The sequence below is a fragment of the Salmo trutta genome, chromosome 12, assembly GCF_901001165.1.
Source record: "Salmo trutta chromosome 12, fSalTru1.1, whole genome shotgun sequence".
In the NCBI taxonomy this organism is placed as follows: domain Eukaryota; kingdom Metazoa; phylum Chordata; class Actinopteri; order Salmoniformes; family Salmonidae; genus Salmo; species Salmo trutta.
Genome location: NC_042968.1, coordinates 53,016,763 through 53,088,851, shown reverse-complemented (window position 1 = coordinate 53,088,851; position 72,089 = coordinate 53,016,763). Strand labels below are relative to the sequence as shown.

Below are 72,089 nucleotides of genomic sequence, written 5' to 3'. Positions count from 1 at the left end.
TTTACTCTGACTTTGAGGAGATACCTTAGTGTGTTCACTTTCATGGTCATACCACCAACCCCATGAACAACTAAAGTTATCTTCTCATGTCTTAACCTCAGTCTTTCAGCAGCCTTATGGGTAATGTAGTTTGTGTCTGAAGCAAGGTCAATTAAAGTCCCAATCTTCTGCCCTGCGTTCACCGTGACTTGCATCAACATCATGATGACAGGAAGTTCAGTGAGCCCATTTCTCTGCAGTAGCTCAGACTGGCCTAAAGCATCGATTGTCACTGCGGTTTTGTTGGTGTTGGTGAAAGCCTTTCTGCATCGATCTGCCATTTCCTGGGAAGGTTCAGACAAGATCTTCTCTTGTTCCTCCGTTAGCTTGCTTTCACCTTTGCCGTCTCTTCCACTCTTTCTCTCTTCCCCTCTTTTGACTTCTCCTTTTGGGCAGAGGAAAAAATGGTGGTCTGGGGCACCACCTTCCCTTTTACAGTCTTTGTTTCTGCATAGGAAAGTGTCTCTGCAGTATCCATCTTCATCATGGCATCCGAGACATTTTCTGCATGCTCCCAGCTTTCTTAATACAGTTTTCTTTTCAGGTAGCTTAAGTCTAAATTGGCACTTTCCACTGGTACATAAGCCGCTTAATCATTGGCTTTTTCTGCTTCCAGGATTGCCACAAGAAGTTCACTCCTTCCATACCTCGACCACAGGTTTGTTTGAACAATGTCTCTTATTTCCGCCAACTTTGTTTCACCTTCATTTACAGATCTATCAATGTCAGCCTCTTGCTGTTCATTAAGACCTGGTTCCTCATCCTCAGTCATGTCAGCCTCCAGCCTCCAGTCCAATCCTGTAGTCATCGTTGGCATCGAGCATCTTTCTGAAACAATCTGAAAGCTTAGCGAATTCCTCCTTTAACTCCACTTGAAGCATGCTGCTTGCTCCTCTTGAAATGAAGTTGGCTTGTCTGGTGAAGCTGCTTTTTGCAGTGGTCCTCTCCTTTTTGAGCTGCTGGACCGACTTCCCCAGGACATCTTCCGCCATCTTGACTTCCTCTGCGTCAACAGCTTATTTCTGGATCTGAAGCCGTTTATCCTCAGGGCCAGGCCGCTCCGCGTGGTTTACAACTGTCAAGTCCTCCTCTTGTTCACCATCCAAAGGACACAGGGACAACTCAATTTTCCAACTCAATCTTTTTTATTTTTAGTTTGCCTTCAGTTGGTTGGTCTGTCCAGTAAATTAGCCAGTAAATTAGCCAGTAAATTAGCCAGTAAATTAGGTTGTAAACCTTTAAAGACAGAACAAAAAGTTACCATCTTAATTAAACATTTTAATGAACTTAAATTAGTTTAACCATTTAAATAACATTCTAAATAACTAAGATGAATTAACCATTTAAGCCTTTTACCATTGGCGTCTTTGGACTGAACCTGTGAGTGAACTTGGAGTTTTCCCTCTGAAGTTTGTTCTTCTGAATGACTGACCCCTCCATGCCTTCACAGGTGCTCCAAATCAGTGAAAATGATTGATCAGGTGACAAGCAGCCGGTTTGCTGCTGCTGGTGCACTCTGGGAAGTGTAGTTCTTTGACTCACTCCTGATATTCAGCTCAACAATATCCATGAATATTAATTTGCCCATCATTTACAGATGCATTTAAATGCGTTTCGGTCAAGGCCAAAATATGAATATTATTTATCTTGACCAAGTTAAAAACCTCATGTATTTTGTTAGGAAGGCTACATGCATTAACCTGAGCTATATGCAACCCTTTCCTTGTCAAGTGAAGATCAATAGAGCATGTATTCATTATAGTTGAAGTTGTCATGATACACTCCAACATACAAACTCAAATTTGAACATTAAATTAAAATAGCCAGGGAGTTACTCTAGAGTCCCGATACAATTGCCCGTTGATATAAAGTTTATCCATCACCATGGAGACTCGTTGATTCAGGCAACGTTTTTCCTTCATGATGGGATATAGTTTTTTTCTCCTTTCATTGATCTCGGTGGGGAAGTGATCATTCATTCCAAAATCAGGGTTTCTGAGTTCTCTGCCCATGTTCTTCGTCATTTCCTTTTGCTTAATTTTGTCAAAACATGCAATAATAGCCCGTGGCCTATTTCCAGAGGCCTTACCTATTCTATGGACTCTGGAGAAAGTGACATTACTCACAACATCAGTGGGCAGTTTTAGTTGAGTTGACATAAAATCTCGGACTGTGTCCTCATAGCCTCTGCTGTTGTCATTCTCCGGTATCCCTGAAAATATTAGATTGTCCCGCATTGATCGACACATCATTAAATGTGAAGACTGTATATTATCAAATATCTGTGTAATTTAATTACGCGATTAAACTAATCATGTAACTTTAATTAACTAGGAAGTCTGGGCACCACAGGAAAATGTTTAAAGAGTCTCTATTTCCCAAATTAACTCTTCAGATGTTTTCATATCTTATCGATTACAGTCACTTATTAATGTATTATTACCTCATCAGTCATATTCTGCACAAACACTAGCATAGATCATGAATCAGTGAATTACAAATTGGCTTAATTATTTATTTACAAACTAACTTAATCAATCACAGAATTACATAAACACACACACAATAGGTCATACATTGGTTACTACGTGATACAAATAAAAAGTCCCTAGTGGACGAAACTGATATGATGGCTTGGAGGGTGGCGACAGCTCAAGATCGGGAAACTCAGAGCTGACAACTACACTCATAGAAATTGCTAATACTTTGAAAATGAACAACCACTCATTTGAAAATATGAGTATATGTCTTTGTTGTCCCTCTCTGCGATCGCCGGTCCATCTGCTGGATAGACAGTCAACAGAAAGCCTGTTTTGTCCACTAGAGGTCAAAGTCTGCCATAGTTGTATATTGTTATAATGGATAATTCAGAGTACCATTCGTTCTTAGTATGGGTGCGTTTACCAGACTAAAGTATTTAAACAGCTGCAGCCTGAATAATTGGTCTTTAATTTGTAGATTTCTTCACCATTTCAGTGTGGGGATGATCTCCACGTTCTCTGGTCTTGTCCTTTTGTAGAGTTGTAGTTTGACCCACTTCACACACCAGCTTCACACGGCATGTTTTGGTCTCTAGAGTGATAGCCATTCCTACGTGGGGACCTCGTCACAGCATTATTTTAACCCTAGTTTGTAGATTTCTTAACCATTCGTGACGTCCGGCTTACCGTGGGTCTCTTTGGCATAAAATGTAAATTCTGTCACAAGTGGTTTTATACACTTCAAGGAGGAGGGGCAGTTCATGACACCGAGGTAATGTCAGTGCTCATGTGGGTGTGGGCACTGACTTGGTTAAGGCTTCATATTTAACATCACATTACATGTTTTCACAATTAGTTTTATATTTAATCATATTCGTTTAACAACATTTAGATGTAAATCCCAAAGACAACCAAAGACACAGAAATGAAACAAACTCGACATGACTGTCCCTTATGTGTCCACGGACAATTTCAACTGCTTATAATACAGAAATACATTTCAATTATTCAACCTTTTAGTGTCCACAGTTGCATTACATTCTCGAACACTACAGAGCATAGAGGAAGCGTATTTTATGACCGCCGTAAAGCTCCTCTGCGGGAGAAAGAGAGGGCGCTGTAGAGCGGACCCACTGCAACCTGATCCTTTAGATCTTCACAGGAGAGTTATGACAGTAGTCAGATCTTATCTATTTTTGCTAACTTTGTATTACATTTATTGGTGTGAAATCATTTCTTTCTATCAGGATATGTATACTGAGTATGTCCACATCCACGTCAGACCATTTTATTGGTAACCTACATGGTAATGTAAAAGTAGCATTTGTTTGTGATCCAATATAGTACAATTATCATAATTTGGATTTAATCCAGAGAGGTTAGCAAAAGTATCTAGATCCTCTATGAGGCTGTGGAGGGATGCTAATTGTGGATTTAAAAGAAAACATGAATCATCAGCGTACAATGACACCTTTGTTTTTAAGCCATGGATTTGTAGTCCCTTAATATTATTGTTGGATCTAATTTTAACAGCAAACATTTCAATGGCAATAATAAATAGATATGCCGATAGTAGACAAACTTTCTGAGATGTAGCCATTATTTACTATTTTACACCTAGGGTTACTATACATAACTTTAACCTATTTTATAAGAGATTCTCCAAAATTGAAATATTCCAGGCATTTATATATTAACTCCAGTTGTACCTTATCAAAAGTATTTTCAAAGTCAGCTATGAAAACCAGGCCTGATTTTCCAGATAATTCATAGTGTTCTATTGTTTCCAGTACTTGTCTTATATTATCTCCAATGTATCATCCATGTAAAAAACCTGTCTGATTAGGATGAATAATATCTGCCAAAACCTTTTAATTCTATGCGCTAAGCATTTAGCTAGAATTTTTGCATTACAACACTGAAGTGTAAGAGGCCTCCAATTTTTTTTTTAAATTAACTGAATCTTTATATATACCACTTGGATCCTGTTTCAGTAATAATGAAATCAGACCTTCTTGTTGAGTGTCCGATAATCTACCATTTATATAGGAGTGGTTAAAACATGCTAATAATGGTCCTCTGAGTATATCAAAAAAAGTTTTGTATACCTCCACTGGTATACCATCCAGCCCTGGAGTTTTCCCGGACTTAAAGGCTTTAATTGCCTCAAGAAGTTCCTCTTCTGTAATTTGGCCTTCACTTTTGGCCTTTCTGTACAGATGTTAATTTTACATTATTAATAGGAAATGGAAGTGGAGGTGGAGGAGACTGAAACAAAAATATATGCTTAAAGTACTTTACTTCCACTTTCAAAATATTGTTCGGTGAATCATGAGTGACTCCATCATTTGTAACAAGTTTCAGTAAAATATTTTTGGTAGCATTTCTATGTTCAAGATTGAAAAATAATTTGGTGCATTTTTCCCCATATTCCATCCAGTTCGCTTTATTTTTATAATATATTACACTGGATATTTATTGAATAATTTCCTCAATTTTTTTTTCCTCCAACTTACTCTGAGCCTCTATGGTACAGTTTTTATTGCTATCTGTCTGTACTATTAGTCCTTCAATTTCCTTTATTAATATGGACTCTTTTGATAAAATGTTTTGTTTGTTTTATAGATGAGTTCTGAATTGCATGGCCTCTAAAGGGACATTTAAAAGTGTCCCACACAGGCCTCCCGAGTGGTGTAGTGGTCTTGAGATTCTGGGTTCGAGTCAAGGCTCTGTCGCAGCCGGGCCGCGATCAGGAGACCCATGTGGCGGCGCACAATTGGCCCAGCATTGTCCGGGTTAGGGGAGGGTTTGGCTGGCAGGGATGTCCTTGTCCCATCGTGCTCTAGCGACTCCTGTGCCGGGCCAGGCGCAGTGCACGCTGACACGGTCACCAGGTGTACGGTGTTTCCTCCAACACATTGGTGCGGCTGGCTTCTGGGTTAAGTGGGCATTGTGTCAAGAAGCAGTGCGACTTGGTTGTGTTTCTGAGGACGCACGGCTCTCGACCTTCGCCTCTCCTGAGTCCGTATGGGAGTTGCAGCGATGAGACAAGACTAACTACCAATTGGATACCATGAAATTGGGGAGAAAAGAGGGGAAAAAAGAAAATGTGTCCCATACTATAAGGGGATCTGCTACTAAGGAAACCTCCAATTGGTCCCCACTATTCCACCCGCTAAAACTCCTCCTCATCCCGAGTTGGGTTGTCATCCCCAATGACCGGCAGACCACCCCCAACCCCCCAGATCTCATGGCCCTGGAGAGACCGGGACCTGTCACACCCTGATCTGTTTCACCTGTCTTTGTGATTGTCTCCCCCCAGGTGTCGCCCATCTTCCCCATTGTCCCTGTGTATTTAAACCTGTTCTCTGTTTGTCTATTGCCAGTTCGTTTTGTTTTGTCAAGCCTACCAGATTTTTTTCCCTCTGCTCCTGTCTCTCGATTGTTCCTGTTTCCTAGTTTTCCCGGTGTTGACCATTCTGCGTGCCCTGACTCTGAGCCTGCCTGCTGTCCTGTACCTTTGCCCCACCTTTCTGGATTACTAACTTTTGCCTGACATGAGCCTGCCTGCCGTCCGGTACCTTTACCCCATCTATGTGGATTACCAACCTCTGCCTGCCCTTGACCTGCTTTTTGCCTGCTCCTGTTCGGTTAATAACCTGTTGTTACTTCGATGTTGTCTGCATCTGGGTCTTACCTGAAATATGACAGGGACCCATCCTTCGAAAAGAGCACACAGTGCCACCCACAGAACAGAAGCAGATCAACCACCAAAAGCATTTCCATCACCCTCACCTCGATGTGTATTATATATAGCTATTAAAAAAATAAACATGATTTAAAATATAATAATAATAAAAGAAAGGGAACACTTAAACAACACAATGTAACTCCAAGTCAATCACACTTCTGTGAAATCAAACTGTCCACTTAGGAAGCAACACTGATTGACAATAAATTTCATATGCTGTTGTGCAAATGGAATAGACAACAGGTGGAAATTATAGGCAATTAGCAAGACACCCCCAATTAAGGAGTAGTTCTTCAGGTGGGGACCACAGACCACTTCTCATTTCCTATGCTTCCAAGCTGATGTTTTGGTCACTTTTGAATGCTGGCGGTGCTTTCACTCTAGTGGTAGCATGAGACGGAGTCTACAACCCACACAAGTGGCTCAGGTAGTGCAGCTCATCCAGGATGGCACATCAATGCGAGCTGTGGCAAGAAGGTTTGCTGTGTCTGTCAGTGTAGTGTCCAGAGCATGGAGGCGCTACCAGGAGACAGGCCAGTACATCAGGAGACGTGGAGGAGGCCGTAGGAGGGCAACAATCCAGCAGCAGGACCGCTACCTCCGCCTTTGTGCAAGGAGGAGCAGGAGAAGCACTGCCAGAGCCCTGCAAAATGACCTCCAGCAGGCCACAAATGTGCATGTGTCTGCTCAAACGGTCAGAAACAGACTCCATGAGTGTGGTATGAGGGCCTGACGTCCACAGGTGGGCGTTGTGCTTACAGCCCAACACCGTGCAGGACGTTTGGCGTTTGCCAGAGAACACCAAGATTGGCAAATTCGCCACTGGCGCCCTGTGCTCTTCACAGATGAAAGCAGGTTCACACTGAGCACGTGACAGATGTGACAGAGTCTGGAGACGCCGTGGAGAACGTTCTGCTGCCTGCAACATCCTCCAGCATGACCGGTTTGGCGGTGGGTCAGTCATGGTGTGGGGTGGCATTTCTTTGGGGGGCCGCACAGCCCTCCATGTGCTCGCCAGAGGTAGCCTGACTGCCATTAGGTACCGAGATGAGATCCTCAGACCCCTTGTGAGACCATATGCTGGTGCGGTTGGCCCTGGGTTCCTCCGAATGCAAGACAATGCTAGACCTCATGTGGCTGGAGTGTGTCAGCAGTTCCTGCAAGAGGAAGGCATTGATGCTATGGACTGGCCCGCCCATTCCCCAGACCTGAATCCAATTGAGCACATCTGGGACATCATGTCTCGCTCCATCCACCAACGCCATGTTGCACCACAGACTGTCCAGGAGTTGGCGGATGCTTTAGTCCAGGTCTGGGAGGAGATCTCTCAGGAGACCATCCGCCACCTCATCAGGAGCATGCCCAGGCAGGTATGTGAATACTCATTTTTTATTACCCAACAAAAGGAGTAGAGCATCCACAGGAACAACACAAAAGGGTGACACCAGTGACAGTTCTGCAGGCTATAAAAGCAGTGCAAAAAACAACAACCCACAACCCCAAAGAAAAACACACACACCTATATAGGACTTCCAATCAAAGGCAACTCAACACACCTGCCTTCAATTGGAAGTCCCAAATCAACAATCAAACATTCACATACACAAAAACTGTCACGTCCTGACCAGTAGAGGGGGTAGTGGGGTCAGGACACCCTAACATTTTTTACTCCCTCGCAACAGTTTTGGGATACATACACAGACACACACTCATACATACTCAACCCCTTTCCCCCACAAACAACCATACACTCAGATGCTCAACAGTTGCACCATCCCAGAGCCCAACTCAAGAAAGGTCTTGATTTACAAATGCATACAGTTGCAGCTGTATGAGAAGGCCTGTAAAACAAAGCAAAAATTGGCAAAAATGGGGAGATTTGATTAACCATTGTCACTTCCTAGGTGATGAAGATTAGATATACCCCCTTCCCCTGAAACACCCACACGTGGTTGCCCGTTGTGACCATATTCCCAAGCATCTCTGTGAATGTTCTCATTTCAGGAAGAGTTTTGCAGTGGTGAGCTGGAACCGAAGGTTACGTATGTAACCGCGGTCATGTGAGCTATGTGGATCACTCCAACATATTGGTATCACTACGCGGCAGAGGGACACATCCGAGGTGAGGTTTTACAGATTCACTCCCATGTACACCTGTGTCACGGCTGGGGTCTGCCCCTATATATAGACCCAATGGCCGCGACACACATTCTCTACTTAATTTTTGAGGCGCCTCTAGCACCATAGAGGATTGGAGTGATCCATATAGCTCACATAACCATGGTTACATACGTAACCTTCATTATGTTTCACTATATTGGATCACTCCAATACTGTATATTGGTATACCCATACCAGATTTAGTTGGTGCTAGAGGGACCTGGCCAGCCAGCGGCAAAGTCTCAACGCGGGACCGAGACCCAGGGACCGTCAATGTGGAAGGGGCTCCCGGCACAGTCCCCGGAAGGGTAGGCGATGCCCAGGACCGGTGAACCAACCGCAGAGGGAAGTGCCACATTTACCCGATAGTACCTAGCAAAGGTGCAGGACGAAGCCCAGGTGGCTGCAGCACAGATATTAGCAAGGGGTACCTCTCTCAGTAGAGCCCAGGACGCAGCCACAGCTCATGTTGAATGTGCCATCACAGATCCCAGCACTGGCCTGCCAGCCAGGTGGTATGCTGTGAGAGAGCCTCTGCTTTGATAACCCAGGACACACTCACCATAGCAGACAAAGAGCTGGTCTGTTTTTCTCACTGACCGTGTCCGCTCCAAATAGGCAGCCAGTGCCCGGACAGGGCACAGCATGCCGGAGGGAGGCCCAGACTCCCCAACTACTCCCGGGGGGTCATAAGCAGACAGGATAAAAGGGATGTTCACATTCCTGTCTGACAGAACCTTCGGGAGGAATGAAGGGTTAGGGCGGAGAGATACAGTCCTCCCTCCGGGGTCCATCCGGTAGCACTCAGAACTTACCGAAAGAGCGTGGAGCTCACCCACCCTCTTCATGGAAGCATTCGCTATCAAGAAAGCCACCTACATAAAGAGGTGTTTCAGGGAGGCAGACTCCAATGGTTCGAAAGGCGGCTTTTCCAAAGCTGCCAAGAACACATCCAGATCCCAGCTCACCAATGAGCGGGTCCTAGCTGGACACAGGCGACGAACCACCTTCATAAACCTGGAGATGTCGCCCCACTGGCCTGTCCATCCACCCCACACGGCAGGCAGATATAGCGGCCAAATACCCTCTCAGTGTAGAGGCTGCCAAGCCCTCATCTCAGCGAGACTGCAGGTATTGCGCCCCGCATGACTCGGGCACAACCTCAATACCAGTGCACCAAGAGCAGAACAACCGCCAGCGCAACTGGTATGCCGCGGAAGTAGCCGGTGCCCTTGCTCTCTCCATGGTGTACATTATGCCCTCCTGTAGTCCTAACATGGACCATTGGTGCCGTTCAGTGGCCAAGCCCACAGAATGAGGTGGTGCGGTCTCGGATGCCACAGAGTTCTCCCAGCCTGATCGGGTCTCAGGGGCAGTTGCCAAGGTGTCCCAGACAACAGGGACCGGAGAAGACTGAACCAGAGTCATCTGGGCCAGTATGGGGCCACCAGCAGCAGACGTTGCTCCGCCATCCTGGTCCTATCCAGCACAGCCTGGATCAGGGGAAAAGGGGGGAATGCGCAAAGCTCCAGCCCTGGCCAATTGTGAGCCAGATCATCCAAGCCCAGAGGTCCTGGTGGCTCTGACATGGAGTACCACATTAGGCAGTGTGCATTGTCCAGAGAGGCAAACAGGTCCACCTGCGCCTTCCCGAACTTGTCCCACAGGTGCTGCACCACCTGAGGATGTAGGCTCCAGTCCTAAGGTGGCAGGCCCTCCCTTGAAAGCATATCCGCTGCCACATTCAGGATGCCAGGTACATGCGCTGCGCATAGAGATGCTAGACGTCCCTGAGCACAAAGAAGGAGCTCCTGTGCCATAAGATGGAGGCGGTGGGACCTCAGTCCACCCTGATGGTTGTTGTAAGACACCACTTTTGTGTTGTTCATTCTCACCAGGACATGTCTTCCCTTCAGATGTGGAAGGAAAGACCGCAGGGCCAGCAGTACAGCTCGGAGCTCTAGTGTATTTATGTGCCTGCCGCTCCAAGGGGGTTGCCGACAGCTGCTGGCCGACCTGCCCTTGGTCACACCCCCCCAGCCAATCTGGGAGGCGTCCGTGCTGACCAGCTCCCGGCGGCACATCCTCAACATCTCCACCCCACCTGAAAGAAAGGAACGACAGCGTCACCTCAATAATGCCCTGAGCCACTGTGAGGTCACCCACAGCTGGCAGTGATGGTGGCGCTTTGGGTGCAGCCCATGGAGGTTGAACCACAACTGAAGAGGCCGGAGATGGAACAGGCCCAGGGAAATCAGCAATGAGGCCGACATCAGCAAGCACAACAGGCGTTGGCAGGTTAGGGCGGATACCACCTGCCCTTGCCGAATGTGTTCGAGGCAAGATAAGATTGCCTGAACCCTTCTGGTGGGCAGGTGTGCTCTCATGAGGACTGAGTCCAGTTCCATTACAATGAAGGTGGACATCAGATGACTCTTCTTGCTGTTTTCAATAATGCCCAGCCCGCAGATGTGGGTCAGGAGCATGTCTTTGTCTGACAGGACCTGGATCCTGGTCAAGGCACAAATCAGCCAATCGTCCAGGTAATTGAGGATCAACAATCCTCAGGACGTGAGAGGTGCCAGGACAGTGTCCAGGCACTTTGTGAACATGTGGGGTGCCAAGGAGAGGCTGAAGAGAAGAACCATGGCGGTACTGCCAACGAGTTGGGTGAACAGGAACATGGAAGTACGCATCCCTCAGGTTCAACGTAACAAACAACTGGTCCCTGGACATGGCCTGCAACATGCAGGCTGGGGACAGCATGTGGAACCTCAGTACCTTCAAGTACCCATTGAGGTTGAAGAGGTCCAGAATCATCCGAAACCCTCCGTCTCTATTCGGGACCACAAAATAAGTGGAGTAGAACCCACCTAACCATTCTGATGTCTTGATCCTGCGGATGGCACCCTTGTCCAGGAGTGAGGAGATCTGAAGGACTGGGACCGGCAACGGAATTGGAGTTGGGACTCCTCGTCTGCCTTGGGCCCGGGGCCTGAGGAGGCGGCATGAACCGTCTCAGGGTCTCCCGGTCCCTACAAACCTTATTGGTCTGCTCCAGAATGTCATCAACCCCTGGGCCAACTTTCAGCCCTGGGGTGATGGAGAGAGTGGCAAATGTGCTCTGGAGAGCAGTTGGCAGACGGGTGCTGGGAGGTAACCACCTGCACCGTGGCCCATCTGTTGGCGTGGGCCACATCCCTCTGGATCAGGGAGAGCAGGCGAGACACCTCCATCACTTCCCGGAGGAGGTCCTCTGTGCCCTCCTGCAGCCGGGGCAACAGTGTCTGCAGGTAGGCCTGAGAGCAGAGGGACCCATATGTGGCTTTCAAGTCCGCATCAAAGACCCTGGGGATCCGGGCTTCAGTCACAGTTCCACCTTATAATCTCCCGGTCTGGGAGGACCATGGCAGCTATCATGGTGTCCATGTTCGGGTACTCCCGGAGGCAGAGTGACTCTGCGCCCGCAACATAACTCCATGTTCCAGTCTCTGCTGTGAGTCAGAAGCGCCCCCTGGCAGAGGCCCAGCTCTCCTGCAAGGCCTCTCGGAACTCAGCAGAGATGGGGACAGATGGAGAGTCATCACTGTCCAGCAGTTTGATGTCCAGTGCAATGGCTACCCGAGTGAGTAGGCTCCTCATAGCCTCTCGGGCAGCTGGGGGTGATGAAGCTCCACTGCCGGCCTCTGATGGCCTGTCAGCCTGGTAGCCCCGCTCATATTGGTGAACAGTGCCAGCATCGTCCCCCAGGAACAGGCTATCACTGGCCAAAAGGGAACAGCTGTCGTCGCCATCAAAGCTATCAACCTCCTGTCGCAGGGCAAGCACCCTCCATTCAAGGTGGCCCCAGCGGTCCGACTCCTACCCCAGTCCAGGCCTGGCAGCAGATGGGCTCTGCCTGCGGTGGCTCCGGCCACGCTTCCTGGGAGGGGTACCGGGCCCAGTAGAGGGTCTAACAGCTTGCTGGCGCACCACTCCTGAGGGAGGAAGCTCCTCCCCAGCCTGAGCCCGAGCCTGACCGATCCACTCGCGTATGGCCTCCAATCGCGCCAGGCGCAGGCGTTCTGAGAACACCACACAAAACAGGCATCCACTAGGGCGCTCCACCGCCCTCTCCGCGTGGCTAAACCCAGGCAGTGCATACACAAGGTATGCGGATCCCCAGGGGGGATGCCACCATCACACCTGTCACAAAGGGAAGCCATAAGCTCAGCCAAGCCAACAAGGCCACGGAGCAGGGGTCCGACGCCCTGGGAGAGCTTATGTCATGAACCGTTTGGAGGAATAGGATCCCAGTGAGGGATAAATTACCCAGTACCTCTGCAAAAACGGGGAAGACCCGTGTGGAAAAGCAGGCAGACAAAAAAACAGCAACCAGGTAATGGATTTGATTTATATGTTTTTTGCAATATTGCTTAGCCGGTTTAATATCCAAGCAGTAAAAACTGCACCATATGATGGTGTAACTCCATTAATAAGGAACTCAAGTTAATGTCTCAATGTAGTGGAAAGTCCACCATGATACTCTTACACTGCAGGGGAAAGAACAAGAAAAAACCCTAGCAGGTTAGTTAGCAGAGAACCCGCGCCTATGGCGCAGGGACCAGCATGTTAAGCAATTCACAACACATTCATAGAACAAGCCAGTCGGCAAGTTGTGTAAGGTAAATTACAGTTTGTGGCAGCAAGAGCCACCATACAGTACTAATGGATGCACATGGAGTCATAGTGTAACGCTAACGAAACACAAGTACAACAAACCACAGGCAGAAGATACAGATCAACCGCGTGCAGCAAGTGGAGCACTCAAGAGGAGGGGCTGGCCATGTGGCCAGCTGCTCCAGGCTGCAAACAGCTAGTGAGTATACTTCCACACAAGATATTACACTTATCAGTGACTTACCAAGCGAACTTCAGAAAGAAAGGTACTTCAAACCATACAGACGTCTGCAGAGAAAATGAAAGAGAACGTGTGTCGCTGCCAAGGGGGTCTATATATAGGTACGGACCCCAGCTGTGCCACAGGTGATCCTCAGGAGTGAATCTGTAAATCCTCACTTTGGATATATCCCTCCGCCGTGGACTGATACCAATATATTGGAGTGATCCAACATAGTGAAACATAACTGTCACCCAGATCCGCTACAGACTCTGGCCTGCCACCCCCATCTGCCGCAAACGGCAATTTAAGTGGACCTGCGCCAGTTTCCAGCCCTGCTGCTGGAGTGTGGGGTGTCTTTGAGGGGGATTACCTTGGCATTCCATAAATCCAATGCATGCTGGAAGGAAGTTATTGTATTTTGAGGAGTTCAAACACGGGCAGTTTGAACGAGAGACTGTCAGGAAGTTGGTACCACTGACCTCGAACAGAACAAAGTGTCCTCTCTGTCCACAGGTATGTCAATGATAACAATTAAGGAACAACTATAAAGTCTCAGTAAGCTAGGATTCTTATTTGCCTTCAGTGTTGTTCATAATTGATGAGGGGAAATATATCCAACCTCAGTTGTCTTTCCACGTATCTTCTATCATCGCCTTGCCAAACAGTAGTAATGTTATGCAGCAATACCGTTGCAAGCCTCAAAAACCTAACCCTTCTTTCAAGTTGTGGGAGGCGGAAACAGGAAAAGTACGGGATTAAAAATATATATATATTTCACCTTTATTTAACCAGGTAGGCCAGTTGAGAACAAGTTTTCATTTACAACTGCAACCTGGCCAAGATAAAGCAAAGCAGTGCGACAAAAAACAACACAGAGTTACACATAGGATAAACAAAAGTACAGTCAATAACACAATAGAAAATCTATATACAGTGTGTGCAAATGGAGTAAGGAGGTAAGGCAATAAATAGGCCGTAGTAACGAAGTAATTACAATTTAGCAAATTAACACTGAAGTGATAGATGTGCAGATGATGATGTGCAAGTAAAAATACTGGTGTGCAAAAGAGCAAAAAAGTCAATAAAAACAATATGTGGATGAGGTAGGTAGTTGGGTGGGCTATTTACAGATGGGCTATGTACAGCTGCAGCGATCGGTAAGCTGCACAGATAGCTGATGCTTAAAGTTAGTGAGGGAGATATGTCTCCAACTTCAGCGATTCTTGCAATTTGTTCCAGTCATTGGCAGCAGAGAACTGGAAGGAAAGGCGGCCACATTGGGTGTTGGCTTTGGGGATGACCAGTGAGATATACCTGCTGGAGCGTGTGCAACGGGTGGGTGTTGTTATGGTGACCAGTGAGCTGAGATAAGGCGGAGCTTTACCTAGCAAAGACTTATAGATGACCTGGAGCCAGTGGGTCTGGCGACAAATATGTAGCAAGGGCCAGCCGACGAGAGCATACAGGTCGCAGTGGTAGGTTTTATATGGGGCTTTGGTGACAAAACGGATGGCACTATGATAGACTGCATCCAGTTTGCTGAGTAGAGTGTTGGAGGCTATTTTGTAAATGACATCACCGAAGTCGAGGATCGGTAGGATAGTCAGTTTTAGGAGGTTATGTTTGGCAGCGTCAGTGAAGGAGGCTTTGTCGCGAAATAGGAAGCCGATTCTAGATTTAATTTTGCATTTGAGATGCTTAACCTCTATGGGCTAGGTGGGACGCTTGCTTTTTCCCGCCTTCTGAGAGCCTATGGGAGCCGTAGGAAGTGTCACGTTACAGCAAAGATCCTCAGTTTTCAATAAAGAGAGTCAAGAAGCCCAAGAAATTGTCAGACAGGCCACTTCCTGTAAGGAATCTTCTCAGGTTTTTGCCTGCCATATGAGTTCTGTTATACTCACAGACACCATTCAAACAGTTTTAGAAACTTTAGGGTGTTGTCTATCCAAAGCCAATAATTATATGCATATTCTAATTTCTGGGCAGTAGTAATTTTCACGGCCGGATAAAAAACGTACCCGATTTAATCTCGTTACTACTCCTGCCCAGAAACTGGAATATGCATATAATTTGGATTGAAAACACTCTAAAGTTTCTAAAACTGTTTGAATGGTGTCTGTGAGTATAACAGAACTCATATGGCAGGCCAAAACCTGAGAAGATTCTATACAGGAAGTGCCCTGTAGTCCAAACAGGAATCACCTGCAGCAAGAGCGACATCATTGATATGTACAGAGAAAAGAGTCGGCCCGAGAATTGAACCCTAGTAATAGGGGTTGCAACAATGGAGGCAGATCATTTTAGAAAGAGAGGGCCCAGATTGTCTAGCCCAGCTGATTTGTACGGGTCCAGGTTTTGCAACTCTTTCAGAACATCTGCTATCTGGATTTGGGTGAAGGAGAAGCTGGGGAGGCTTGGGCAAGTAGCTGTGGTGGGTGCGGATCTGTTGGCCGGTGTTGGGGTAGCCAGGAGGAAAGCATGGCCAGCCGTAGAGAAATGCTTATTGAAATTCTCGATTATCATTGATTTATTGGTGGTCACAGTGTTTCCTAGCCTCAGTGCAGTCGGCAGCTGGGAGGAAGTGCTCTTATTCTCCATGGACTTTACAGTGTCCCAGAACTTTTTGTAGTTAGAGCTACAGGATGCACATTTCTGTTTGACAAAGCTAGCCTTAGCTTTCCTAACTGACTGTGTGTGTTGGTTCCTGACCTCCCTGAAAAGTTGCATATCGCGTGGACTATTTGATGCTAGTGCAGTACGCCACTGGATGTTTTTGTGCTGGTCGAGGGCAGTCAGGTCTGGAGTGAACCAAGGGCTATATCTGTTCTTAGTTCTACATTTTTTGAATGGGGCATGCTTATTTAAGATGGTGAGGAAATTACTTTTAAAGAACAACCAGGCATCCTCAACTGACGGGATGAGGTCAATATCCTTCCCGGATACCCGGGCCTGGTCGATTAGAAAAGCCTGCTCGCAGAAGTGTTTTAGGGAGCGGTTGACAGTGATGTTTGACCGCGGACCCATAGCGGATGCAGGCAATGAGGCAGTGATCGCTGAGATACTGAAAACAGCAGAGGTGTATTTGGAGGGCAAGTTGGTCAGGATAATATCTATGAGGGTGCCCATGTTTACGGATTTAGGGTTGTACCTGGTGGGTTCCTTGATGATTTGTGTGAGACTGAGGGCATCTAGCTTAGATTGTAGGGCGGCCTGGGTGTTAAGCATATCCCAGTTTAGGTCATCTAACAGAACAAACTCTGAAGATAGATGGGGGGCAATCAATTCACATATGGTGTCCAGGTCACAGCTGGGAGCTGGGGGGGTCTGCCAGACAGGGTAAAGTTTTGTGTGGCTTTCCCACCCAGGCCACTAAGGTTGCCATGAAGGCCTGTCCGGATCCACAACACGCTAGATAACGGGTCTCTTGTAAAGCTTTGTGGACCAATCATCTGCTTAGTGGATAATACCGATTAGATGCGTTCAGACAAAACTACAGCATGAATGACCTATGTTTCTAAAGAGCACAAAGGTTTAAGTAATACCCTTGCAAATGTCCATTCCCTGTATCCCTAATCATTTTGTATAATTCATTTTTTGCATTATTGTTTTAAAGGAAAACTGTCATCAAATTATTGCAGGTGATGCCCTATTTGGGCTTCCCAGAAAAAAAGATTGTCTGGGACCAGCATTGAGGGTCCCAAACATGCTGGGTGGTTATTTTGTGACCAAGACAAAGTCGACTGCTTTGTAGGTGGAGCATCAGACACACCAACTGAGGTATACTAGATTTTGAAGAATTGGATGTATCTCACAATCAGTTAGTATCACTAGCCCTCTTCTGTGTGACATGTGTGATGTGTGTTTGTGTGTATAACCAACAGCTGGGCTAATGTTGGAGAAGTTAAATGGTTTGATTGAAATCAGGAGAAGCCATTTATCCTTGGTGATGCAACTCTAGCATTGAACTATTCTGTCCATAATTTTTTGTGAAAGTTGAACAGATTTGATGAAACTTGAACTGTTTAGTGAATGTGACTTTTTTTCACTCATGCTTATTCACTTCATTTTACAGGGGTGCCCGAGATTTAAAGCCGAGGATCCGCTGCGATCCAAACCTGGACATAACTGGTGTGTTTGGGATGGCGTGCAGGCACGAGTATCCCCTGAAGTTCCTGAACCTGAAGAGAGGAGAGTAGTATGTTGATGGATCCATTTGGATGGATGAATAGATTGATGGCTCAGATGTGTAGCTGATGTATTTTAGTTAAATAACATTGGCTACGATGACTGATGTTGAACTGTTATTTCAGGTTTGCAAATGCTGTGTTCCTGCTGGGGGACCTGAAAGCAATGCAGGGACCAAACATCACAACATTTCTTCACTTTGACATTGCATGCCAGCTGAAGCCTCATTTACAGGTATCATTTATTATGTTAAAAAACAATTCATTGTAGTTGCAGACAGTGGCCCTAACAGTATTAAGAAACAGCTAGTTGTAATTTGTCCTAGTCCCTTAATTAATCATCACCACCCATTGTAATGCTCATTACGGTTTCTGATTGTACTTTACATTTCAGGTCACTGATGGTACCAGGTGTGTGACTGATAGTGGGCTTGCTGATGGAGAACAGATGGAGAGGCTATGGTCCTACCTTTAGAAAATTTTGGAAGATCACAAAAGAGATGACACCATCTCATCGTGTTGACACCCTCAGTGATGCCCTCCTCTACTACGCAGCCCGGGTCAGGGTATAAATGTAAAACTGGAAATCAGTTAATTAAGTATTGAGAAGACCCATTGTTCAGGATTGTGTTCAGTATCATTTTGCAAAAAAATAACTCTGATGTATTTTAAACAATCTATGAAATGTATGTTCACCTTCATATGGTCCCGTGTAGCTCAGTTGGTAGAGCATTGTGTTTGCAACGCCAGGGTTGTGGGTTCGATTCCCACGGGGGACCAGTACGGGGAAAAAATGTATGAAATGTATGCATTCACTACTGTAAGTCACTCTGGATAAGAGCGTCTGCTAAATGACTAAAATGTAAATGTATTGTACCAGCAATACAACTCTGTCGGCAGAAGGTCCTAAAGGAGGAAACCGAGGAGTTGGTGGAGCTGCTAAACAGCATTCCAGGTTAGATCCCATGTGTTTTGCTCATAATTATTGTTAATATGTAATGATCCTTTTCTGCTAATTCAATCAGATGAATTGGAAGCAGGGCTTCAGTAGCTGGACACTTTCCCCTACAAAGCTCCTCTTTATGGAATGGTTTGCCGATGTGAGAGAATCAGACTCAGTCTCAAATCTAGACTGTCAGTCCTAAAATTGAGTGTAATCTGGCCCATGGGTGGGAAGGTGAATGGTAAGGTACTAGCCCCCACAACCCACCCAACCCATAAACCTTGACTTCCTTAAACATGAAAGGCATCTGACCCTAGCGTCTTGAAATGTTTGCACCCTCTATATCCATTATGGTCTTTACCTGACCCTGCTGGTCATCTATGAATGTTTCACCCTCTAGCCATTATGGTCTTTACCTGACCCTACTGGTCATCTATGAACGTTTCACCTTCTATATCCATTATGGTCTTTACCTGACCCTGCTGGTCATCTATATACGTTTCACCCTCTATATCCATTATGGTCTTTACCTGACCCTGCTGGTCATCTATATACGTTTCACCCTCTATAGCCATTATGGTCTTTACCTGACCCTGCTGGTCATCTATATTCGTTTCACCCTCTATAGCCATTATGGTCTTTACCTGACCCTGCTGGTCATCTATATACATTTCACCCTCTATAGCCATTATGGTCTTTACCTGACCCTGCTGGTCATCTATGAACGTTTCACCCTCTATATCCATTATGGTCTTTACCTGACCCTGCTGGTCATCTATATACGTTTCACCCTCTATAGCCATTATGGTCTTTACCTGACCCTGCTGGTCATCTAATGAACGTTTGAAAGTGTTTTTGTGTGCTCTATCCTGTTCTGATTATCCATCAGTCTGACAAGCATGCTCACCATGAACCGCTTGTATTGTGCTTCTGCCTCTGCGTTGCTTGCTCTTTGGGGTTTTAGGCAGGGTATCTGTAAAGCACTTTGTGATGCTTTCTTACAACTGCTGAATTAAAAAGGCTTTATAAAATACATTTGACTAATTTGATGATGAAATCCTTGCTGTGGTTTCACTGACAATTTTATATTTTAGTAAAATTCCTAACATTGTTCATAAGATATTTTTCTCTAACTTGTGAGCATTGCACATGTATAACTCAGCAAAACTGTCAGTGTGGTTTATTTTGTTCTGCAATAGATTTAATTAGGCCCTTGATTATGTTGGATCTGCATATCTACTTCCTGTTACTTTAAACTCTTATCACCACCACCTGCGGTCACCTGACCCTTTCAACTACATATCCCAAAAACATGAGTTCCCCTCCTCCCCTGCTTTAATCTATTCTACATGAAGTCTTCTGACCTGTGTGCAGTACTTCACGATGCATAATCCATTCTACACTAAAATCTACAATTAAAAGGATTTTGCCTTCCTAACTGGTTAGTTTATGTTGAGATACTTTCATACTGTTATATTTGCGCTTATAGATTTGTTTAATATTTTCTAGGTCTGACATGATGTCCTCGTCAATCACCGATGATAGGAACGCACAGTTGACTACTCAGCTTGAGAAGTAAATCGATTTTTTAGGATGTTGTCTCCATCATATTTGTCCCACTGTATTGGGGCTAGTCAATATAGGTTTTAAACCTTTTAACATAAATGTTCACGTTTCAGCCATGAGAAAAGGTTGAAAGCCATGGAGAAGAGAAACTGGATAAGTTGGTCTCTTCAACACTGTGCAGTAATTTTGGAAAGTCTGCAGACTAAGAAGACTCACTGTCTGCTGGCCACAATCCATAGGCTGGTCCTGGAGCGCTCTTTCTATTGTGGCCTGGTCATTACCATTTCTTAAAATAGGTTTGCAGATGGACAAACATCGGAGAGAATAAAACAGCAGATCAAAGCCGACAATGGAAGGAACAAGTCACCTCAATTCCCCCCAAGACTGGAGTACGTGGATATTCTCCAGCAAGCATACAGTCTGGTCCAAGGTGTCCAACAGCTTGGGGGACAGTCTGCTCCGGGCAAAGCAGCGTGCAGTGATGCTGCATAACATATGCCTTAGGGCAGCGGAGGAGAGGCACCATCGTTGCCGCCATCAAGGAGGTGCTGCACATATAACTTCCCAATACATTATAAGAATTTAATTCTATTTGCAGAGCAATACCTTCAGAACTTAATCAATTAATGAAATCTAATTTGTGTTTTGGAGAACATGTCAAGATGGATGCACAATGTATCTTAGGTTGCCCCCTGCTGGATAAGAAATGTAATAACATTCTTAGGGGAACTTGTTATCTCCAAGAACAAGATCTCTTGTAGAGGGAAATTATTCTGGAATGCAAACATTACTGAATTTGAATAGAAAAAGATTGGTTGCTCCCTCACAAATGTTGTATATCAAATAAAGTAAAAATAAATTCACTTTAAAATCTTGCACAAAATATACCCTTGCAATAACTTATCTAAATTCATGGATTTGGAGGACATATGCCTTTTTTTGTGATAAAGAAGGGGAAACTATTATACACATTTTTTATGAGTGTGACTCTGAAGTTATTTTGGAACGAGTAAAGTAATTACATTTTTTTATTTCATTAATAAGACCCATGTATTTACAATTAAAGATGTAATATTTATTATTCAAATGAAAGCTACTGAATTAGTCAATGTCTTCATTCTCTCTGGTAAATTTTACATACACAAAACCAAATATTTGAAATATGTTTCCAAATGCAATATATTGTTACCTGAAATGCAATATTTAATCAAATGTATAGAATTAGTCAATAACAAAAAATATATATATTCTTAACTTTATCATGGGATTATAGAATTGTAACCCCTGACTTATTTATTTTAGGTACTTTAACTTTTGAAACTGTTGTCCATGGCAATTCATGTGTAGTGATTTATTTTTTATTTTTTTTACTTTAATGTTACTTTATGTTTCTTTAGAAAAAATATATGTCTAGTGATGTCCTAATAAAAACCTGTCTCCTTGGTATTGGGAGAAAAAAAAGGAGGTTTTCAGGTTGGCCAACGTGATTCTCGCGAAACATTGCTGTAGCAGCACCATTTTTGGAAGGAGAGAAGCAAAAGCGGCAAAATTTAAAAAAATAAGCAATGAATTTGAAAACACTTTAACAAGTTAATGACATGATCAGTGTGGAAAGGCTGATACATACATATCAGCGTCTTGGCCATGTGTTATGAAACAACAAAAAAGCGATGAGAACTGTAAAAGGGTGCATGAGCTAGTACAGTGCCTTGTAAAAGTATTCATCCCCCTTGCCATTTTTCCTATTTTCCATATTGGTGAAGTGAAATGAAAAAAATTACCTGTTTCAAGAAATTCTAAAAAATAAAAAATAAAACAGAAAAGTGGTATGTGCATATGTAATCACCCCCTTTACTATGAAGCCCCTAAATAAGATTTAGGACAACCAATTACCTTTAATTACCTTTATTTAATTCATTAGATTGCACACAGGTGGACTTTATTTAAGTGTCACATGATCTGTCACATGATCCCTTCTTCTGAAAGGCCCCAGAGTCTGCAACACCACTAAGCAAGGGGCACCACCAAGCAAACGGCACCATGAAGACCAAGGAGCTCTCCAAACAGGTCAGGGACAAAGTTGTGGAGAAGTACAGATCAGGGTTGGGTTATAAAAAAATATAAAAAACGTTGAACATCCCACGGAGCACCATTAAATCCATTATTAAAAAATGGAAAGAATATGGCACCCCAACAAACCTGCCAAGAGAGGGCCGCCCACCAAAGCTTATGGACCAGGCATGGAGGGCATTCATCAGAGAGGCAACAAAGAGACCAAAGATAACCCTGAAGGAGCTGCAAAGCTCCACAGTGGACATTGGAGTATCTGTCCATTGGACCACTTTAAGCCGTACACTCCACAGAGCTGGGGTTTACAGAAGAGTTGCCAGAAAAAAATAAGCAAACACGTTTGGTGTTCGCCAAAAGGCATGTGGGAGACTCCCCAAACATATGGAAGAAGGTACTCTGGTCAGATGAGTCTAAAATGTAGCTTTTTGGCCATCAAGGAAAACGCTATGTCTGGCGCAAACCCAACACCTCTCATCACCCTGAGAATACCATCCCCACAGTGAAGCATGGTGGTGGCAGCATCATGCTGTGGGGGATGTTTTTCATCGGCAGGGACTGGGAAACTGGTCAGAATTTGAGGGAAACCTGTTTCAGTCTTCCAGAGATTTGAGACTGGGATGGAGGTTCACCTTCCAGCAGGACAATGACCCTAAGCATACTGCTAAGCAACACTCGAGTGGTTTAAGGGGAAACATTTAAATGTCTTGGAATGGCCTAGTCAAAGCCCAGACCTCAATCCAATTGAGAATATGTGTTATGACTTAAAGATTGCTGTACACCAGCATAGCCCATACAACTTAAAGGAGCTGGGCAGTTTTGCCTTGTAGAGTGGGCAAAAATCCCAGTTGCTAGATGTGCCAAGCTTATAGAGACATACCCCAAGAGACTTGCAGCTGTAATTGCTGCAAGATGAGACGGCCTATAGGGAGGAGGTCAGAGACCTAGCTGTGTGGTGCCAGGACAACAACCTCTCCCTCAACGTGATCAAGACAAAGGAGATGATTGTGGACTACAGGAAAAGGAGGACAGAGCACGCCCACATTTTCATTGACAGGGCTGTAGTGGAGCAGGTTGAGAGCTTCAAGTTCCTTGGTGTCCACGTCACCAACAAACTATCATGGTCCAAACACACTAAGACAGTTGTGAAGAGGGCATGGTAAAACCTATTCCCCCTCAGGAGACTGAAAATATTTGGCTTGGGTCCTCAGATCCTCTAAAGGTTCTACAGCTGCCCCATCGAGAGTATCCTGACTGGTTGCATCACTGCCTAGTATGGCAACTGCTCAGCCTCCGACCGCAAGGCACTACAGAGGGTAGTGCATACAGCCCAGTACATCACTGGGGCCAAGATTCCTGCCATCCAGGACTTCTATGCCAGGCAGTGTCAGAGGAAGGCCCTAAAAATTGTCAAAGACTCCAGCCACCCTGGTCATAGACTGTTCTCTCTACTACCGCATGGCAAGCGGTACCGGAGCGCCAAGTGTAGGTTATAAAGGCTTCTTAACAGCTTCTACCCCCAAGCCATAAGACTCCTGAACAGCTAATCAAAGGGCTACCCAGACCCCTCTTTTACGCTGCAGCTACTCTCTGTTTATTATCTTTGCATAGTCACTTTAACTCTTAGTACTTGTATATATTGCTATTGTTATTTTACTGATGGTGTTTAATTATTTGTTACTTTTATTTTTTATGTTTTACTTAACACTTTTTTTTTAAACGTAAGTAAGTATTTCACTGTTCATTTCATTTCACATTCGGCACATGTAACAAATATAATTTAATTAGAATTAATGTATTGTTTAGTGTTGTGGCTTTGCTGGCATTTGCCCCACCAAGATTTACATGTTAAAATTGCCACTGCAAAGGATAATGTCTTAGCCCTTTCTACAGTAGGCCTTACCACTGAGGCAATGCATGTGTTTCTCTATAGCAGATGAAAGGATACACACAAACACACACAAATAAAAAAGGTCAATGTTTAAGGCACAGCCCTGTGGCCAAATACCAGTGACATTCAATTTTTTTCTTCTACTGGGTTGTATTCATTAGTGCACACCGTAGCAAAATGTTTTGCAATGGAAAACAAGTGTTTCTTATTGTAGAAGTTCAAGTAGTTATATTCCCTGTTGCAGTCAGTTTTCTTTCATTTGATGCCTAGTGAATACAACCCTGGTATAGTTCGGCTCACTCCCCTGGTGCCCCAATGAAAAAGCTCTAAGGTGAGGTTTCATTTAATTTTATCCACTTTTATCATTTTTGTACAGAAGAGCATTTATACGTTGGGAAAGTAATAAAACATTCCATCAACACAAGCTTTTCCAAATACGGTAACACCATTAAGGAGGATAGACTAAGAATCCGTCATTTAAATCGTAAAGAAATTGAGCATTATCCAAGAATAAAATCTTAAGAGTTTTACTTTAAAAGCCAGGTTCAATTCTTTTTTTTAAAGGGGTGGATTAGCTTAATATTGCGGAAAGATTATTGCTTCCATCAATGTAATTGTCTGCATCATTTCCAATCCCCCATATATATTTTTTTGTAAATATATCCATATACATACACATATGCATACATATACACATACCTATATAGACATACTTTTTTTAAATATACCTTTATTATTCCCTGCAATCCCTACCACCCTTCCCTCAATTGGAGTAAACTAATAAACAATAACACTTAGGCTTCTACCTTCAGAATATACATATTATACACATTTTACAGACACAATCTATTTTACAATAGTTATATTTTGTTTGTTTTTAGTCCTTCCTCTATTTCTGATATCCATCCAGTTTGATTTCTATATGTAACTGTCATATTTCACGAAATTTCTGAACCTATATACATTTTACAGACCCCGTATGTTTTACATTGGATATCTTGTTATAAGTCCCACCCTTCAGCTCCCTTCAACCCCTCCCATCTATCTCTCAACACTATCCATTTTGGATTTCTATTTGCCATATATTTTCAACTTTGGTGTGATGCTTGACAAAAGTACTGAATCTTTCTATTCTCATAGCTTCTACAGATTGTAAATTAAAAAGAAACATTTTTGCTAAAATAATTATTATATTATTGATTGATTGACTATGGCTTTTCAAATCACCCAGTATTGGTATCTGCAGCGGTAGCTCTTGGCAAATGTTGCAATTCTTCAGCCATTCCTGGACCTGTGATGAAAAACGAGCTACATATGGACAGTACCAAAATAAATTATCTAATTACTCTGCCTCCTCACAGCAAAATCTGCAGAGCCGGGAAGATTGTGTCCCCCATTAATATAACATTCTATTGGTTGCAAGAATTTTGAATAGTAATTAAAATTGAAAAATGTGAAGTTTTGAATCCGGCGTTGTTTTGCGTATCAATTCATAAACCTTGTGCCATGGAATGGGTACATCGAAAATCTCTTCCCAACTATTTTGCAATTTTTATGGGACAGCTGTCAGTTTTTTGGTCCTTAAATGAAATTGGTATGTGTTTTTATTTATCACACTTTTCTTTAACCATTTATGTTCTTTAATACAGGGCCGACAGACAAGTTCCTTACTTTTTCCCCCTTCTACTTTTGCGGTAATGCTGCAATTAGTTGGTTGTAATTTTGGGTAGAGCAGACATTTCCATATGTCTGTGTTAGCTGCATGTGTGACATAAATTCACCAGTCCTATTTATGATATAATTTCATCGAAAAATATGTTTTTTTATCAGTGAGTATATTTGAGTTTAACCACAATATTTGTTGTATTATTTGTTTGTTGTATTATTTGTTGTATTATCTGTCTTTTCAGGTGGATTAAACTGAAATTGCAACCAACTTTCTAAGGCTTGTTTAAAAAATACCGATATTTTGGAGATTATTTCCTTTTCAAACAACCGAAAGTGAGCAGGTGTAATCTGAATAAAGGGAAAAAGGCCATTCTTGAACATAGGATGAGACATTCCTACCAATTTACTAGAGAACCAGTTTGGATTTAAGTATACCTTTTCTATGGCTGATGCCTTTAGTGAGAGGTCTAATGCTTTAATATTTAATCATTTCTGCCCTCCGAATTCATATTCATTATATAAATAGGCCCTTTTAATTTTGTCTGGCTTGCCGTTCCAAATAAAATGGAACATTTTTGGTTCATATAATTTAAAAAGCAGGTCACTAGGTGTAGGCAAAACCATAAGCAAATAGGTAAACTGTGATATGACTAAAGAGTTAATCAGGGTGATTTTCCTACAAATAGACAGGTATTTTCCTTTCCATGGTAGCAAGATCTTATCTGTTTTTGCTAAATTTCTATAAAAATGTATTGGAGCGAGATCCTTTCTTTCTTTCGGGATTTGTATACTGAGTATGTCCACATCCCCGTCAGACCATTTTATTGGTAAACTGCACGGTAGTATAAAAGTTGCATTTTTTAGTGATCCAATACTTAATACTTATCATAATTTGGTTTTAATTCAGAGAGGATAGAAAAAGTATCTAGATCCTCTATGAGGCCGTGGAGAGATTCTATTTGTGGTTTTAAAATAAAACATGAGTCATCAGTGTACAATGACACCTTACTTTTTAAGCCACAGATTTCTAATCCCTTAATATTATTGTTTGATCTAATTTTAACAGCTAACATTTCGATGGCAATAATAAATAGATATGCCGATAGTGGACAACTGTCACGATTCCCACCGACGGTCGCACCCTCTCCTGCTCGGGTGGCGCTCGGCGGTCGTCGTCACCGGCCTATTAGCTACCACGATTCCCTTTTTGGTTTTCCCTTCTTTTTGGTTTTGTGCACCTGTGTTTAGTTTGGTTAATTAGCGGGGCTATTTATGTTAGCTGGTCCGCTTCCGTGTTGTGCGGGATTATTTCTATTGTGACGGCTCATGTTCGTGTCGGCGCTATTTTACGCCGTGTGTATTTTCTCCCCTGTGTTTGGGAGTATTTTGTTTGATGAGTGAGTGTAAATTAAATACGCCACTACCCTGTGCTCGCTGCTTCCTGTGCCTCATTCCTTCACCACGACTGCCAATCCGTTACAGAATCCCGCACCACGAAAAGGCATGGAATCAGCAGGAGCAGCGGCCACCCCTGTCCCCTCGATGGAGGAACGCGTCCTCCACCACACTACGGTCCTCCACCAGGATCTGCGATGGACCAGATGATGGAGAGGATGGACCGAGGGGAGAGAAGTGGTCTCCTCTCTCCACCTCCGGCTCCTCCGATGCAGCCACCTCCTCCTCCCACTACGTCTGGCTCAGGCGCGCTTCGTTTGGCGCTCCCGAGGGAGTATGATGGGGCGGCGGCTGGGTGCCAGGGATTTCTGCTCCAGCTCGAGCTGTACCTGGCCACCGTCAGACCTGCTCCCTCAGGAGAGGAGAGCGTGAGTGCCCTCGTTTCCTGCCTGACGGGCCGAGCTCTGGAGTGGGCTAATGCGGTCTGGAATGGCCCAGACTCGGCGAGGGACCATTATCCAGAGTTCACGGCTGTTCCACCTCAGGCAGGAGACGAGGAGCGCTCAGGACTTCGCGTTGGAGTTCAGGACCTTGGCTGCTGGGGCGGGGTGGAACGACAGGGCCCTCATAGACCACTATAGATGCAGTCTCCGGGCGGACGTCCGCAGGGAGCTGGCCTGTCGAGATGCCGCTCTATCCCTGGACGAGCTCATCGACATGTCCATTCATTTGGACAATCTGCTGGCTGCCCGCGGGCGTTCGGAGAGGGTCCTGCCCGTTCCACCTCCGTGCATCCCCGCCCCTACCCCTATGAAGGTAGGGGGGGCCGTGCCAAGGGGCACCGGAGGAGCTGGCTCCTCCTGCCCCAGCTGTGGTCGGAGAGGACACACGGCCGACCGGTGCTGGAGGAGCCAGTCTGGGAGTCGAGAGGGCAGGCAGAACAATTCTCGGTCACCCCAGGTGAGTCAGCACCAGATTCACCCAGAATCCCCTGTTGGTCACGTGTTCTTACCTGTTTTGTTTTCTATTTTTTTTCCCTCTTCCAAGCAAAGGGCGCTAGTCAATTCAGGCACAGCTGGGAACTTTATGGATCGTGGACTTGTCATTAAGCTGGGCATTCTGCGGGTGCCGATAGATCCCCCCTTCCCCGTGCACTCCCTAGATAGCCGACCATTAGGGTCAGGGCTAGTCAGGGAGTCTACGGTGCCACTGGACATGGTAACGCAGGGGAATCATAAGGAACGCATTCGTTTTTTTCTTATTGATTCGCCTGCGTTTCCGGTGGTGCTGGGGTCCCCTGGCTAGCTGGTCACAATCCCCGTATTTTGTGGAAACAAGGGGTTCTCCAGGGGTGGTCAGAGGAGTGTTCAGGGAGGTGTCTAGGAGTTTCCATAGGTGCCACGTCGGTGGAGAGTCCAGACCAGGTGTCCCCCATGCGCTTTCCCCCTGAGTATGCCGATTTGGCGATCGCCTTCTGTAAAAAGAGGGCGACTAAATTACCACCCCATCGACAGGGGGATTGTGCGATAGACCTCCAGGTTAACGCTGCGCTTCCCAAGAGTCACGTGTACCCCTTGTCACAGGAGGAGACAGCGGCTATGGAGACATATGTCGCTGAATCCCCGGGACAGGGGTACATTCGGCCTTCCATCTCACCTCGAGTTTCTTTTTTGTGAAGAAAAAGGAGGGAGGTCTGCGTCCGTGCATTGATTACAGAGGTCTAAACGCTATCACGGTGGGGTTTAGTTACCCACTACCTCTCATCGCTACGGCGGTGGAATCATTTCACGGAGCAAAGTTCTTCACGAAACTGGATCTCAGGAGCGCGTATAACCTGGTGCGTATCAAGAAGGGAGACGAGTGGAAAACCGCCTTTAGTACCACATCGGGCCATTATGAGTACCTCGTCATGCCGTATGGGTTGAAAAATGCTCCAGCCGTCTTTCAATCCTTTGTTGACGAGATTCTCAGGGACCTGCACGGGCAGGGCGTGATTGTCTATATCGATGACATTCTGATATATTCCGCCACCCGCTCCGCGCATGTGTCCCTGGTGCGCAAGGTGCTTGGTAGACTGCTGGAGCATGACCTATACGTTAAGGCTGAGAAATGTGTGTTTTCCAAACGAGCCGTTTCCTTTCTGGGTTATCGCATTTCCACCACGGGGGTGGTGATGGAGTGTGACCGCGTTAAGGCCGTGCGTAATTGGCCGACTCCAACCACGGTGAAGGAAGTGCAGCGGTTCTTAGGCTTTGCCAATTACTACAGGAGGTTTATCCGGGGTTTTGGCCAGGTAGCGGCTCCCATTACCTCACAGCTGAAGGGGGGGCCAGTGCGTTTGCGATGGTCGACGAAGGCGGAAGGAGCCTTCAAGAAGTTGAAGACGCTGTTCACCGACGCACCCGTGTTGGCGCACCCGGACCCGTCTCTAGCATTCATAGTGGAGGTGGATGCATCTGAGGCTGGGGTGGGTGCCGTGCTATCACAGCGCTCGGGTACGCCATCGAAACTTCGCCCCTGCGCTTTCTTTTCGAAGAAGCTCAGTTCGGCGGAGAGTAACTATGATGTGGGGGACAGGGAGTTGCTAGCGGTGATAAAATCTTTGAGGGTGTGGCGGCACTGGCTTGAGGGGGCTAAACACCCCTTTCTCATCTGGACCGACCACCGAAACCTGGAGTACATCCGGGCAGCGAGGAGACTGAATCCACGTCAGGCAAGGTGGGCCATGTTCTTCGCCCGGTTTAGGTTCACTATCTCCTATAGACTGGGTTCCCTGAACACTAGAGCCGATGCACTGTCCCGTCTCTATGACACGGAGGACCGGCCCATCGATCCAACTCCCATCATTCCAGCGTCTAGGCTGGTGGCACCGGTGGTATGGGAGGTGGACGTGGACATCGAGCGGGCATTAGTGTTGGAACCTGCGCCTGCGCAGGTTCCCGTGGGTCGCATGTATGTGCCGCTCGGTGTTCGTGATCGTTTGATTCGATGGGCGCACACGCTACCTACTGCAGGTCATCCTGGTGAGGTGAGGACAGTGCGGAGTCTCAGGGGGAAGTACTGGTGGCCCACCTTGGCTAAGGACGTGAGGTCCTATGTCTCTTCCTGTTTGGTGTGCGCTCAGAGTAAGGCTCCTAGGCATCTACCGAGAGGGAAGTTACAGCCCCTCCCCATTCCACAACGACCATGGTCGCACCTGTCTATAGATTTCTTGACAGATCTTCCCCCCTCTCAGGGGAACACTGCGATTCTGGTGGTTGTGGATCGGTTCTCTAAGTCCTGCCGTCTCCTCCCATTGCCCGGTCTCCCTACGGCCCTGCAGACTGCGGAGGCCCTATTTACCCACGTCTTCCGGCACTACGGGGTGCCGGAGGACATTGTCTCTGATCGAGGTTCCCAGTTCACATCCAGGGTCTGGAGGGCGTTTATGGAGCGGCTGGGGGTCTCGGTCAGTTTGACCTCCGGTTTTCACCCCGAGAGCAATGGGCAGGCGGAGAGGGTGAACCAGGAGGTGGGCAGGTTTCTGAGGTCGTATTGCCAGGACCGGCCAGGGGAGTGGGCGAGGTACATTCCCTGGGCTGAGTTAGCCCAGAACTCACTTCGCCACTCCTCTACTAACATGTCACCCTTTCAGTGTGTTTTGGGTTACCAGCCGGTCCTGGCACCATGGCACCGGAGCCAGACCGAGGCTCCTGCGGTGGAGGACTGGGTACAGCACTCCAAGGAGACCTGGAGAGCCGCCCAGGACTCCCTGAAGGAGGCCAGTGGACGGCAGGAGAGGAGTGCTGACCGCCACCGCAGTGAGGCACCCGTGTTCGTACCGGGAGACAGGGTCTGGCTCTCGACCCGGAACCTGCCCCTCCGCATGCCCTGCCGGAAGCTGGGGCCGCAGTGTGTGGGGCCCTTTAAAGTCCTGAGGAGGATAAACGAGGTGTGTTATCGGTTACAACTTCCTTCCTATTACCGTATTAACCCCTCGTTTCATGTGTCTCTCCTCAGGCCGGTGGTAGCTGGTCCCCTGCAGGAAGGTGAGGTGCCGGAGGTCCCTCCACCCCCTCTGGACATCGGGGGGTCCCCGGCGTACAGCATACGGGCCATTCTGGACTCGAGACGCCGGGCGAGGGGCCTGCAGTACCTCGTGGACTGGGAGGGGTACGGCCCGGAGGAGAGGTGCTGGGTGCCGGCAGAGGACGTCTTGGACGCTTCCATGTTGTGCGGGATTATTTCTATTGTGACGGCTCATGTTCGTGACGGCGCTATTTTACGCCGTGTGAATTTTCTCCCCTGTGTTTGGGAGTATTTTGTTTGATGAGTGAGTGTAAATTAAATACGCCACTACCCTGTGCTCGCTGCTTCCTGTGCCTCATTCCTTCACCACGACTGCCAATCCGTTACAACAACCTTGTTTTACTCCTCTAGATAGTTTAAAACTTTCTGAGATGTTGGCATTATTTATTATTTTACACCTAGGGTTACTATACATAACTTTAACTCATTTTATAAGAGATTCCAAAAAAATTGAAATATTCTAGGCATTTATATATAAACTCCAGTCGTACTTCATCAAAAGCCTTTTCAAAATCAGCTATGAAAACCAGGGCTGGTGTCCCTTATATTTCATAGTATTGTATTGTTTCCAGTACTTGTCTTATATTATCTCCAGTGTATCGTCCATGTAAAAAACCTGTCTGATTAGGATGAATAATATCTGACAATTTCTTTTTAATTCTATGCGCCAAGCATTTTGCTAGGATTTTTGCATCACAACACTGAAGTGTAAGAGGCCTCCAATTGTTTAAATGGACTGGATCTTTATATATACCACTTGGGTCTTGTTTCAGTAATAATGATATCAGACCTTCTTGTTGCGTGTCTGATACTCTACCATTTATATAGGAGTGGTTAAAACATGCTAATAATGGTCCTCTGAGTTTATCCAAAAAAGTTTTGTATACTTCCACTGGTATGCCATCCAGCCCTGGAATTTTACCAGCCTTAAAGTCTTTAATTGTATCAATAAGTTCCTGTAATTTGGCCTTCACATGAGTCTTTCTGTACAGATGTTAATTTTACATTATTATTAGGAAAAAAATCCATACAATTAGTTTCAGTTAGTGGAGATGGAGGAGAATGAAATGAAAACACATTCTTAAAGTACTTTACTTCCTCTTTCAAAATATAATTTGGTTAATCATGTGTGACTCCATCATTTGTTACAAGTTTCAACAAATTTTTTTGGTAGCATTTCTATATTGAAGATTGAAAATTAATTTGGGCATTTTTCCCCATATTCCATTCAGTTTGCTTTATTTTTATAATATATTACACTGGATCTTTCTTGAATAAATTCATCCATTTATTTTTCCTCTAACTTACTCTGTGCTTCTATGGTACAGTTTTTATTGATATCTAACTGTATTGTTAGTCCTTCAATTTCTTTTGTTAATATGGACTTTTTTCATCTGAATTGATTTTGTTTTATAGATGAATGCTGAATTGCATGGCCTCTAAAGACACATTTAAAAGTGTCCCATACAATAAGGGGATCTGCTGTACCTATGTTATGTCTGAAAAAGTCAGTTATAAATTCTTCTGTCCTAGTTATAAACAATTTATCATCTAGTAGGCTTTAATTAAATTTCCAATATCCTCGCCCACGTGGAAATTCTGTAAGAGTAATATATATGCCAATTATGTGATGATCCGACTGCATTCTGTCCCCTATCAACACTTTTAACTTTTTTAACTTTTGTCCCCTATCAACACTTTTAACTGTCCCCTATCAACACTTTTAACTCTCTTATGCCAGAGAGAATGGCATAAGAAAGTAGTCAAGACGGCTAGCTTGGTTCAATTTTTTTCAGTGTGGAACAGTTTTAGTAAAAAAAATGTTCATGTCTGATAGAAGTGTTTGTTCTAAGCATAGAAATATAATTACTATTCTTGACATTCTATTTCTGTTGTTCTAAGTACATTGTATAAGATGTATTTTGTGAGTCCTCATCATGTCATTACGCTACAGGTTGTGTGTTCTACAGTGTTGTCTTACTTAGAATGGCCAAAGAGTGACACAAACAAAGAATCCATGGAAACACTATCAACCACTTGTGTCTATATAATGCATAAATAGAGACTCCTTTCACACCCATTATGCACTATAAGATCTGTTATAAGCATTTGTAAACAGCTCTTAACTCATTAAAAGCCTTTGTCTGGTTTCAAAATGCATTAGCTAATGTGACTCATAGACAGTTACCAAATAAACATTTAAAAATAAATCAATATTAAAAACCAACACAGAAACTTTTTAAGAAAGAAGAAGTCACTGGACTTATTAATGGTGTATGCTGAATTGTGCAAGTTCAGCGGAGAAGAAGAGAGCAACGAAGTGGTCGAAACCATATCATCCAAGTTTACATTTACATTTACATTTTAGTCATTTAGCAGACGTTCTTATCCAGAGCGACTTACAGTAGTGAATGCATACATTTCATACATTTAATTTCATACATTATTTTTTTTTTCTGTGCTGGCCCCCCGTGTGGGAATCAAACCCACAACCCTGGCGTTGCAAACACCATACTCTACCATCCCCATAAAAAGTACAAATATATTGCAACATGAAGTCCAAAACACAAAGCATTATGTGTGTGCAAACATTCTGCAATTACTGTGCTACTAATCCCATTTTGTGGAATTCATTCCGAATACGGGATTGTGTACGGGATTGTGTAATATATGGGATTGTGTAATATATGGGATTGTGTACGTCTGGGCACGTACAATTATATACATTACCTATAAAGTATTCAAATACAAACAGTATTTTAAAACTATTCAGGTGATTGTCAATGTCCAATGGGAAATACATATAAAAAATATAATAATAATGAAAACGAACAAAGGCAAATATTGTCAAAGTGATTGTCATTCTAGCAATGCAGATCCTTATTGGTTGCATTCTAGTAATGCAGATCCCTATTGGTTGCATTCTAGTAATGCAGATCCTTGTTGTTTGTATAATAGACACTGTAGAGCCAGCGTTATGAAACAACCTGTTTGACACCGGATGATGGTGTATTAGAACACAATGGGACAGATGCCTAAACCCATGCATTGCACCCAGGCATAAATGTCTTGTAACCCTTTAAAATACAGTCACTAAAATTTCATTTGACGAATACTTTGCTATTTATACACACATACAGTACCAGTCAAAAGTTTGGTGATTTTCAATATTTTTACTATTTTCTACATTGTAGAATAATAGTGAAGACATCAAAACTATGAAAGAACACATATGGAATCATGTAGTAACCAAAAAGTGTTAAACAAATCAAAATATATTTTATGTTTGAGATTCTTAAAAGTAGCCACCCTTTGCCTTGATGACAGCTTTGCACACTCTTGGCATTCTCTCAACCAGATTTATGAGGTAGTCACCTGGAATGCATTTCAATTAACATGTGTTAATTTGTGGAATATATTTCCTTCTTAATGCATTTGAGCCAATCAGTTGTGTTGTGACAAGGTAGGGGTGGTATACAGAAGATAGCCCTATTTGGTAAAATACCAATTCCATATTATGGCAAGAACAGCTCAAATAAGCAAAGAGAAATTACAGTCCATCATTACTTTAACCTCTTATCGCTAGGGGGCAGTATTTTCACGGCTGGATAAAAAACGTACCCGATTTAATCTGATTATTAGTCCTGCCCAGAAACTAGAATATGCATATAATTATTAGCGTTGGATAGAAAACACTCCAAAGTTTCTAAAACTGTTTGAATGGTGTCTGTGAGTATAACAGAACTCATTTGGCAGGCCAAAACGTGAGAAGATTCTGTACAGGAAGTACCCTGTCTGACCATTTCTTGCCCTTCTTTGTCATCTCTATTCATTACAAAGGATCTCTGCTGTTACGTGACACTTCCTACGGCTCCAATGGGCTCTCAGAGCCCGGGAAAAACCTGAATGACGTAATTCAAAGCCCTGGCTGAAACACACGAGCGCTTTTGCTAAGTGGTCTATCAGAGGACAAAGGGCTTCATGCTCGTGCACTGGCCGCCCCCGCCTTTCTGTTTTTCCCTCTATTTACCGAAACACAGAGTCCCGGTCGGAATATTATCGCTTTGTTACGAGATAAATTGCATAAAAATTGATTTTAAACAGCGGTTGACATGCTTCGAAGTACGGTAATGGAATATTTAGAATTTTTTTGGCACTAAATGCGCCATGCGCGTGACCCTGATTTACCATTTCGGATAGTGTCTAGAACGCACAAACAAAACGCCGCTGTTTGGATATAACGATGGATTATTTGGGACCAAACCAACATTTGTTATTGAAGTAGAAGTCCTGGGAGTGCATTCTGACAAAGAACAGGAAAGGTAAGACCATTTTTCTTATAGTAAATCTGATTTTGGTGAAGGCTAAACTTGCCGGGTGTCTAAATAGCTAGCCCGTGATGGCTGGGCTATGTACTTAGAATATTGCAAAATGTGCTTTCACCAAAAAGCTATTTTAAAATCGGACATATCGAGTGCATAGAGGAGTTCTGTATCTATAATTCTTAAAATAATTGTTATGCTTTTTGTGAACGTTTATCGTGAGTAATTTAGTAAATTGTTAGTAAATTCCCCGGAAGTTTGCAGGGGGTATGCTAGTTCTGAACGTCACATGCTAATGTAAAAAGCTGTTTTTTGATATAAATATGAACTTGATTGAAAAAAACATGCATGTATTGTATAACATAATGTCCTAGGTGTGTCATCTGATGAAGATCATCAAAGGTTAGTGCTGCATTTAGCTGTCTTCTGGGTTTTTGTGACATTATATGCTAGCTTGAAAAATGGGTGTCTGATTATTTCTGGCTGGGTACTCTGCTGACATAATCTAATGTTTTGCTTTCGCTGTAAAGCCTTTTTGAAATCGGACAGTGTGGTTAGATTAACGAGAGTCTTGTCTTTAAAATGCTGTAAAATAGTCATATGTTTGAAAAATTGAAGTTTTGGGATTTTAGAGGAATTTGTATTTCACGCCACGCCCATCATTGGATATTGGAGCAGGTGTTCCGCTAGCGGAACATCTAGATGTATTAAGACATGAAGGTCAGTCAATCCAGAAAATGTCAAGAACTTTGAAAGTTTTGTCAGGTGCAGTGGCAAAAACCATGAAGTGCTATGATGAAACTGGCTTTCATGAGGACCGCCACAGGAAAGGAAGAGCCAAAGTTACCTCTGCTGCAGAGGATAAGTTCATTAGAGTTCCCAGCCTCAGAAATTCTTCACAGAGTTCAAGTAACAGACACATCTCAACATCAACTGTTCAGAGGAGACTGCGTGAATCAGGCCTTCATGGTCAAATTGCTGCAAAGAAACCACTACTAAAGGACACCAATAAGATAAAGAGACTTACTTGGGCCAAGGAACACAAGCAATGGACATTACACCAGTGGAAATCTGTCCTTTGGTCTGATGAGTCCAAATTTGAGATTTTTGCTTCCAACCACAGAGCAGGTGAACGGATGATCTCTGCATGTGTGGTTCCTACCGTGAAGGATGGAGGAGGACGTGTGATGTGTGGGGGTGCTTTGCTGGTGATACTGTCAGTAATTTATTTTGAATTCAAGACTCTCAGACCATGAGAAACACGAATCTCTGGTCTGATGGAACCAAGATTGAACTCTTTGTCCTGAATGCCAAGCGTCACATCTGGAGGAAACCTGGCACTATCCTAACGGTGAAGCATGATGGTGGCTGAATCATGCTGTGGGGATGTTTTTCAGCAGCAGGGACTGGGAGACTAGTCAGGATCGAGGCAAAGATAAATGGAGCAAAGTACAGAGAGATCCTTGATGAAAACCTGCTAGAGAGCGCTCAGGACCTCAGACTGGGGTGAAGGTTTACCTTCCAACAGGACAACAACCCTAAGCACACAGCCAAGACAACGCAGGAGTGGCTTTGGGACAAGTTTCTGAATGTCCTTGAGTTGCCCAGCCAGAGCCCGGACTTGTACCCAATCGAACATCTCTGAAGAGACCTGAAAATAGCTGTGCAGCAACGCTGCCCATCCAACCTGACAGAGCTTGAGAGGATCTGCAGAGAAGAATGAGAGAAACTCCCAAATACAGGTGAGTCAAACGTCATACCCACGAAGACTCTAGGCTGTAATCGCTGCCAAAGTTGCTTCAACAAAGTACTGAGTAAAGGGTCTGAATACTTTTGTAAATGTAATTTATCCTTTTTAACATTTTTATAAAATGAGCCAAAATGTCTAAAAACGTTTTTTTTCTTTGTCATTATTGTGTGTAGGTTGATTAAGGAAAAAAACTATTTAATCAATTTTAAAATAAGGCTGTAACCTAACAAAATGTGGAAAAAGTCAAGGGGTCTGAATACTTTCCGAGGCACTGTACGTATGTATGTATATGTAAATACAAGAGTGTACATGAATACACCCTTATTATTTACGTTTTACACTAAAGAAATCATTAGCTCAAATCCCTTTGTACTTAAGCTTTGAAATGACGAAATATAAAAAATATAATCATGTGACTGTACGCTAAAGTGTTACAGATATAATTGATAACCAGTCTTGGTGAAGCTACACTGAAAATATAGTTTACCAAGCTAACAGTTACTTAATTAAGCTACACTAAAGCTACCCTTAAGAAAAATATAGTTACTTTGAAAAAGTAATTCACTTCATCCAAACTACTTGGTGAAAACGTATGAAAATCTGAAATTGCAAGGATAGATCACTTCTGAAATCTGAATCTGAAATTGCAAGGATCGCTACCCTTAAGAAAAATATAGTTACTTTGAAAAAGTAATTCACTTCATCCAAACTACTTGGTGAAAACGTATGTAAATCTGAAATTGCAAGGATAGATCACTTTGGGGTCATATGTTAACCAGTTGTTGTCACGTTCCCCGTATTCTCCCTCATCGGAAGATATGTCGAAATCACTCGATGACCAATACGCAGCGGGTTGACTGTTCCACATCATATTTATTATAGATGGAAACGACAAAACAAAATAAACACGCAAAGGAGAAAGGTGACAGTTTCACAGGTGAAACGAAACACAGTGCAAAATACAATTACCCACAAACACACAGACAAACACACCCTACTAATATAGGACTCCCAATCAAAGGCAACTCAACACACCTGCCTTCAATTGAGAGTTCAGCACCCAACCTACCCATAGAAAACCTAACCTAGAACCTAAACCTAAACCAACACTCACAACCCCACTATACCATAACCAAACATAACTCTGCCACGTCCTGACCAAATATAATACAAAAATACCTAAGTATATGGTCAGGACGTGACATTACCCCCCCCTAAAGGTGCATACACTGAATGCACCAAACCAACAGAAAAACAAAAAAACAACAACACACAATTAACCCCCTAACTAAAGGGAGGAAAGGGAGGGTGGCTGCCGTCAACGACGGCACAGTGCTACACCCCCCCTCCCCAACCCACCTATATTGGAGGTGGCTCCGGTTCTGGCCTACTGTCCTCCAGACCGTAGACAGACCTGTTGGGCTTAGGACAGTAGGCAGACTTCTTTGGTTCTGGGTCGTGGGCCGACTCCTTAGGTCCCAGGCTGTAAGCAGACTCCTTCGGTTCTGGGTTGTAGGCAGAATCATCACAGTCATAGTTAATCAACTTAACTTTAGAATTGTGACCAGACTCACCCGGTTCTGGGTCACAGGCAGCTTCCCTCAGTCCCGGGTCGCAAGCTGTTGTCGGATCCTCTGGTCCGCACACCGGTGTCGGATCCTCTGGGCCGCACACCGGTGTCGGATCCTCTGGGCCGCACCCCGGTGTCGGATCCTCTGGGCCGCACCCCGGTGTCGGATCCTCTGGGTCGCACCCCGGTGTTGGATCCTCTGGGCTGTACACCGGTGTCCCTGGCGGTTCCGGCGAGGTGGGCCACTCTGGCGGGTCCGGCGAGGCGGGCCACTCTGGCGGGTCCGGCGTGGCGGGCCACTCTGGCGGGTCCGGCGAGGCGGGCCACTCTGGCGGGTCCGGCGAGGCGGGCCACTCAGGCGTCGGATCCTCTGGGCTGCACACTGGTGTGGGATCCTCTGGACGGGGCCCAGTCTCCGTACTCTCGAGGCTGGACTGACGCGCTGGAATCTTGGTGCGTGGAGCTGGTACAGGTCGTGCCAGACTCGAGTTACGCACTTCCGGGTCAGCACGAGAGGCGGGAACTGGCAAGACTGGGCCATGGAGACGCACAGGTGGTCTTGATCGCACCGCCTTTACAAACACGTTAGTTCTAGTTGCTATGCTGACTATGACGTTACTTTAGCTGATATGGTGACAACGATGTAGGCTGTGTGTAGCGGTTTGGCTTGGAAAGTTGTTTTTCGCCTGGTCACAGAGCTGATGTGTTGTGCATTGAAGGGACAAGGTGAGAGGAGGAGAGCGCATTGAAGGAATACAATGTGGCTACTATGAAAGTGAACTGTGTTTACACGTGATCAGGGGTATTGAAAAAAATTCTGTTGAATTATTTTTAATTTTTTTTAATCAGAAAAACGGAAGCAAATGGGGAAAAACATATCTGAATTTGTCCAATAGAAACATTCGTTTGCAACTGTTGGACTAATGATTACACCCTATATCAGATAGATGCAGGCAAGAGAGTGCAAGGCGGTATTCAATGACACTGTCTGTCCATATGTCACTTTCTGTCTCCTCAAATTTGTAATTTCCTGCTTAGTGGTGTTGCCTACTTTGAGCCATCTCGTTCAGGTGATGGAGAGCTCAGATGATAACCCTTCCTAGGAAGAGAGGCATGCACAGCAACCTGTTAAAGCAACAGAGTCAGAGCCACCAAAGAAGAAAGCTGCCCTCTTATTGCGTTCTTCTGAGTGGAGGACTGTCCACTATCCTGCCTGTTTGGCCCTGTCCGGGGGTATCATCGGATGGGGCCACAGTGTCTTCTGATCCCTCCTGTCTCAGCCTCCAGTATTTATGCTGCAGTAGTTTATGTGTCGGGGGGCTAGGGTCAGTCTGTTACATCTGGAGTATTCTCTTGTCTTATCCGGTGTCCTGTGTGAATGTAAATATGCTCTCTCTAATTCTCTCTTTCTCTCTTTCTTTCTTTCTCTCGGAGGACCTGAGCCCTAGGACCATGCCTCAGGACTACCTGGCATGATGACTCCTTGCTGTCCCCAGTCCACCTGGCCATGCTGCTGCTCCAGTTTAAACTGTTCTGCCTGCGGCTACGGAACCCTGACCTGTTCATCGGACGTGCTTGTTGCACCCTCGACAATTACTATGATTATTATTATTTGACCATGCTGGTCATTTACGAACATTTTAACATCTTGACCATGTTCTGTTATAATATCCACCCGGCACAGCCAGAAGAGGACTGGCCACCCCTCATAGCCTGGTTCCTCTCTAGGTTTCTTCCTAGGTTTTTGGCCTTTCTCAGGAGTTTTTCCTAGGGAGTTTTTCCCAGCCACCGTGCTTCTTTCACATGCATTGCTTGCTGTTTGGGGTTTTAGGCTGGGTTTCTGTACAGCATTTTGAGATTTCAGCTGATGTACGAAGGGCTATATAAATAAATTTGATTTGATTTGATTTTGATTTGATTTACACTGGTGGTCACAGCATGCAGGGGCCCACACAAGACTGGCCTGCATTGCACGAAGGTACCTGGCAACGCCTGCCACATCAGTACCTTGTGAGAGGTTGTTTTCAATCTCTGGACATATGGTACAGAAGAAGAGAGCAGCTTTATCATCTAAAAATGTCAACAGGCGTGTTTGTCTTTGCAACTGGCTCAGTAAAAATAAATACGACTGAACTGTATGGTCACAGGTTTATGTTCTGTGGAATTCATGACATTGTTGGACAGGTTTATGCTCTTTGTTATTTGAATCCATAGAGACAGTTATTTTTTCTTATAGCCAACCCTCCAATCAGTAATTGGGAGAACAATCATTTGGAATGGCTGAAGCTTAGTGTGTGTTTGTGTGTGTGTGTGTGTGTGTGTGTGTGTGAACTTCAAGAAAATGTATGAGGGAGTAGGTATACTAGGAGCATTAGTAAGTTCCAGGACTTTTGTAATTGTTAACTTGTTTATGGTGAATATGCCATTAAAAACATTCTGATACAGAATGTCCCTAAATACCTATAATGCCTTTTTTTTAATGGAAAAATATTTATTGAGTAAATTTGAGCAAATACATTTTTTTATGATTAACTACAGAATTTTATGCGATTAATCGGGATTAATGATTTTAATCATTTGACAGCCCTAGCATTTTACAGTCAATATACAACCTGACCATGACAATACAAAAGACGTAATTGCGACCAGTTTTGCCTGCAGGGTGACGATATGTGAAGTAGCAGCCAACCTGTATCCTGTCCTTGTAGTTATCTAGTAGTAGAACTCCAGAGCTGGTGACTTTCTTGGTCTCCACCATGGTCTTCAGGTCCGCCAGAAGATTCATGTGCTTGGACATGTCAGTAGCTAGTACCTACAGGGACAAACAACAACATGTTGGATTAGTTAAATTGGGTGCTAAACTGGAACTCACTCACTCAAGCAGTCACACACTTTCATTTGACAAATATTTTGCAATATTCATATCTGTATCACTCACTCATTAATTAATTCATCCCTTTACTAGCTAGGTTCATCCACCCAACCACCCATCCATCCCACTCACTATGTCTATGACCATTTTCCTGAGCGACTGACGTTGTTTTTTGGTCAGGTTCTGGAAGATGTCACAGTTCTCTTCCTGCAGCAGCTTGAAGCCCACGGCCAGGTGGTGGTTCTCCAGGACTGACGAGTCATTGTACATGAGGGCCAGCTCTGAGTCTGGAGGGAAAACACACAGATAAAGCACATGGTTAGAAAGACGTTTTTATCACATCATTTTGAATATTAGAGTACTTCAGGGTAATATTCATTAGGTATTTCTAGAGAAGCACGTCAATTTTTGCGAGTGTGTGTGTCTGTAGATTTGATATCTCACTCGCTCTCTTTGCCACACGCATGCACGTTGCATATTGAATAAAGTAAATCAAGTAGCCAAAGAAACATATTGCGACACTTTTACTACACACGCACAAGCACGCACGCACAAGCACGCACGCACAAGCACGCACGCACAAGCACGCACGCACAAGCACGCACGCACAAGCACGCACGCACAAGCACGCACGCACAAGCACGCACGCACAAGCATGCACGCGCAGACACAACACACAATGCCTACTACTCTGAGTAATCCCTACCTCATTTGACAGAGACAAGTCAAATATATATCTCTATCTATTGCACATACGCAGGCGCACAGTCACACACACAATCACACACAAAGGCACATACACACACATGCGCGTTCACGCAAGCACACATGGATGCACGCACGCACACGGATTCCAAAGGATGGGTCCAATTAATTTGTTGCCATGGTGGCTAGGCTAACACATGTTATGTCATATCAGGATTGCGTAACTGGTGAGGATCAAAATCAGCTCCCAGTCAATCAGCCTAGAGAACAGACAGTCCTATCCCAACATTGTATAACGTTATACTAAGACAATTAATCCGGTTTCAATATGAATCAGGATCAAAATCAGCTCCCAGCCAATCAGCCTAGAGAACAGACAGTCCAATCCCAACATTGTATAAACTTATACTAAGACAATGAATCCAGTTTCAATATGAATCAATGTACCCTTCATTCTATCCACAATGCCATTTAGCTTGAACTGAGTTCATCGTTGTCTTGCAAGGCAATATTTTGTAGCCTGGTCCCAGATCTGTTTTTGCTGTCTTGCCAACAATACGGTCATTGTCACGCTAAAGTTGTTCATGTCAATGTCCATAGGAGATGATTATACAGCACAAACAGATCTGGGACCAGGCTACATGTTTTGCCCATTGGCAGAAAATGTAATGTATTTATGTATTCTTTTGTATGTCACGTTTCTCAGATTATGCACAGTGCATTCTGTACCTTCTTTATAAAATGTATTTTTGTCCGTGAGTACCATGCCTCTTGGGCTGCTAACCCAGTCAGGGAGTGTCTACCCGACCCACCAGACAGACCCGACACACACACATCCACTCACGCACGCACGCACGCACGCACCCACGCACGCACGCACTCTGGGAATGTCTCTTTGTATCCTCCACAATTAACTCATATAGAGTCATCGCCTCCTGTCTGCATGTCTAATGAAGGGGATTCCCCGAAGTGCGATGGATCCAATTCTTTTACACACTGTGTATGTAAAAGAATCACTCAAACACAAGCATTTTGTTACACTCGCAATAACATCTACTAAATATGTGTATGTGAAAAATAACAATTGATTTGAAGAGAAAAGCTAATCTTAAAACAGCCATCTACATTAGCACTGTGATAAGAGGCAAAAACGGCATGTCATGTGAGGTCAAAAAGCTCATAACTGCAAATCATGGGAAAGACCACTCACTGGTACTGATGAGAAACTGGTTGGAGACCCCCGGGTGGTCTACGTCATAAATAGCACTGGCAAAGATGGCAGCTAGGATTTCCAGGTCTGTGAACACAGCCTGCGAAGACAAGAGGTGGAACAACTATATGAGCACAACAAATCAATTAACACAATCTCACTGTATGAACCTCACTGTTCAATCCATCAAAACCAGGGTCATTGAAAAGGGAAGAAAACAGATTGGAACAGAGTGGGACTACCTGGACATGTCTAATAAGAAACTATCATCTTTGTTATCCATTGCAAAACGTTTTAAAACATCTTCTGTTGCCTGCCCTAATGAACACAACTCAGGTTACATTTAAACAAGACAAATATAAAAACAGATATAATTGCTGTGTTAAAAACACAATATTATTAACAAAACATAAGCCAAAACGTTAAGAGGTGGCCATATTGACAGTATCAAATCCTCCCAACAAAGTTTCCCCCCATAAAGCAACAGAGATGGTACATTCACCTACCTCTAGAGCAGGCGTGGACAGAAGCACGTGAGTGGATTGGGTGACATCAGCAGCATGGATGTTATTGTGATAGGCTACATCACCATGGTAATAGTCTTCTAGAGTCATCAGGTAGGTTATAAAGGTGTCTAATGGTATTTTGAATGTTTTAAATAAATGTCTTTCCTGAAAATGAGAGAACATGAGACACGGTCAAAAAGGATCAAGAATAATGCCAGAATTATGGGTCAACTGACTGCTATTCACACATACATTTGCACACACACACACACACACACACACACACACACACACACACACACACACACACACGCACAAAACTTGTATAACACACACAACACAGTAAATTCGTATAAACATTCTTACCTGAAGAATTGTGTACATGATTACTGTTAAAGGCCGGTTCCCTGAAAGCTCGGTGACTTTGAAAAGATTAAGGCCCCATTTATTGATGTCCTCAAGCTCCTGAAATCAGACATCATGGCCCATTTTAGACACACCACTTTCCTCCAAACATACACTACATGGCCAAAAGTAATTGGATACCTGCTCGTCGAACATCTCATTCCAAAATTATGGGCTTTGATATGGAGTTGGTCCCCCCTTTTGCTGCTATAACAGCCTCCACTCTTCCGGGAAGGCTTTCCACTAGATGTTGGAACATTGCTGCGGGGACTTGCTTCCATTCAGCCACAATAGCATTAGACTCGCAGTCAGCGTTCCAATTCATCCCAAAGGTGTTCGATGGTGTTGTGAGGTTAGGGCTCTGTGCAGGCCAATCAAGTTCTTCCACACCGAGACCATTATTCCTCCTCCTCCAAACTTTACAGTTGGCACTATGCATTGGGGCAGGTAAGGTTCTCCTGGCATCCGCCAAACCTAGATTCATCCATCGGACTGCCAGACGGTGAAGCGTAATTCAGATGGTGAAGCGTTTCCACTGTTCCAGAGTCCAATGGAGGCGAGCTTCACACCACTCCAGCCGACGCTTGGCATTGCGCATGGTGATCTTAGGCTTGTGTGCGGCTGCTCAGCCATGGAAACCCATTTCAGGAAGCTCCCTACGAACAGTTATTGTACTGATGTTGCTTCCAGAGGCAGTTTGGAACTCGGTAGTGAGTGTTGCAACTGAGGACAGATGATTTTTACACGCTACGCCCTTCAGCACTCGGCGATCCCGTTCTGTAAGCTTGTGTGACCTACCACTTTGCGGCTGAACAGTTGTTGCTCGTAGACGTCTCCACTTCACAATAACAGCACTTACAGTTGACCGGTACAGCTCTAGCAGGGCAGGAATTTGATGAAGTGACTTGTTGGAAAGGTGGCATCCTATGACGGTGCCACGTTGAAAGTCACTGAGCGCTTCAATATGGGCCGTTCTACTGCCAGTGTTTGTCTACGGAGATTGTATGGCTGTGTGCTCGATTTTATACACCTGTCAGCAATGGGTCTGACTGAAATAGCCGAATCCACTAATTTAAAGGGGTGTCCACGTACTTTTGCCATGTAGTGTATTATAAGGAGAAATTATATACATTAATACACAATTACACATTTTCCATGACAAAAATGCATAACTATAGTCTGAAATTCAACCAAAACAACATTGTAGATTTATCCGTACTGCGCTGTACAAAATCACATTCTAAGTAAAGATGTTTCGAGACAATGTCTGTATCACAGTCTAACAACAGACAATTAAGAGACAAATAACACAAAGCCAATATCATCTTAGTAATATAGGGTGTATCTTCACAGCTACTTCGTTACTTTTCTGGATTGGGTATTCACACCACATAGCATGTTTGGTTGAATCCAGCCCATCTCCCGTATTACCACATGCCCTGTATGCCGATCAGCAATCCACTGTAGCGTAACATTATATAGGTGACCCTCCTATTACCTGGATCTCAATAGAATCAATTTAGTCCATATGACTATATGAGAAATTACAGAGGTGACCCTTTTAGGCATCCTATCACCAGCAACTTCATCGATTTTGGCCTAAATCTGAAGTGGTGATCAGTGCTAGAAGTTTAATAAGCACTAGAACATGGGTTAGCTCTGGTGGTAATCTCTAGCTAGCTACGATGGTGCCGTAAAGTACTATAACGGAACAGTGGGAAAATTAATAGAATAAAAATAGAACGATAGAACAATGAAGAGGCCCAGGTCAGGCTACACTTCACCTTGGGAAAAGTTCAAAAGTCCAGATAAAGGCCCAGCCAAAACTCAAAAAGACATTATGTAGCTAGAGGTTAAAGTGATGCACAATTGTGTACTACATCAATCATTTGACATTTAGGTAATTTAGCAGGCGCTCTTATCCAGAGCAATTTACAGTAGTGAGTGCAAACATTTCCATACTAGTCCCCCGTGGGAATTGAACCCACAACCCTGGTGTTGCCAGCACCATTCTCTACCAACTGAGCCACACAATATGTTACAAATTGTAACAACAACATAAAATGTGTATGATATGTTACAAATTCCAATTTGTACAATATGTTAGCATTTTGTAAGTGGTTAAGATCCCAGACTGCATCTTTAAGTTCTTTCCTCAAGGAGGAATTTATAACAGATTTATTACAGATAAATAGTTGACTTTAGTCTGTAAAACAAAAGCGCAACCAAAAGACTACTCCTATATCTGATTGTTTTATCTACCTTAGTTGAACACCCTAATGATAAGTCGCTCTGGTTAAGAGAAGCTAAGAGCGTCTGCTAAATGACTAAAATGTCAATATAATGTCAAAATGCTCCTTCACCGTTGCCAGTTTGTCGTCTGTCCCGGTCTTGACCCCAAAACGGGGTATATTAGAGTTGGAGAGGCTAGTGCTGTGCTGCAGCCTCTTCACACCACTCATCTGACACATGGGCTTGGCATTCTTCTTGTCCATCTTCACCTTCTGCATCTGGGGGCATGGCCTCTCCGCACCATGCTGCTTGTCTGGGGAAGAGTGAAGGAAGGAGGGGATAGATATATGACGAGAGGGAGGGACTGTTAGACAATACACAAAGTAATTTTTTGTTGTTGCATATTTTATGCTTGTCTGCTGAAGCCTAACTTGAGATCGCACTCTCCAATAATCATGCATTGAGGTCAGTTGGGGACTTGATTTACGCACCCTGATCTCAAGTTAGGATTGGTCCTCATTGACTAAACAAACATGGTGTCACAAGTGTCGATGAACGGTGACCAAAATGCAGTGGGTATAGTGCTCATCTTTCCTCTTTATTTGAAAGAACACTCAAAACAAAATAAACAGTCGACGAAACAGTTCCATAAGGCACACAGGCTATACAGAAAATAACCACCCACAAAAACACAGGAAAAACAGGCTGCCTAAGTATGGTTTCCAATCAGAGACAACGAAAGACACCTCCCTCTGATTGGAAGCCATACCTGGCCACACATAGAAAAAGAAACATAGAAATAGAAAACTAGAACCAAAATCCCCTAGAACCAAAAAACCCCAAAACACACAAAACAAACACCCCCTGCCACGCCCTGACCATACTACAATTACAAATGACCCTTTTACTGGTCAGGACATGACAGTACCCCCCCCCAAAGGTGCAGACCCCGACTGCACCTCCAAAACAACACAAAACACAAAACCAACCCCAAACCTAAAGGGAGGGAAGGGAGGGTGGCCAATGTCAATAACGGTTTCTGTGCTACACCCCCCCTTCACCAATCCTCCCACTACGGACGTGGCTCTGACTCTGGGCGTAGCTCTCATTCAGAAGACTCTGCGCTGAGAGGCGTCGCTGGAGGCCCCGGGCTGGGGAGCGTCGCTGGAGGCTCCTGGCTGAGGGGTGTCGCTGGAGGCTCCGGGCTGAGGAGCGTCGCTGGAGGCTCCTGGCTGAGGAGCGTCGCTGGAGGCTCCGGGCTGGGGAGCGTCGCTGGAGGCTCCGGCCTGAGGAGCGTCGCTGGACGGAGAGTGCGCGGAGCAGGCACAGGACGCACTGGGCCTTGGATGCGCACTGGAGGTCTGGCGCTCAGGGCTGGCACAACCCGCCCCGGCCCAATGCTGACTATAGCCCAGTAAGGGCGAAGCGCTGGCACCGGACAAACTGGGCTGTGCTGGGGAATGCGGTGCACCGTACCTGGAGCAGGCGTAGGATATCCTGGGCCCAGGATTCTCCCTGGAGGTCTGACACTTACAGCCAGCATACCCCGTCCTGGCTCCATGCTCACTCTAGCCTGGCAAGGGCGAAGTGCTGGCACAGGACGAACTGGGCTGTGCTGGGGAATGCAAGGTATCGTGCGCGAAGCAGGCGTGGGATATCCTGGGCCGAAAAGCCGCACTGGAGGCCAGATACGCTGCGCCGGCGCACTTCTCCCTGGCTGCCAGCTAGCTGTCGCACGACAACGTTGCGGAGCACCGGGCTCGGAGTGCTTATGGGCGACATAGTGCGCATACCTCCATGCTGCCTAGCTCCTCCTTCTGTGCGTCTGCTCCGTCGTGCGCTCTCCACCAGTCCCTTTCTCCGGAATCCAGCGTCGTCATCCGCTCTTGACTCCTCGACCGGCTCTGGTTTCCTCTATGGCTCCCTCCAAATAGCCCGGGAGGTTAGGTCAGGGTTCCCCCCTGACCTAGCAACACTCCCCTTATGCCCCCCCCCCAAAAAAATGTTTGGGGCTGCCTCTCCACCTCCTGAATAGGAGGATACAACGCCTCGTACCTCCATCGTTCCCTCTTTGCTTCCTCCAGCTTCGCCTTCGGGCGCTGGTACTCCCCAGCCTGGCTCCATGGACCCTTGCCATCGAGGATCTCCTCCCACGTCCATGACTCCAAATACTTCTCCTGCTGCTCCTTCCTCCGCTGCTTGGTCTTCTTCTGGTGGATGGTTTTGTCACAAGCGTCAATGAACGGTGACCAAAATGCAGCGGGTATAGTGCTCATCTTTCCTCTTTATTTGAAAGAACACTCAAAGCAAAATAAACAGATGACGAAACAGTTCCATAAGGCACACAGGCTATACAGAAAATACCCACCCACAAAAACACAGGAAAAACAGGCTGCCTAAGTATGGCTTCCAATCAGAGACAGCGAAAGACACCTCCCTCTGATTGGAAGCCATACCTGGCCACACATAGAAAAAGAAACATAGAAATAGAAAACTAGAACCAAAATCCCCTAGAACCAAAAAAACCCCAAAACACACAAAACAAACACCCCCTGCCACGCCCTGACCATACTACAATTACAAATGACCTTTTTACTGGTCAGGACGTGACACATGGTTACATTTTATCAAACGATATGAATTGTTATAGGGCAATTCCATAACGGAATTACACTGACAATGGTATACCAAAAAGTATACCAAACAAAAAACATTGATTTCAAAGTTTAACAAACCATAGAACTCTATGGACTACTTAACAATTTCACAGATTTTTTTTTAACAAAAACACATTTACAGGAAGAACTATGCAGATACAAAGTTGGGTAACAGATTAAAACTGAGGGACATTTTACCATAATTCTGTTACTAAACTTTGCATCTGCATAGTTTTTCTTAGTAAATTGATGAAAGTAGTCATTGTGCATAGAGTTGTATGGTTTGTTAAACTTTAAAAGCAATGTTTTTTGTTTAACAGACATTTTAAAGTGAAAAATTAGTCTCAGTGTAATTCTGTTACAGTGGAATTGCCCAATACCCAAATTATTTGGAGGCTTTTTGGCTATGGGGAGTTTCAGTTTCAGGGGACATTTTTGTGGACTGAGTGATTGAGACTCTTTACTTGACTTTTGGGGACTTGTACTTATTGTTATAAGTACTGACAACAGAACAGCACGGTCAGTCAGTCTTACCTAAGAAGGTTCTGGAAATAAACTCAGAGACCTGGTTCCCCGAGCGACTCATCTGAGACAGGTGAGACAGCTCCCTGTTCAACATCCTCTTGAACTGGACACAGAGAGAGGGAAGAGAAAGAAAATGAGATAGAGAGGGGGGGATTACTCCTGTGCATATATGACATTGTGTAGAATATAAAGGGTAAATAATAGCATACTTAGCGTACATACATCATAGAGTATCACATTATTTTACATTTTTACCTCAATGAAAATGACTGCACTGATGAAAACACTTAACAAACCAGTAAAGTAAACCCTTATCTCAAGTTTTTGGAATGACACTGTGAATGATAGACATTATCCAAAGGCAGAAACTCAAACCTACAAGCTTTAACATAAGCTTAGCTATCTGGGATCTGTTGAAAATATTTTGCTCCGGAAAACAAAAATGAGTGTTTCTTATCGGAATAGCTAGTCGGTATTTTTCCATTTGGTGCCTAATGAACTTAGCCCTGAAATTGCTTGAATTCTAAATCAGAATGAAGATCAACATACTGTACCTTTATGTACCCCCATGACACAGAACGTAAGAAGTTTTGTGTCATGGGGGTACATCGATGCAGTAAAATCTAAAATAGATAGAGCCAAAACATGTACACAAAGGTGTCCCTCAAAACATCGTCATACAATCAATCATGACATAATCCATAAAGTAGTGTCTCCATGGCCTTGATGGCATAATCTACAAATTCTTTTGAGGCAAATAAACCTAGGGCATAGTAGCAAGATTGAATACAGAAGGCGTAAGGTAGGCGAATACACACAAAACATCACTAATCTAGTTATGGCTATAACATCAATGATAAAGTATTATCCTCCCCCCAAAAAATCCAATGCTGAATAACCGGATAGAATGGGACCTAGAGCATCTGAAGGGTCCATAAGACATTATGAGGACACTAGTCAGCTGCGTCTTCGACTAGCTCTTTGGAGCGGACCTAACATGGTTGTGGAGAAGATGCAGGCTGCATCTGAGGAAGACTGCACCAATCAGTGACCATCAAGCCCAAATTGAACCAAGAGCATTCAAGATGTGCCTATTAGGCAAGTTAACGGTCTTCATTTGGTGTTCTAATTTCACTGTGGAATACATGAATACTAACTGAAATCCCTCGCAGTGCATCTCTCTAACTATTGGCCTCATCTTGGTGTATAAATGGTTGTGGATTTACTCAGATCTTGTGTGTGTGTGGGATGTGCATACTTGCAAGTGTGTAATCTAAAGCAATATTTTTGGTGAACACTCACAAGACATAGGGTGTTTCTCAATATGTATACTACTTACTGTGCTCCACACTCCCCCTACTACAAAAGGTAGTAACTATAGGTTATCCCTCCATGGTTATTTAGCAAGCTGCCCAAGTTAGCTGGTTAGCTAAGCTAGCTATCACTCACCACAATCCATGGCTACATGGATGACTACACAGTCTGCAAGTACTCTGTCAACCCTGGGAAAACATGCCAATATAACCTGATACTAGCTACATTACAAATAAACATCCTTCAACAACATATTCCTGGATTTTATTTTTTGAAGTGAGAGTGCAGGAGTCGGGAGACGAGAGATATGCATGCCTCACAGTAACCTCAGCCCAGCTATGCCCTGTAACATTACTGACTATTCACTTAATCTTCTGCCAATCAGCCAGGCTAATGGCAATACAGATGACACAAGATACATAAACAAACTTATCAGCCAGCTAGTTTAACAGGCAAAAACGTTACACAGGCAAAATCGTTATGCAAGGTGCAGTGGCTAGCTAGCTACACATTCTTCTTGGCCCTATTGACTTAATATGGGGTTGCGATCTACGCATACTACAGTGGGTATTGTAGGCAGCTAAACATGAAAAAATTAACACAGTGTGTATTTATTCAGATTTCAAGATACAATATTGTAGACAGGAAACATGAGATGTGAATGGGCAACATTTCATTCTGAAGAAGGACTTTCTCTTGCTTCAGCCCAAATAATGGCCGCCATTGATTTTTGTTGAGTCATATTTCAGTGTATACTTTCCGTTGAAGCTGGCATCGATGCATGCTTTGAAATGTGTAGAAGCGGAGTACGCATTCGAGAAGTGCCTCCGTGTTCATGAACATACTACCTCAATTAGCCCGACCAACCGGTGGCCCCACACATTGGCTACCCAGAATATCTGCATTGGGTTAGGGTTAGGGAATCAGCACCTGAACGGAGGAATCAGAAGAATGCATTATGTTTGAAAACTAAATATTGGTGACTGGCATGTGATGAAAGATTATTATCCAATAAAACTGATCTCACACTAACCCGGTTTCCAACCTTTTAGTGCGAGTAAAGTACATGTTGGATAAAAAATATCAAGACAGGCCTGATGGAAACAGAACATTTTTGGTACTCTTTCCAAATGTCGACAAAACAACGCTAATATGATATTTCATCATTCTTTACTTTTAACGGGTCAAAACATTAGTCCAGTTCACTGGTTAGGCCTGCCCTGTGAAAGATCCCAAACGGACATGCAGTCATCTGAAAGGTCTCTTGGTTCAGTCAATAGTGCCACATTCTGTTGTTCACACCTCATTTCATAAATAACCCAATTTTATTTTCTTGCAAAGATGTATGTATGTGGTTGGAAGAATAGGCCTACCAAATAACTGTTTCCCTCTTATTTTTCTGTCAAATATCAGCTCATCGTCTCACTACATTGCACAAACAATGGAGTATTTTGTTTTTATTTCGTTTATATAGGATGAGATTAACAGAAACATGTAATTTGAAAGTCATATTTTTCATTATTTCAACTTTTACAATTTACAATAAAGACATTGTTGTAGGTCAACATTAGGAATCTACAGGAGTAAGAATATGTCAGATAAACCTCCTACAAACTTCCGGAACCCTCACCAGCCATTCTAGCTGATATGGCAACCCAGACAGTTGGGTCGTCACTAGTTAAGACCTGATTTTAAATCTAAACTTAACCTTAACCACACTGCTAACCTTATGCCTAACCTTATATTAAGACCTAAAAGCACATTTTTGTATATTGTGTTCGTTTTTATTTAATTTTTTACTTTATTTTATTCAGTAATTTTTTTTCTTAACTCTATTTCTTGAACTGCGTTGTTGGTTAAGGGCTTGTAAATAAGCATTTCACGGTAAGGTAAATACCTGTTGTATTGGGCACATGTGACAAATACATTCGATTTGATTTGATTTGTGACTGTGAATCTGACTTTGTTGCTGAGTTATCTTGTGGAAACCAGACAGTGGGGGCGGGCTGCCGGCGGGTTTGTTTACATTGCTCATAACGCGCCATGCGATTCTTGGCTACGTGATGACGTAAACTGAAAGAAATCCGGTGGAACTCGGAAGAGAGCTGACTGTTGTATTCTAAATCAAAAGATCAAAATGAAATCAAAGGTGAGACAACTCTATTTTTCATGCATGTACGACACCTAGATATTTACGTATGGTCAGTAATTGTTGAAAACCTAGGAATTCATCATGATCGTAAGAATTTGATGTATTCAGTGCATTCTACTTGGGATAGCGCCATAGCTCAGCTAGCCAGCTTCTGCAACATTGTTTTTTCAGCATCTTGTGAATCACACGGGAAATGGAAATGTTTACACTTGCACGCAGTGTTCTGAATGCAAATCTGCACATAACAGTTTGCAGATGTAGAAATCCAAACCTATATTGCTTACCTACGTTTTTTCTTCATTGTGAGTATTCAATTGTATTTGCTTGGCAACCGCTTCTATCATTGAGTATCATTAGCTAGGTTTCCATCTTATTGGCGACAGATTTCATGCGAATGTTCGAAAATCTGCATAAAGAAAATATTAGCATTTTCCGTCAAGTGGAGTGTTTCCACCAAAACTGACTTGTTGCGGAGAAAAAACAGTGCGTGATGACGTAGACACACAGCATTACATTTTTATTACGTTTTCATGTACAGAATACAAATCTAAATGTGTTTCCATCGCATTTTCAACTCAACCAATAGTTTTGTCACAAAAACTGTTGCCGAAATAGTCTGCCTACTCTTGTCTTGGCACATGCGTTCTAACCAACAGCTCCCAGATACAGTGCGCGTGAGATTATTATGGATATTTGTTTTTGTCAAGCATCGATCATCATGTCACCAGAATGAGTCCCTCGATATTTATTGGAAAGGACCATGAAGCTCATAGCGTTCACGTTCAGCACCCTGTGAAGTTCCTCATAATTAACTTAATCTGTAAGCTAATAAACTGCATGGTTTCCCGAGTTTTAGCGAGAGGACCACACACCATATCATCGCCTGACTCCCAAATTTGGTTCAATATGATGGTTTTTAAATCAGTATTTGCGCATGAAGGCGTTTCCACCGCCATTTCTCGCATAATACATTTTACCGACACAAAAAGGTCCCACCATGTGGAATGAACACGTTGTCTGTAGGCATTTATAAAATTGTACCGAACCTTCCTGTTGCCATCACAGCTGTCATTCATTTTCGTAATAATAAAAACAATAGTTTTTGTACAGTATTACTTTGCTCACATGGAAACTGTGGATCGAAGGTGGTTAGTGAGTACACCCCACTAATGTACATTTTATGGCCATCTTTAGCAAGTTCTATCTACTCCATGTGATCTCATGATTAATAGAATTATGAAATATTTGTATAACTTCTTTTAAACTGGCATGGATAGTTAATCACAAGTATTGTGTTTTTATCACAGTGGGAGTGAAAGTGCATTTTTCTGTTTTGTCAGTGATATAAGGAAAATCACAGAAACTGCTCGCAATCTACATGAGTGGATTGCAAAGTATTAGGCCTATGTATGGTAATACCTCTATGCTCTAGATCTAGAACCCACATATTTAACTTCAACGTAATGAATGACTTGTTGATGTTCTACATGTTCTAGATCTAGAACCCTGGCTGCCATGGAGTCCGAGGGTAACGTGCTGCGCGTGGACTTCCCAAACTTCTCCGGATCCCTGCTTCAGAAGCTCAACCAGCAACGGCAGAGGGGCCAGCTTTGTGACATCATCGTGGTCATCCAGGGCCACCAGTACCGCGCTCACCGGGCTGTCCTGGCCGCCAGTTCGCCCTACTTCTGCGACCAGGTCCTCCTCAAAAACAGTGCCCGCTGTGTTTTACCAGACGTCATGCACCCATGTGTGTTCGAACGCCTCCTCCTCTCTTGCTACACAGGCACCCTGCACCTACCGGCCGGCGAAGTGGTAGCCTTCCTCACTGCAGCAAGCTTCCTCCAGATGTGGCACGTGGTGGACAAGTGCACTGAGCTGTTAGAGGTGGTAGGAAGCGGCGCAAGAACATTAGCACACAAGTCTTCTGGTGGGCTTGGGGACAGGCCTTCCCCTGGGGACAGCAGCTACCACAGTCCTGGGGATGGCTCCATGGGCCTGGAGGCCGGCGGAGTAGCAGTGGAGGGCTTTGCCAAGATGGAAATGGATCAGCTCCTGGAGAACAGCTTCTCCCCATCCTCTCTGGAGAACAACAGCACCCAGCCCGGCGGCAGCTGCTCTCCGCCGGTCGACCACGACGGCTCAGGTAGCGAGGCCACCAGCCAGGACGGGGATGACGAGGAGGTTGGTGAGGGGGACTACCAGTACTCCAGACCAGCCTACGTCCCACCCAGCATCATGGGCCACAGAAAATGGGTCCATGTGAAGTCAGAGAGGCGTGAGGATTGCGGGGGCGGCGGGGCTCTGTTTAGCGGGGACCCTGCGGTTACTGACCCCGAGCAGATGAACTTTAGCCACTCCCAGGCCTCGGCCAGCAAGAGCTCCCTGGGCCACAGCATCGACGAGAAGCTGGCAGCTCAGCTGGAGGATCGCCTGGAGGAGGACCCGCTGGACTTTTATGGCACCTCCATGGAGGGCTTCTCAGCCGACAAGGCCGAAGGGACCCCGCTTGGGCTGAAGAACGACCTGCTAGGAGGGGCAACCGGGGGTGAGGAGAGTGGCGGTGGTTTGGAAGGAAACCCCAGTGGCCTCCAAGAAGAGACCTCCCACTCGGGCTTTGCCTCAGTGGTCTACAAATTGTACCCCTGCCAGTGTGGCAAGAGCTTCACCCACAAGAGCCAACGGGACCGGCACATGAGCATGCACCTTGGCTTGCGGCCATACGGCTGCGCCGTGTGCGGCAAGAGCTTCAAGATGAAGCACCACCTAGTGGGCCACATGAAGATTCACACGGGTGTAAAGCCCTACGAGTGCAGCCTGTGTGCCAAGCGCTTCATGTGGCGGGACAGCTTCAACAGACACACGTCCTCCTGCACCAGGGCCCACCAGGCCCGGCCTGCCGTCAACGAGCAGGCTGCCCAGATCTGCTGACCCCAGATCAGATTTCCAACTACAGTTCACCTCGTCATCTCCCACAGTCCCGTATCAGTTTCACTGAGCAGGCTGCCCAGATCTGCTGACCCCAGATCAGATTTCCAACTACAGTTCACCTCGTCATCTCCCACAGTCCCGTATCAGTTTCACTGAGCAGGCTGCCCAGATTTGCTGATCCTGGATCAAATTAACACACAGTTGCTTGGATGACCACCCTCCAATCAGTTTAGGTGGATATAGGGTTATTTTGATTTGAACATAACCTTCCATACATATTTGCCCATTGTAGAAGTGCTCAGAAACAGATTTTTCTTTTACCTGAATGCCAACATGTTCAAGAGATAAAGGTGCTCAACGTTTACCCATTTTTCATACCATACTATAAGACATCCATGTCTTCATCATTGGAAAAGATAAACGGATTAGATGTATATAATTTGAAAAGCTTACAAACAGGGTTGTCAAACTATTTTATATATTTTGTCCTTTAACGTAAATTATCTAAAAACGTGGAAGCTCCTTTTTTATATCCTTTAACGTGTTTGTGTTGTGCCTGCCATCGGTTGAGACACAACATGCTCTTGAATACAGGGTGGGTATAATGGTTTGGCTAATAAATGTAGTAAAATGAGAATAACATTTTATATTTCAAGTGGAACCACAAAGATGGTTGGAGGTCCAGACATCAGAGAATGTTGACTTGAATGGGAATATCTGTTGTTTTAAATTATACTGTCAATCCTCCATAGGAAACCTATTGAAATTATAGGAATTAAAAATTTTCCATTTGTCATTTAGCAGATGCTCTTATCCAGAGCGACTTACAGTAGTGAGTGTACACATTTTATTTATTTTTTTCATTTAAAAATAAAAATACTTGTCCCTCGTGGGACTCAAAGCCACAATCTTGATGAAGCATAGATAATATAGATAATAGAATAGACATGACCATTTAAGTTTACATTTAATGGTGGGTTGACCGGTGGTCACCTTTGTGGTAGACTGGTAGTAGTTAGAAGTTAACATTTTTATTAAATTATCATTTCAGTGGTGTACCTGGAGGATATTCAGTAGTGAGTTGCCTAGTTAAATAAAGGTTAAATATGTTTTATTTCTTTTTTAAACCCAGCTAAATTGCAGTGGTCTGAAGGGATAGGTCCATTAAATTTCTATGATTGAAATGATACCCACCTTGTATTCTAGAGCAAGTTGTGTCTCAACTGTTGGTGGGCAAAACACAAAAGCCTCAGATGAAATAGGGCCTAAGCTAAATATGCAAATATGAAGAAAAAAAATCTGAGTTTACACATTTTTAGATAATTGAAGTTAAAGGTTTAAAGAAAAATGTAAATTTTTTAAAATTCTTTGACACATACCAACAAACGGGTGTGATCCCTGCAGTGTACGCTTAAACCAGAGTGATAAGAACGCTTATTTAGAATGTCCAGTTTCGATTGATGCAACAGTCAGTGTTTGAGCTGGCCACACACTTTTTTCACAGAAACGTTTAGCACTAACACAGTCCTTACAGAGTTATGTCCTGAATGTGACCAGTTTATTTTTGGATGCAATGTTCAGACATTCACAGAAGTAGCGACAGCATAACACAATCATCCAAAAGGAAAATGTAGGCTACATTAGTATTAGCACTAACTGAGGAAAGATTGACGTAACACAAGCGGTCATATTACTATTTACACTTCATCACATCACGGTGAGCTTACCATTGATTGAAATAATTGAGTAAAATACTTTCAAAAAATCTAAAGTATTTCGACGATGTGTAGTTTGTACGCGCCACTATGTTAGTTTTCTGCGTCAACCAAAGATAAGAAGAGGAGACAAGATGAGTTTGGTCTGTTTGCAATATGTATGATGAAGGGGGTGTGTCGTCTGCGATCATTCACTTTCGGAAGATTACTCGAAAGATGAGTGAACCATTCCTTCAGCTCATTATAACATCTTTGGTCTAACAGCCGTTTCTGTGACACCCAGAATGCATTGTGAAATTTCAACAAACATGGAGCCATACATAGCTGGAAAATATCTCAGCATTAGCTCATCATAATCAGTACAATCTTCAAAATAGTATTTTACATCATAGGTGTCCATTAAAATTACAATCTATGCAATAATCGGAATGCATTATTTGTCACCGGAACTAGAAACCTAAGTTATTATTTGTAAAGAAAACAACAATGAAGGCAATGTGAGCGCCAGCCAGAAAATGTGCCATGGGGAAAAAGTTTGTGCAAGACTGCACAAATGTCTGCATACTTGATCTGCAGAAACACTGGGGAAGTGCTTGGCTTGGGCTCTCCTCGAAGAGAGAAGTTTGTCCGGTTCAGTAAAGTCTCAAACATAAATTGTCCACAACAGTGAAATGGGCTACGTCTATGTGAATTAATGAGGAGATGGAACACATCTGAATTCAAACTGTTGTTAGACGTTAGAAAATAAAACTTGTTAGAAAATAATTTTACATTGACAAGTTGAAACATAGCCTATAGATAATTAGCAGGCTGCGAGGGTTAACTGTCCTCTTACTGAACGATCACATTTAGGAACATTGAGTGCATTCATTGGGGTGGCAGGTAGTCATGTGGTTAGAGCGTTGGACTAGTAACTGAAAGGTTGCAAGATCTAATCCCCGAGCTGACAAGGTAAAAATCTGTCGTTCTGCCCCTGAACAAGGCAGTTAACCCACTGTTCCTAGGCCGTCATTGAAAATAAGAATTTGTTCTTAACTGACTTGCCTAGTTAAATAAAGGTAAAATAAAAAAATTCTGACATCACGTGTATAAACAACTCACGCTGGTGTGATTGTTAGAGATATTTGGAACTCACAAGTGAAAAGGTTAAATATAGTTTTAAGTAAATCATGAAATAGTTTGACAACACTTTGTCATCTTTTAAATGACATCGAACTCAACCGTTTATCTTTTTTTTTAATCAGTAATGAAGACAGGGATGTCTGGTGACATGGGTCAACTTTGAGCACCTTTATCTTCTGAATGTTTTGGCATTCAGGTCCAAAAAGTCACTTTCTGATCACTTTTTCCATGGGCAAACATGTATGGAAAGTGTTGTTTAAATCAAAAGGGATGCTGTCAAAAAGTGATTGACTTCAAATGGATTTACCCTATAGACTTACAACAGGGCAGCGGCCTGAGCCAACCGTCACATACAAACTGATCCAAGATCAGAATCCTGGGACGCCAGCTTTGCAGTCTAGTCAGCTACTCAGATCTGCCGAGTCGGAATCAGAACCTCAGAAATTGTGGTGTGTGGACTGCTATAGCTACTTAACAGGAGAAACATGGAGTGCATGTACAGTGCCTTCAGAAAGTGTTCATACCCTTTTACTTATTCCACATTTTGTTGTGTTACAGCCTGAATTCAAAAAATGTAATTGTTTCTACTTCTCACCCATCTACACAATACCCCATAATGAAAAAAGTTAAACATGTTTTTAGAAATATTAGCAAAGTTATTGAAAATACAATACAGAAATATCTCATTTACATAAGTATTCACACCTCTGAGTCAATACTTTGTAGCAGCTGTGAGTCTTTCTGGCTAGGTTTCTAAGAGCTTTCCACACCTGGATTGTGCAACTTTTGCCTGTTATTCTTTTCAAAATTCAAGCTCTGTCAAATTGGTTGTTAATCATTGCTAGACAACCGTTATCAGGTCTTGCCATAGATTTTCAAGAAGATTAATGTCAAAACTGTAACTCAGCCACTCGGGAAGATTCACTGTCTTCTTGGTAAGCCACTCCAGTGTAGATTTGGGCTTGTGTTTTAGGTTTTTGTCCTGCTGAAAGATTAATTAATCTCCCAGTGTCTGGTGGAAAGCAGACTTAACCGGGTTTTCTTTTAGGATTTTGCCTGTGCTTAGCACCATTTAGTTTATTTTTAACATGAAAAATTCCCCAGTCCTTAACGATTACAAGCATACCCATAACATGATGCAGCCACCACTATGCTTGAAAATATGGAGAATGATACTTTGTAATGTGTTGTATTGGATTTGCCCCAAATATAACACATGTATTCAGGACAAAAAAAGTTAATTGCTTTACCACATTTTTTGCAGTATTACTTTAGTGCCTTTTTGCAAACAGTATGCATGCTTTGGAATATTTTTATTCTGTACAGGCTTCCTTCTTTTCACTCTGTCAATTAGGTTAGTATTGTGGAGTAACTACAATGTTGTTGATCCATCCTCAGTTTTCTCCTATCACAGCCATTAAACTCTGTAACTGTTTAAAGTCACCATTGGCCTCATGGTAAAATCCCTTCCTCTCCGGCAACTGAATTCGGAAGGACGCCTGAATCTTTGTAGTGACAGGGTTTATTGATACACCATCCAAAGTGTAATTAATCATTTCACCATGCTCAAAGGGATATTTAATGTCTGCTTTTTTTATTTGAACCCATCTACCAATAGGTGCCGTTCTTTGCGAGGTACTGGAAAACCTCCCTGTTCTTTGTGGTTGAATCTGCGTTTGAAATTCACTGCTTGACTGAGGGACCATACAATTATTTGTATGTGTGGGGTACAGATATGAGGTAGTCATTCAAAAATCATGTTCAACACTATTATTGCACATAGTCCATGCAACTTATTATGTGGTTTTTAAGCAAATGTTTACTTCTGAACTTATTTAGGCGTGCCATTACAAAAGGTTTGAATACTTATTGACACAAGACATTTCTGCTTTTCATTTTTAATTAATTTGTAAAACATGTATAAACATGATTCAACTTTGACATTATCAGGTACTGTGTGTAGGCCAGTGACAAAAAAAATCTACATTTTATCCATTTTTAAATTAATTCTGTAACACAACCAAATGTGGAAAAAGTCGAGGGGTGTGAATACATTCTGAAGTAATAGACTTTGAAGCACGAATGGGTCACACATCTAATGTGGGGATCATGTTACCTCAATGTTCTCACATAGACACATCAATAGCACACTGGCTAAAGACATTATATTTACTGGGTTTAGACCTTATATGGGCCTTTCTTTTGTTAACTATGTGGTAGGGCGTTTTTTCGCCCTCAGGACTGGATGTTGGAGAGTAGTGCCATTTATCTTGTCAGTTAGCCAGCCATTCCCCAGAGGAGTTGCCATTTTGAAACCTTACTTGTTTATCCTCTGATAACTTCTCATATCTGTCACCTTGAAAATCAGGGATTCTCCTGTTCATCTTGTATTAATAGTTTATTTATTCATGGTTTTGGGAGTGGAATCATGTAAATGAGACAGTGTATCTTTGACATACTTGTACAGTTGTAGAAAATTATGGTAGGTTCATTGATGGTGAGTATTGTTTGTTAAGGTGTGCCAATGTACTGTGTAGCCCAAGTTAGGTCAATATAACTTGTGAGGCTGTTGAGCTATGTAAATGGAATAGTACTTATGATATTAGCACACGTTTTTGACATATTGAACATGCTTAAAGTAACCATCCAGTGTTTCCAGATTTCTATGAAAAATGACCCTAAAATTAATTACAATTTGAGTGAAATACTTTTCCTTCTAAAAATGGGTTATTAAGCATGTTAAAACACAGCTTTTCTGGGTTGGAATTGTTTGTGCGTACCCCAACAACAGAATGGTGTGGGTGTATACCGGTCATTAAAAATGTTCATGCAAGTTGACTGAATATTGCCCTGCTCAGCCAATGAGGCAGGATGACATCATTTGTCAATGAGTAAATAGCAAGTATTTTTGAAATGGTCTGTTTGAGATACAAGTTTGAGGTGGAGTTTTTTAAGTGTTTTTTTTCTCTCCAATTTATCCTTTGGCCACAAATCTGAGTATAAGACGAATCAACAACATTATTTGGGTATGAGTTAACAGAATATATACTTTTAAAAGTTAGGTTTTCCCTGGACAGTTACTTTAAGTTTAATGAGTCATGCATTTCAGTTTTGGAAATAGTATTCTTAAAGGCACTTATACCTAGTTTGAACCAGAGCATGCCTTTCTAGTGACTTTTTGCCAGTAGGCTACCTGCTAGATAGTCTCTTCACACTTTTGTACAGTCAGCCACATAAAGAGGTATGTGAAAAATAATACAAGTATCTCATTTTTAAATTATGCCTGGGATAAGTCATAAGACTTGCGGTTAAAGTAGGCTGTTTTGCTTTCTAGGTTTGTGATGCTAGGTCGGTTTTACAGTTTATACTATTTCAATTCAAACAGGATTTGACTGATGTTATATTTCCAAACAACAATTGATATGTTTAACTGGAAACCTCAATTACATATACTAAAACCTCAATATATTTATCATAAAATATTTAACTATATTTTTGGGAAGTAGGTATAAATAAATGTACAAATGCACAAAAAGATTACTGTACTGTAGTTTGTAGTTACACAACATCTGATAATCAACATATTGAATATAGTTTGTGGGTTCTTACTACTCTTATAGCCTAATAAATATTGTTTTTAGATAATTTATGACTGACATTGTTGATATATTGTTATTTTTTTAATCAGCACGCGTTAATGGATTTTGAATTTAAGATATGATCCTTGAAGAATGAACGTTAAATCCTAAAATGTTTTGTAAAAAAGGTGACAATTGGTACTTACGCCACCACAACGAGGAATATGCCACAATCTGTTCACCAATAGCTTTCTAGGTATTGTTAAAGAAAATTCAAGTGGACTAAGATTTTGCACTAGTTGCTACTTTTGTGACTATGTATTACGGGTGCCCTGGGAAATAAAGAGCAAACTATCTTCATTTTGAGGATAAAAAACATAATGATTAAACAATAGGACCAACTGAATTTGTTTGGGAAGATGTTTCTGCTTTTGCTTCCTTATATTAGTGATGACATTTTGTAGTATACTGTATAATACGATACTACACATGTTAGTATCCCTTGATCAGGTTCCATGATCAAACATGTTTTTAGAAATGTTTGCAAATGTATTGAAAATTAAATACAGAAATATCTAATTTACAAAAGTATTCACACCCCTGAGTCAATACATGTTAGAATCACCTTTGACAGTGATTACAGCTGTGAGTCTTTCTGGGTAAATCTCTAAGAGCTCTGCACACCTAGATTGTACAATATTTGCACATTATTCTTAAAACAATCTTCAAGCTCTGTCAAGTTGGTTGTTGATCATTGCTAGACATCCATTTTTGAGTCTTGCTATAGATTTTCAAGCCGATTTAAGTCAAAACTGTAACTAGGCCACTCAGGAATATTTAATGTCATCTTGGTAAGCAACTCCAGTGTGTTTAGCCTTGTGTTTTAGGTTAGTGTCCTGCTGTAAGGTGAAAAGAACCTGGACCAACAAAGGTATTGCAAGTGTCTGGAACAGGTATTTTTCATTATTTTTCAGCATTCTTGATTACTAGTATGCAAATTGTATTTTTGTATCGGCTGCTAACGAAACAAAAGACAATCATTTTAGAGTGACAGTCTTTTTCATGTGAAAGCTAACATTGGTGCATTTAATTCAAAGTAGGAACTCTATGTCTACTGTATGCGGTACAAAATATTGTATTTGAAATGATGCTACGGTATTTGCTTCCACATTGCTTTTATCAGAAGTTCTGTAGGTTTTCGGGTTATCTGGAGAAATATAATCTATTTATCAATTGAAAATAAATTCCTCGGAATGATAGGCCTAGGTACTGTTAAATAAAATTAAAGTGGACAGTCTGAGATTTAGCACTAGTTAGTTGCTACTTTTGTGACTGTATTACAGGTGTCCTGGGAAAATAAAGAGCAAACTAACTTCACTTTGAGGATAAAAAACAATGATTAAGCAATAGGACCAATTGAGCTTGTTTAGGAAGATATTTCTGCTCTCGTGTCCATTATATAAGTTGTGAAATTAAACTACCTCACATAAATTAGCATGTGTCTTTAGATTTTACTATCTAACAAAAGTTGCTCACATTTTTCCAGAACTCTTTCCTAAAACTTTCTTTGTCACCATTTTGGATATTTTCTTCTTATAGAAGAACTTTGTGAATGTTTTGTACAAACAAAATGTTTTCAGCAATAAATGTTTGCTCCCTGTGTAACATTTCATAGGTGATGTTGTTTGGAAAACTCTACTTCACTAGGTTAAATTAATGATTTAAATGATATTACCTGTGGGCTATTTCTCTTATGCTGTGTAAATGGAACAACCTATGACACCCTTCCACAGGGTGGTGTATTCTGAGATGGTCAAATAATGTAGTGTTGTCTTGATACCAGTATTGCGATACCACGGTACTGAGTTTTCCATGGCAAAAAGAAAACATAAAGCAGACTGAACTCTATGGTCCTTTAAAAAACCTGCTGTATGTAAAATATTGTGTGATATGGCTTGGGAATAAACAAATGTGACTCTAGGTGACAACAGAAGGCTTTGGCAGTGTTCAAGAACATAAAAACCATCATATATCATGGGTAACTTGTGACTGACAGAGTAGTTATTTAATAACCAAGGGGATTTGTAAATCAGTCAGTCTCGACTCACCTTTAAAGTCAGCTGCAATGTTGAACTGCGTGTTTGCAACATTTGAAAAAAATTCAAAAGAAATTAGGTCAGCTTCATGTTTTGTTTCCATTCCAAGATACTTCAGAGTATTGCGATACTGTTATTGTGACAACCACAGAATGTAGTAAGTATTTCCTATTACCTTTCCTATTACCGTGTGTGGTTGACCCACATGACATAATCCTCATACTGAACATGTCATCTATGTGAAAGTATGACGCTTTACTGCCTTCAGGAAGTATTCATACCCCTTGACTTATTCCACATTTTGTTGTGTTACTGCCTGAATTCAAAATGGATTAAATAGATTGTAACTAAAGGCACTGTAACTAATCACTCACTTTCACTTCTCATTTCAATGCGTGCTGAGTCTCAGGTTCCGTATTGACCACTAGACTAGGAAGCCACAGACCGTTACAGGTCGTTCCATTAAAAGAGTGTCTTCTGCATACCTTTTATATTTTATGTAAAAATTGTACACCAGTATTGCATTTTAAGAGTCTGTTATATTAAAGGAAGTGTCCTTTTAATATAGACAATGTGGAAAATTCAATAAATCAGATATTTAATATGAATAAAGACTTGCTTAAGTGCCATAATTCAGCATTGACATGTCCCTCCATGCAACCCCACAAATAAATACTACAGTTTACTATAGAATACTGTAGTACTTACTATAGAATTCTGAAGCAAACTGTAGTATACTGTAGAATCCTATTCTCCACACTAGTATCCCTCAATCTTGTAGTGCTTACTATAGACTTTTGTAGTATTCTGTAGAATTCTATACTACACACTGTAGTATTCCTCAATTGTGTAGTGCTTACTACAACATTTTGTATTATACTGTATAATACTATACTACACACTAGTATCCCCCTGAGTCATGTAGTGCTTACTATAGAATTGTGTAGTATACTATAGAATACTGTCAATACAAAAAACTATGTTTTAAGTGAAATATTAGCTTTTGTCTGAAGCTGAAAAAGACAGGAAATTCTAAAGCTTATTTGACCTATGCAAAAGGCTTTACAGCATAAGCAGCTTGACTACTACTAGAGTACTGTAGCGTTATTATCTATTGTACTCCAACAACAGATGTACTCACATTGGATTGGTGGATTAGGATTCAAACCTTCTCTCAAACAGCCAAATATGTACTCCTAGAGTAGGTTTACCACATTAATGTACTTGGTAATATAAATGTGTTTTTTCATGTAAAACATAATCCCATTCCACTCATTTAAACATTATGGGGAGGTTTTCTCAGACACAGATTAAGCCTAGTCCTGGATTAAAAAGCAAGATCAATGGAACATTTATGGTCCAGGACAAGGTGTAATCTGTGTCTGCAAAACAGCTCCTTAACCCTACATTTGACCAAGCCTAATACATAAGCCTACTGAGACAAGTTAGTTGACAGCTTTTGAACATATTTTAAAGATATACATGGTTTATGTTCCTGTTATAAACAATGGAGTAATGCAACCTTATATTTTGGGTTATGTTAGGGTAAGACAGTTGCGCTATGCACTTGAGGCATTTATAAGTTATAGTATTTAAAGGGTCAATTTGTAATTGCTTAATCAATTTGTTTACTTATAACTTATTTACACATACCCATTGATTCTTGAAGAATATAACTTATATATTAAATGCCTCATTGCTTTGTCCACTTGTCATATCCCATCAGAACCCAAAATATATGCTTGTTCTACTCAATTGTTTGTAAACAATGTAATTTGAAACAAACACGGTTTTGCCTCTGAATATGGTTAAAATTGTCATTTTGTATTCATAGCTATAGGGAGAGTGGTTACATTATTATTATTTCTCCACCACCAATTATTCAGCTTTTTGCCATAACAGTGGTTGGGTGACGGCTTTGTTGTTTGAACTGCAGATTGCTGTAACGGCTGGTTGAGGAAGAAGTGGACCAAAATGCGGCGGAGGTAGGGTTCGTCATATTTAATTACACGAACACTATGGAATTTACAAAAACAACAAAACTGACAGCCAACACAGTCCTGTCAGGTGCAACCACAATGACAAGCACAATTACCCACGAAACACAAAGGAAACGTAGGCAACTTATGTGTGACTCCCAATCAACCACAACCCTCTACAGCTGTGCCTGATTGGAAGTCACACGGCCAAAATCAATGAAATAATAAAAAACACACACTCCCTTCTGCCACGTCCTGACCAGCACAAGGGGGAGGTAGAGCACTGATTACTCTTTTGGGTCCCAAGGTTCTAATGTGTCTCTACCGTACAATGAATGGCCGATATAAAAATACAGTTTGTTTTGTTTCTACTCATCAACAGTATCTACTACAACTGTTGTTACACTAAGGTTTTTATTCTACGAGAAACGAAAATGACCTGGATGCCATGTACAGTATTATATTCTCTAAAATGACCTGGATGCCATGTACAGTATTATATTCTCTAAAATGACCTGGATGCCATGTACATTATTATAGTCTCTAAAATGACCTGGATGCCATGTACATTATTATAGTCTCTAAAATGACCTGGATGCCATGTACATTATTATATTCTCTAAAATGACCTGGATGCCATGTACATTATTATATTCTCTAAAATGACCTGGATGCCATGTACAGTATTATATTCTCTAAAATGACCTGGATGCCATGTACAGTATTATAGTCTCTAAAATGACCTGGATGCCATGTACAGTATTATATTCTCTAAAATGACCTGGATGCCATGTACAGTATTATATTCTCGAAAATGACCTGGATGCCATGTACATTATTATAGTCTCTAAAATGACCTGGATGCCATGTACAGTATTATAGTCTCTAAAATGACCTGGATGCCATGTACAGTATTATATTCTCTAAAATGACCTGGATGCCATGTACAGTATTATAGTCTCTAAAATGACCTGGATGCCATGTACATTATTATATTCTCTAAAATGACCTGGATGCCATGTACAGTATTATAGTCTCTAAAATGACCTGGATGCCATGTACAGTATTATATTCTCTAAAATGACCTGGATGCCATGTACAGTATTATATTCTCTAAAATGACCTGGATGCCATGTACAGTATTATAGTCTCTAAAATGACCTGGATGCCATGTACATTATTATATTCTCTAAAATGACCTGGATGCCATGTACAGTATTATAGTCTCTAAAATGACCTGGATGCCATGTACAGTATTATAGTCTCTAAAATGACCTGGATGCCATGTACAGTATTACAGTCTCTAAAATGACCTGGATGCCATGTACATTATTATAGTCTCTAAAATGACCTGGATGCCATGTACAGTATTACAGTCTCTAAAATGACCTGGATGCCATGTACATTATTATAGTCTCTAAAATGACCTGGATGCCATGTACAGTATTATAGTCTCTAAAATGACCTGGATGCCATGTACAGTATTACAGTCTCTAAAATGACCTGGATGCCATGTACATTATTATAGTCTCTAAAATGACCTGGATGCCATGTACAGTATTATAGTCTCTAAAATGACCTGGATGCCATGTACAGTATTACAGTCTCTAAAATGACCTGGATGCCATGTACATTATTATAGTCTCTAAAATGACCTGGATGCCATGTACAGTATTATAGTCTCTAAAATGACCTGGATGCCATGTACAGTATTATAGTCTCTAAAATGACCTGGATGCCATGTACATTATTATAGTCTCTAAAATGACCTGGATGCCATGTACAGTATTACAGTCTCTAAAATGACCTGGATGCCATGTACATTATTATAGTCTCTAAAATGACCTGGATGCCATGTACAGTATTATAGTCTCTAAAATGACCTGGATGCCATGTACAGTATTATAGTCTCTAAAATGACCTGGATGCCATGTACAGTATTATAGTCTCTAAAATGACCTGGATGCCATGTACATTATTATAGTCTCTAAAATGACCTGGATGCCATGTACAGTATTATATTCTCTAAAATGACCTGGATGCCATGTACAGTATTATAGTCTCTAAAATGACCTGGATGCCATGTACAGTATTATAGTCTCTAAAATGACCTGGATGCCATGTACATTATTATAGTCTCTAAAATGACCTGGATGCCATGTACAGTATTATTGTCTCTAAAATGACCTGGATGCCATGTACAGTATTATAGTCTCTAAAATGACCTGGATGCCATGTACATTATTTTAGTCTCTAAAATGACCTGGATGCCATGTACAGTATTATAGTCTCTAAAAGGAAAAATATTAAGAGCATCTTTTGCGCATGTCATTTTCCTTTCATAATGCATCCTTATTTACATAGAGATTATTATTATTATTATTATTATAAAATATTCTCACAGCGCACATTTGAAAATCCCAAACTCTAAAAGCAATTGGAAAGGTAGATACAAATTATTTGTTTCATTGTGGTTACCATAAAGAAGGTAAACAAGATGTAAACAAGATGCTGTGTTTTTATTTACAGTAGTGATGGACAGCTGGAGGAATTTTGAAAACTTGTTTTTAAAAACTTGTTTTTCACAATTGTACTGTAGTACTGTAGTACTGTAGCAGGTATAGCCCATCATGCAAACAATGTTTCCTATTAGCCCGGCTAAATCAAATCAAACTTTATTTGCCACATGCGCCGAATACAACAAGTGTAGACTTTACCATGAAGTACTTACTTACAAGCCCATAACCAACAGTGCAGTTCAAGAATAAGAAAATATTTACCAAGTAGGCTAAAATAAAACGTAACAATAAAAAGTAACAAGATAAGAATAACAATAACGAGGCTATATACAGGGGGTACTGGTACCAAGTCAGTGTGCAGGGGTACAGTCCCCAAGTCCAGAACAGACTATGGAAGGCGCACAGTACTAAATAGAGCCATGACTACATGGAACTCTATTCCACATCAAGTAACTCATGCAAGCAGTAAAATTTGAAAAACAGATAGAAAAAACACCTTATGGAACAGCGGGGACTGTGAAGCAACACAAACATAGGCACAGACACATGCATACACACACACACACACGATAGCATAAGCACTATACACACTCATACACGTGGATTTTGTGCTGTATATAAACTCAGAAAAAAATGTCCTCTCCCTGTCAACTGCGTTTATTTTCAGCAAAATTAACATGTGTAAATATTTGTTTTAACATAACAAGTTTCATCAACTGAGACATAAACTGAACAAGTCAAATCAAAAGTAACTGTCGGTATCTGGTGTGGCCACCAGCTGCGTTAACCTGTTGGGGCTAGGGGGCAGTATTTGCACGGCCGGATAAAAAAGGTACCCGATTTAAACTGGTTACTACTCTTGCCCAGAAATGAGAATATGCATATAATTAGTAGATTTGGATAGAAAACATTCTAAAGTTTCTAAAACTGTTTGAATGGTGTCTGTGAGTATAACAGAACTCATATGGCAGGCCAAAACCTGAGAAGATTCCATACAGGAAGTGCCCTGTCTGACAAGTTGTTCTCCTTCTGTGGCATCTCTATCAAAAATACAGCATCTCTGCTGTAACGTGACATTTTCTAAGGCTTCCATTGGCTCTCAGAAGGCGCCAGAAAGTGTAATGACATCTCTGCAGTCACTGGGCGAAAAACAGCAGGAGTTTTTGTGAGTGGTCAGGCAGGGAACAATGACACTGGAGATGCGCATCCACGAGAGGACTCCATGTTTTTCTTTCAGTCTTTGAATGAATACAACGTTGCCTGGTTGGAATATTATCGCTATTTTCCGAGAAAAATCGCATAAAAATATATTTTAAACAGGGTTTGACATGCTTCGAAGTACGGTAATATAATATTTAGATTTTTTTTGTCACGAAATGCGCTCGCGCGTCCCCCTTCAGATAGTGACCTCAACGCATGAACAAAACGGAGCTATTTGAATATAACTATGGATTATTTGGAACCAAAACATTATTTGTTGTTGAAGTAGAAGTCCTGGGAATGCATTCTGACGAAGAACAGTAAAGGTAATCCAATTTTTCTTATAGTAAATCTGAGTTTGGTGAGGGCCAAACATGGTGGGTGTCAAATTAGCTAGCCGTGATGGCCGGGCTATCTACTCAGAATATTGCAAAATGTGCTTTCACCGAAAAGCTATTTTAAAATCTGACACCGCGATTGCATAAAGGAGTTCTGTATCTATAATTCTTTAAATAATTGTTATGTATTCTGTGAACGTTAATCGTGAGTAATTTAGTAAATTCACCGGAAGTTTGCGGTGGGTATGCTAGTTCTGAACATCACATGCTAATGTAAAAAGCTGTTTTTTGATATAAATATGAACTTGATTGAACAAAACATGCATGTATTGTATAACATAAGGTCCTAGGAGTGTCATCTGATGGAGATCATCAAAGGTTAGTGCTGCATTTAGCTGTGGTTTTGGTTTTTGTGACATATATGCTTGCTTTGAAAATGGCTGTGTGATTATTTTTGGCAGGGTACTCTCCTGACATAATCTAATGTCTTGATTTCGCTGTAAAGCCTTTTTGAAATCGGACAATGTGGTTAGATTAACGAGAGTCTTGTCTTTAAAATGGTGTAAAATAGTAATATGTTTGAGAAATTGAAGTTATAGCATTTATGAGGTATTTGTATTTTGCGCCACGCGATTCCACTGGCTGTTGACTAGCCACCTTGCCCAGGGAGGTTAAATACTGCAGTGCATCTCCTCCTCATGGACTGCACCAGATTTACCAGTTCTTGCTGTGAGCTGTTACCCCACTCTTCCACCAAGACACCTGCAAGTTCCCAGACTTTTCTGGGGGGAATGGCCCTAGCCCTCACCCTCCGATCCAACAGGTCCCAGACGTGCTCAATGGGATTGAGATCCAGGCTCTTCGCTGGCCATGGCAGAACACTGACATTCCTGTCTTGTAGGAAATCACACACAGAACGAGCAGTATGGCTGGTGGCATTGTCATGCTGGAGGGTCATGTCAGTACGAGCCTGCAGGAAGGGTAACACATGAGGGAGGAGGATGTCTTCCCTGTAACGCACAGTGTTGAGATTGCCTGCAATGACAACAAGCTCAGTCCGATGATGCTGTAACACACCGCCCCAGACCATGACGGACCCTCCACCTCCAAATCCATCCCGTTCCAGAGTACAGGCCTCGGTGTAACGCTCCTTCCTTCGACGATAAACGTGAATCCGACCATCACCCCTGGTGAGACAAACCCGCGACTCGTCAGTGAAGAGCACTTTTTGCCAGTCCTGTCTGGTCCAGTGACGGTGGGTTTGTGCCCATAGGCAATGTTGTTGCCGGTGATGTCT

General features: G+C 42.8%; 2 protein-coding genes across 4 annotated transcripts; one reads left to right on the top strand and one right to left on the bottom strand.

Moving 5' to 3' along the window:
• Window positions 1-41,130: 41,130 nt before the first annotated feature.
• Window positions 41,131-53,800, bottom strand: LOC115203776 (cAMP-specific 3',5'-cyclic phosphodiesterase 4D-like). Of its 2 annotated transcripts, XM_029768757.1 has the most exons (8): window positions 53,599-53,800; window positions 49,858-49,951; window positions 46,798-46,979; window positions 44,396-44,494; window positions 44,030-44,194; window positions 43,524-43,623; window positions 41,741-41,895; window positions 41,131-41,548 (listed from the first exon to the last, which is right to left on the bottom strand). In XM_029768757.1, exons 2-8 carry the CDS (start codon window positions 49,940-49,942, stop codon window positions 41,306-41,308), a joined length of 1,029 nt encoding a protein of 342 aa, XP_029624617.1. In that variant the 5' UTR covers window positions 49,943-49,951; window positions 53,599-53,800; the 3' UTR covers window positions 41,131-41,305. The 2 variants fall into 2 exon arrangements, with proteins under 2 accessions (XP_029624617.1, XP_029624616.1); XM_029768756.1 differs by lacking the exon at window positions 53,599-53,800 and having other exon boundaries at window positions 49,858-50,746.
• LOC115203775 (zinc finger and BTB domain-containing protein 43-like) lies at window positions 53,222-56,485 on the top strand. Of its 2 annotated transcripts, XM_029768755.1 has the most exons (3): window positions 53,222-53,311; window positions 54,811-56,227; window positions 56,317-56,485. In XM_029768755.1, the coding sequence occupies exons 2-3, from the start codon at window positions 54,830-54,832 to the stop codon at window positions 56,332-56,334; spliced, it is 1,416 nt and encodes a 471-aa protein (XP_029624615.1). In that variant the 5' UTR covers window positions 53,222-53,311; window positions 54,811-54,829; the 3' UTR covers window positions 56,335-56,485. The 2 variants fall into 2 exon arrangements, with proteins under 2 accessions (XP_029624615.1, XP_029624613.1); XM_029768753.1 differs by having other exon boundaries at window positions 54,811-56,485.
• The last annotated feature ends 15,604 nt before the right edge of the window (window positions 56,486-72,089 follow it).

Bases quoted from the DNA above. Each gene is read 5' to 3' on its own strand.
- LOC115203776 (XM_029768756.1), bottom strand. From the start codon at position 50,068: ATGTACGCTAAGTATGCTATTATTTACCCTTTATATTCTACACAATGT. The intron at 46,980-49,857 runs GTAAGACTGACT...ACTCTTCCCCAG, and splicing joins TATTTCCAGAACCTTCTTAG to ACAAGCAGCATGGTGCGGAG. The intron at 44,495-46,797 runs GTGAAGGAGCAT...GTCTGATTTCAG, and splicing joins CAGACGACAAACTGGCAACG to GAGCTTGAGGACATCAATAA.
- LOC115203775 (XM_029768755.1), top strand. From the start codon at position 54,830: ATGGAGTCCGAGGGTAACGTGCTGCGCGTGGACTTCCCAAACTTCTCC.